This window comes from Canis aureus, chromosome 21 (genome assembly GCF_053574225.1).
Source record: "Canis aureus isolate CA01 chromosome 21, VMU_Caureus_v.1.0, whole genome shotgun sequence".
Classification (NCBI taxonomy): domain Eukaryota; kingdom Metazoa; phylum Chordata; class Mammalia; order Carnivora; family Canidae; genus Canis; species Canis aureus.
The window spans coordinates 10415471-10472481 of record NC_135631.1 but is presented as its reverse complement, the minus strand read 5'-3'; the positions used below and the strand labels follow the sequence as shown (position 1 = coordinate 10472481).

General features: G+C 59.5%; 1 protein-coding gene across 1 annotated transcript; it reads left to right on the top strand.

The window, feature by feature from the left end:
- Positions 1-12109: 12109 nt before the first annotated feature.
- On the top strand, positions 12110-44520 carry MUC5B (mucin 5B, oligomeric mucus/gel-forming). The gene is made up of 49 exons (XM_077864279.1): positions 12110-12179; positions 14175-14246; positions 14696-14746; positions 15057-15318; positions 15445-15559; positions 15670-15760; positions 15942-16048; positions 16835-17036; positions 17443-17571; positions 17678-17795; positions 17877-18015; positions 18334-18444; positions 18700-18769; positions 19175-19312; positions 19612-19776; positions 20112-20206; positions 21027-21153; positions 21396-21651; positions 21926-21981; positions 22098-22198; positions 22282-22433; positions 22655-22793; positions 22880-22993; positions 23536-23715; positions 24583-24822; positions 25457-25613; positions 25835-25963; positions 26062-26206; positions 26286-26329; positions 26418-26615; positions 26819-36967; positions 37120-37517; positions 37778-37949; positions 38625-38881; positions 39148-39334; positions 39421-39646; positions 39727-39905; positions 39974-40043; positions 40231-40331; positions 40638-40669; positions 40929-41109; positions 41363-41467; positions 41560-41597; positions 42092-42208; positions 42391-42477; positions 42583-42705; positions 42972-43017; positions 43203-43311; positions 43728-44520. Exons 1-49 carry the CDS (start codon positions 12110-12112, stop codon positions 43930-43932), a joined length of 16755 nt encoding a protein of 5584 aa, XP_077720405.1. The 3' UTR covers positions 43933-44520.
- Positions 44521-57011: the final 12491 nt, after the last annotated feature.

Here is a 57011-nt window from a genome sequence, read left to right as displayed (position 1 = left end):
TGGGGATCCCAAGAAGAGCCCAGGGGTGGGAGGCTCCTCCCTGTGGTCCACCCCCACAGCCTGGCCCCAGGACACTGCCTAACCTAGTCTCAGCAGGAAGCCAGGGCCTGGAGCTCACGGGGCGGGGGGGTTCCCCATTCCCCAACAGCCCCAGCCTGGACAAGTGTCCTCCTATCCAGCAGACTTGCTCTGTCCTCAACAGATGACTCCTAAGCTTCCCCAGGTCCAGGAGAGACCAGTCAGCACTTCATGGGAGCTGACAAGAACCCAAGCTTCGCAGAGAGCAGCCCCGGGGAGGGGGGGCCCACACCCCAGTGGGTGCAGGACCTGCGCTGGCCCCTAGGGCCCAGTCACACTGCCGGCACTTCATCCACTGTAGCAGGAATACGCTCTGCTCAGGAAGCCGACTGTGCTCTCCCTCCCCACCAGGGTCATCACAGACAGCTGTCCCCGGGCAGTGTCCACACCTCCAACTCCGGACATCAGGGAAACTGAGTCTCTCCAGCAACAGCTGGGCTGGTTTTCAGCTCTCAGGAGAAACGGAGCTGCTCATTTGTCTGCATGAGGGTGTGCATATCACACACACAGTACATGGGTGTGATGTGCACATGTGGGCACAGGTGGGGGCACCAGGACCCTGGGGCAGCAGAAGGGCCCCCTCTGGAGAGGCCTTGGCTGGGCAGGGGACGAGGCTCTGACTCCCACCCCCACCCACACACAAGTCCAGCTCACTGTCTGCCCCCAGGGGCCCTTCCTGATCGCCCAGACCTTGCTCTGCTAGGTTAACAGGTCAGAGTCAAGTTCAGCCACCGCTGACCTGGGGGCAGCTCCAGCCCCAGCCTGGGGCTTCGTGACCCAAGCCTGGGATGTAACCTCGCGTCCCCACAGGAGCAGCAAGGACACATTGACCCCTACCATGGTAGCTCCACATGCCCCACACCTACTCACCGAGCGCGGCGGCCACATCCCCAGCGTCGGGACGCAGCAGGGACCCTGACAGAACACAAGGAGGAAGATATCCAGGCACGAGGGGACCCCTGACAGCCTCCCCAAGAAAACGTGACAGGGTGCAGGGGGCCCTGCATCCGCCAAGAGGAATGGGCCTTACGAATGCTCCGCTGCTCAGCCTCCTCAACCCTGGGGCCTGAGCCAGGATGAGGCTGGCATGCAGCAGGGGGGTGTGTCCCCCGTCCCTTCTCCAGGTCTCTGGTCACTGCTGGGCCCCCAGGGCCAGTGGGCGGGCCTGGGTGTGGATGCCCCGCTGCCCCAGCCGCCCGGACGGACGCCTCTCTCGGCACGTAGTGGGGAAGTGACCCCAGGTTGCGTGGCTGCATCTGGGCCCCTCTGCCAATCTTGTGGGTGCTGAGTCAACACTGGGGTTCCTGGAGGGAAGGGAGGGTCTGTTTGCCGGTTGACACTTGGTCATCTCTGCCTTCCACCAGGACGTTGCTGCCCGGCCTGCTGTTTGCTCTGCCTCTGCTGCGTTAATCCTGAGCAAACCGGGCTCAGAGGCTTGCCTCTGACCTTTCCTTCCGTGCACACCTGCCCGGCCCACAGTGGGCCATGCCCACCCACAACAGCCATGCTCTGGAGACTTCCCAAGACCCTGCATGGGGGAGCTGCATCTCCTGGAGATCCTCCAGGGCTGGGGGAAGGAGGAGGGAGAGCAGAGATGGGGAGGAGGAGGCACCGGTTGCATCGGCCTTAGGACCTGCCACAGGGTGGGGCCCCTGGACTGTGGGGCCCCTCGTGCGCCCATCTGCTGAGTCTTCATGTGGCTCTGCCCCACTTCCTCCTCCACTCCCCCCATCGTCTTCTCCCCCACGCTGCTCACTCACGCCAGCCTCCCTCAGGTCCATTCCCCAGACGGCAAACAGAATGAAGCTTTCTGGAGAATCTTTTATTTTGTTGTGGTTTCAAGTTTATGGGTAAATCACAGAGTTGGTATAAAAAGCTCCTGCCTGCCCTTTATCCAGATACATGGATATTTGCATCTTGCTCCCTTCACTTTCCTGTTTGCTCTTGCGTGTGTGCGTGCACCTGTCCACCCTCGGTAGCCACGTGTTTTTTTCTGAGCCACGTGGGTTTAAGAGGCATGCCCCTTCATCCCTACATAGGTGGGTGGGTGTCTCCTGGATACAGGGCAGGGGTCACCCTCAGCAGAGTCAGCAGTGATATGTGGCACCCTCTGAACCATGGTCCTTGGTCGTCCTGGTCCCAGTCCTGGATTTGACCCAGGACCACGTGTCTCGTGAGCGCCATCCCTCTTTCACCTGGAATCTGTCCTCAGTCTTATTCTATGTTCCTTAACTGTGACCTTTTAAGGGGTGCAGGCTGATTGGGCCGTGCACCACCTCCAAATCTGGGTCTGTATGCATCTTCCTCACCTTCGGCTGGAAAATAACACGTAGCAAGCTGCATCCTCTGCATGTCACCTCTGGAGGCACCCAACATCGATTGGACCCATTGGCGGGATGGATATCCACCTGTGTCACTGGGTTCAAGGTGTGTCTGCCTGGTCTCTGCCCTGAAACCAGCCACTTCCCCCCACCCTGGAGCCAAGAAGGGTCTGATGGAGATGTCGGGGGTGGTGGGGGCCTGCAGGTATCACACCTCAGGCAGTCACTATGACCTTTCTAGTCACTTCCACTCTTCCTGGTTGGCATTCCACCACAGGAACAGCTTTCTCTTCCTTCCCATTTATTTATTTTTCATTTATTCATTTACATCTGTACAGTCTTGTGAACTTCCATTTTCAGTATGAACCTTTTTAAAAACATAAATCAATCAGGAGAACGGTGGAGTGGGAAGCTCTAAGATTTTGTTCCCCACAGAAACACTGGGGGAAGAAAACGAAGACAAATGGTCTGAGCCAACTCTGTTGGAGCTCTATGCACAGTAAAGGTTCACAGAACCCAAGCTAGTGTGCATCCTTGCCCCACCCCAGCCCTAACCCCAGTGCACTGGCAGCTTTGTCCTTGGATTAGCAGCCCACTTCCCATTCTTCCCCCCGAAACCAGAAGTAGACAATGCCACGTCTGCAGATTGTTGTGCACGTCTCTTCTAAACTGCCTGGTAGGTGCCCAGAAGACTGACATGAGGTGTTCAGTTCTGTTTGCTTAACTTGGAACTCACGCGACCAAAGCAGCAGGCTCTGCTCATACAAGGTGCTAGGTGGCTGCAGACCCATGGATTTCTGGAGCAAGCCATCACGGTTGGGCGATGGGGGAGACATACAGTTGTCTACCTTCAGTCCACACAGGTTGAGGTCGGGCTTTTTGGGAAATTAGGAAATCTGAAAGCATGTACGTGCAAATGGAGATTTGGAAAGCCAGGACCACGCTCAGGTAAGACCCCCCAGGCTCAAAGCAAGCCTTCCTGAGTGCTGAAGGACCGTCCCAGCACAGAGCCAGCCTATAAGATTGGGGGCCCCTGAGAGTCATGGAACCCTTGCCAGAACGTTAGCTAAACACGAGCTCAGGGAGCAGAGACAGCAGTGATCATACCAGGCAAGGAAGAGTCTTTTTTAAACATCATCTGGAGAAGTCTCAAAACAAAGGGATGCATCAGCCTTTGACAATAACGGAAGGAAGGAGAGGAGAAAAAAGAAAAAGCCCCAGCAAACACCAGAGAGGGGGAGAGAATCTAACTTCCAGAGCTACTATATTATAAAAGTCAAATCCCCAGTTTTCAACAAAAATCACAAGGCTCACAAAGAAACAAGAAAGCATGGCTATGAAAAGGAATAAAGTAAACTGACCAACATGGTCCATGAGGAAGTCCAGGTGTTGGAATTGCTGGATGAGGACTTGGCAACATCTGGGTCAGGTGTGGTCTGAGGGCCAGAGCAAAGCCCAGACGGATGCATGTCCAAGACCAGAAACAGACAAAACAGATAAAAACCAGGTATATATATTTAAAAAACAGGTATTAACAAACCTAGAATAAATAAATCTAGATTTATTTATCTAGATTCTAGATAAACCTAGAATAAAAAACAAACAAACAGGAATTCTGGAGCTGAAACGCATGGCAACTGGAGCAGGAAATTTGCTTCAAGGCAGGAATAAAGAAAAGCAAGCAGGCAGGACACCACCAGGCGAGCTGACACATGTGTGACAAGTATCCCAGAAAAGATGATAAAGGGGACATTGTTTGAAGAAATTAAAGCAAAAATTTCCAAGAAGCCAAAAAAACTCCAAGTAGGATAAACTCAGAGAGATCAACACCGACATGTTATAATGAGACTGCTGCAAGACGGAGCGGGGGTCCTGAAAGCGCCATGAGAGAAGTGGCCCAGCACCTGCAAGTTCTCTCCAGCGACACTGTTAGAGGACGTAGCATCCGAGATCTTAGAAGGCAGAAGGCTGAGGGCAATGGGCTTTGACACCCTGAAAGAAGCAGCAGTCAGTCACGAATTCGCTTTTTGGTAGAGCCGTCCTTCAAAAATGGGGGAGAAATTAGGAACTTTCCAGATAAACAACCACCAGGGGGGGTGCTTTATCATAAGGCCTCCTTTACAGGGAACACTGAAGGGAGCCCCTCAGGCTGAGATGAAGGACACAGGATGGTAAATCGCAGTTGTGCAAGGAGCTAAAGTTCTGCCGTAAAGCTGAGCCTGTGGCAAATACAGACATTGATATTACTGTAATTTCGAATAGTATCTAAAACATAGATGCACCGAAACAATCATAAACATGTGTTGCTGGGTGCCCCTCCACCCTGTGGCAGGTGTGATTTGTTGTGACAGGACAAGGAGGATGGGGCTACACAGGAGCATCTGCTGCAGGAGCTCAAGTGGCACCACATCCCATGCAAGTGTGTGGTGTTAGGTGACCCCACAGCCAGTGCACAGAGAGGGGCTGCACACTAGGCAGAAGATGAAAGGAGAAGGAGATAAAAAATCATCATAAAAAAACAACTCCACCCAAGAGATGGCAGTAATGGAGGGAACGAGGAGCAAAGAAGCCAGAAGACATGTGGGAGGCATGCAGTCCATGCAGACACAGGTCTGCCCCGGTCAGTCATCCCTGTAAACATATAGATGTTGGCAGAAATGATCCAGAAAACAATCCAACGACATACCATCAGCTTAGGTCAAAGGCGAAAGGTTAGAAACATATATCCCACACATGCCATGACCAAAAGAGAGGTGGGGTGGCCCCATCAGTACCACATAAGGTATACTTTAAATTCCAAGTGATTAGGAGAGACAAAGAAGGGTATTGTTTCTTTTTTTTTAATATTTTTTTTCAATTTTTATTTATTTATGATAGTCACAGAGAGAGAGAGAGAGAGGCAGAGACACAGGCCGAGGGAGAAGCAGGCTCCACGCACCGGGAGCCCGATGTGGGACTCAATCCCGGGTCTCCAGGATCGTGCCCTGGGCCAAAGGCAGGCGCCAAACCGCTGCGCCACCCAGGGATCCCGGTATTGTTTCTTTTAAAGATTTTATTTTTTTATTATAATAAATTTATTTTTTTATTGGTGTTCAATTTGCCAACATACAGAATAACAAAGAAGGGTATTGTTTCTCTTAAATATTTTATTTATTTATTCATGAGAGATGCAGAGAGAAGCAGAGACATAGACAGAGGGAGAAGCAGGCTCCCTGCAGGGACCCTGACGTGGGACTTGATGCTGGGACCCCGGAATCATGCCCTGAGCCAAAGGCAGGTGTTCAACCGCTGAGCCATCCAGGTGTCCCAAAGGATATTATTTACTGAGAAAGCAAATACTGCAATTATAAACACGCATGCACCGCACCACACAGACACAGCTGCAGAACGGGCACAGGACAGCACAGGGGGCAGAGGCTCCAGCCCCACGCTCTCTGTGACGGGCAGAACCAGCAGGCAGGAGGCTGACCAGGAAACAGAGGACTCGCATGCACCATAAACCTGTCCTACCTGCAGACATACGTAGCATTCATGCAGCAGGAGATCCAAGTTCTCAGGTGTGCACGGAGCAATCTCCAAGATAAACTATGTGTTATGCTCTAAAACAGGTTTCAATACATCTTTATTAAAATGTTAAAAGTCATGCAAAAAATTTTTCCTGACTACAAAGGAGCGAAGCTACAGGTCAGCAGTAGAAGTAGCCTCGTGGGGGGCGCCTGCGTGGCACGGTCAGTTCCGCGTCTGGCTCTTGGTTCTGTCTCAGGTCAGGATCCCCGGGTCCTGGGATCGAGTCCCTCATCAGGCTCCATGCTCAGTGGGGAGCCTGTTTAAGATTCTCTCTCCCCCTGCCCCTCGCCCTCTGTGTTCTCACTCTCTAAAACAAATAAATCTTTAAAAAAAAAAAAAGGAGAAGAAAAAGTGAAATTCACAGATATGTGAAAATTAAACAACAGTCTCAACCAACAATGGGTGAAGAAGAGATTAGGGAATACATAACAGTCAGTGGAAATGGTGAAACAGGAGATGCCAAAACCTGAGAGGCTTGGCCCTGGGAGCGCTGGGGGGGTGGGGGTGGGCAGCATGTTGCTGTGGGCACCAATGCACACCCCAGGGCAGAAGCAAGGGCAGCGAGAGCTGAACCCGGAGCTCCTGGAAGGAAGGCACCAGTAATGCTCAGAGTGGGGATAAATAAAACAGAGGACAGGAAGCTATAGGGAAAACCAGCAAATCCAACAAATGTTGGTTCTCTGCAAAGACCAGCAGAGCTGACGAGCTGCGGGCTGTGCGGGCATGAGGGAAGACTCAAAGCACTGACATCAAAAAACAGAAAGGATGTTGCCACTGATCCGACACAAATAAGTGATCTTAATACTGTGAATGATTTTACCAGATTTGCTGAAGACACGGACAAGTTCCTGGAAACTTACAATCAACAAAGCTGCCTCACAAGATGGACGAAGCACACGCACCTGTCCCTAGTATGGAGGTGAGTGGGCAATCACAGCCGCCCCCACAAAGATCTTGGGATGAGAAGCCTTCCCTAGGAGAGCCTGGGTGGCTCAGTGGTTGAGCGTCTGCCTTTGGCTTGAGTCGTGATCCCGAGGTTCTGGGATCGAGTCCCACATGGGGCCCCCTGCATGGAGCCTGCTTCTCCGTCTGCCTGTGTCTCTGCCTCTCTTTCTCTGTCTCTCATGAATAAATAAATGAAATCTTAAAAAGAGAGAGGGAGAAGCCTTCCCTGGTATTTAGAGAAGAAGCAGCACCAATACTTCCCAAACTCCCCCAAAGCACCACAGAGGAGGGAACCGCCCCACTTGCTCTGTGGGGCCAGCGCCCCCCCAACACCCGCCAGATATGGACACGACAAACGCGCATCCGTACCCCTTGTGAACATGGGGGCGGAAGTGCTCACAAAGTACCTGCAAACCAAGTCAGAAGCACATCAGAAAATTATACACCGCAACCAAGGTGGGTGGGTGTATCCCCAGGGCGCAAGGGCCGCCCGCATGCAGGACAGCCCACACGCAGGAATCAACATTGATAGAATGACGGGGCTCATGACCATCTCAACAGATGCAGGAAAGGAATTTGCCAGAACTGGCTTTGATGATAACAACACTCAACAAGGCGGGATTAGAAGGAAACCATGTTGGTAGTAAAGGTAACATGTGACAAGCCCACCCCCCACGGGCTTCCCAGTGGTGAAAAATGAGAGCTTTCCCTCCGAGATCGTGAACGAGACAACGATGCCCATGCTCACCACTCCTGTTAGTTCGGGCCGGAGCAATCAGACAAGGAAAAGGAACTATGAGGTACCTGGTTTGGAAAGGAGGTCATGGATGACGCGATCTTACACGTAGAAAACTCTAAAAACTCCACCAGAAGAGAGTTGGAGTTTACATTGATCGGAACACAACCTCCCCAAATCCACATGTCGAAGTCCTCACCTTGAGAGATGATGGTGTCAGCAGGTGAGGGCTTTGGGAGGCAATGGGGTCATGAGGGTGGAGCCCACGTGAATGGTCATCCCCCAAGACACTGCAAGCAGGGACTTGGGGAGACACTTGCATACCCATAATGACAGAGCCAACAGGTGGAAACCAGCCCGTGTCGGTCAGCAGATGACCCGGGAAACAGACTATGGTAACTTCCCCACAGCAAGACACCCCTGAGCCTAAGAAAGGGAGGGCCTTCTGACAACTGCCACTATGTGATGCCGAGCAAATAAGCCAGGCCCAGGGGTGGGCACTGCCTGGCCTCACTCGTGTGGTCGGGGGCCGTCAAATCCAGAGACAGAGAGGAGATGGTGGGCGTCAGGGGCCAAGGAGTTGTTAATGGGTAGAGTCTCCTTTTGCAAAGAGGAGGGGTGATCCGGCTGGGCAGTGCAGAAGGCTGCGCCCCACCCCACACAGTGCCATCACTCTCTTGGTCTCCCCGAGTCCCTCCCCACATGGCCCCATGCATGGTAAGCTCCGCAGGGGCAAGACTTTTGTTCTCCTCATCCAAGGTGAATCTCTGAGTCGAGGGCAGGACCACCCTGGGGCTCAGAATTTGATAGAAGGAAGGAAGACAGGAGGCAGAAAGAGAGGACGCAGGTGAGGAAAGGGATCTGTGTGAAGAGCAGGAAAAAGTAGAAGAGGTTGGGTGGCCTGCGGTCTCCTCCTGGGTTTGGGGGTGTCCCTCGGGAGGCTCTGTTCTTGCAGCCCAAGGACAAGGTGGCAGGCTCTCTGCTTGCAGCGGGGTGGCTCCGGGGCCCAGCTCACCCCTTACCACCATGACTCGCCACTTCCAGTGGGACTGTCAAGGCTACTGGTCTGCATCCCAGGTGCCTGGCATGGGCACAACCTGGCAGCCTGGAGGGGTCATGATGGCCCAACGCATCCTCCACTTGTTTCTTCTGGACCAGGCTGGTCCCTGGAGCCTCGCAGGAGGCACCCTGAGTGTGTTGGGGGCCCAGGAGAGAGCGGCGTGTTGCCCACATGTGGGGCCTGGGGTGCGTCTCTGCCTGAGTCACCCTCCTCACCTGGCCACCCAGCCTAGGTTGTCAGTCCATCACTGGGCGCCTTAACTAAAGGAGCATAAGCCCCGGGGGCTGTAGACCGGGGCAGCCAGGGTGCCCATGGCTGCGGCCACACAGCTGTCTGAGGAGCAAGAGGCAGCAGGTGTGGACAGCCCACCCCCAGGATGGTCCAGGGCCAGGCTGTGAGCAGACCTAGAGTTGCTTGCAACTCCCAGGACCAGGCCCCAGTCCTCCTGGACCCTCCACGGTGTCCAAGGTGGAGCCGCGCAAACTGGCAGCACTCCATAAATGCCGAGTCTTGACGCATCCTGGGAGCCTCCCCCGAGCCTGCGCTGCGGTGCTAGGGTGCAGGGAGGGGTGAGCTCAGAAGGGGCCCTGAACACCTACCAAGCCCCTGAGGGGCGGGGGCCATCCGCTCTGGCTCTGCACCGCCCCGTGTGGTCCCCCCCCACGGCCCCCAGTCTGTGTGGGTGAGGGCGGGGTGGACCCAAGGCGGGACAGGCTCCTGGCACCGTCCCTGGCGAGCCCGCTCCTTCCCAGCAGCCGCTTCCCTTCTCTCCTTTATCTCCGTCCTCAGCTCCATCAAGTGTGAAGAGGTAAACTGGCTGAGCAAACAGGCTCCTGAGCCGCATCCGGGATGTCTCAATAGCTGCACCCCGGCGGGCCCGCCACTTGCCTCCACCCAGGGGACAGCACTCGCGGGCACTACCTGGGCCACGCCAAGTCTCCACCTCGCGTTTGACGCATGTGTTGAGTGCCTGCTGTGTGCCAGCCGTGAACAAGAGGCAAGGCCCCCGCGCATGAGGCCCTCCTTCCGAGGTGGTGGGGTGGGGGTGGGGGGAAGATGGCAAATTCCAAGCGCTGAATAACTTCTATTGGAGTCCGGCGTCCAAGGAGCCCAGGGCTGCTCGTGTGTGCGTGGGGCTGGCAGGTGGGGGCACGGCCTGAGAATCAGGACCCTCAGGGATGCAGAGGGGCCAGCCACGGGGGTCGGGGCCAAGGGCAGCCCGGAGGTTTGCAGGGCGGTGGACGTAAGCAGGCACCAGGCCAGGCCCATCCGCGGGAGCTCTGATGCCAGGAAATATGGGCCGGCTCCGGGGCGGGTGCACCCTGCTCCAAAGACGCTGGGAACCAAATGAAAAGCAGATCCCAGGTGTCCACCGTGAGCCTCCAGACACCTGCCCCCGGGGGCCGCCAGCCAAGCAGAGGGGGCACAGTTTGGAAGGTGGTTTTCCGGTTGTCCCAGCAAATCCACTTCTACGAACTCATCCTCAAAAAGAAGTGCAGGGACGTTACCAGGCAGGGGGGTACCAGGCAGTGGGGGTACCAGGCAGGAGGTAACCAGGTACCTCTTGCTATTTATCACCCAAATCGATGGAGGAGCTGCCCAGCACCTGATGAGCTGGTTACTGCCTGGGGGCCCCTGCTTCCCACCCAGGGTGTGCCCCCTGGGATGCTCTCAGACACACTCAGGCATGGGGTAAGGGCCAGAGAACAGATGCCTGGAGTGTGAGTCACAAGGGGATGGCCGGTGAGGCTTCACTGACAGAAAAATGTTCCCCTGTGGCCAGCAGCCAGGCAGCTGGGCCCTCTGTGGCTCCCACTCAGGGCAGTACTGGGGTTGAGAGATCCTCAGCCCCCGAGGTGACCCCATCAGCCCTGCCAGGGGCCATCAGCCCCGGTGAGGATCAGGGGCCCCTGAGGAACAGCAGCTTCCTTTGTGCTACCCAGCCTGGGGTCACTGAGCCATCCCAGGATGAGGGGAGGGTCAAACCCACTGTGCTGGGAGCCCCCGGACAAGGGCCAGCCTGGGTGTCCACTCTCAGGGCTTCTGTGCCCCCTTAAAATGAACTTGGTGACAGAGAGGAGTGCAGTCTGAGTCCTCCTGGGTGCAGGCTGAGCACCCCTGGCCAGCACCTGGGGCAGACCGATGGCGGGGGCCTCAGCCAGGTTCCCAGGAGCTTTGGCACCAAGCTTGGGGGCTGAGTGTGGAACTGAGTGTGGGGACTGAGCATGGGACTGAGTGTGGGGACTGGGCGTGGGGGCCGAGCATCGAGCCAAGCATGGGGCATTAAGCATGGGACTGAGTATGGGGGCCGAGTATGGGGGGGACTGAGTGTAGGGATGGAGCATGGGGGACTGAGCATGGGGGCCGAGTGTGGGGAGAACTGAGCATGAGACTGAGTGTGGGACTGTGCATGGGGATGGAGAGTGGGGGACTGAGCGTGGGGACTGAGCATGGAGACACTGTGTGGGGGACTGAGCGTGGGGGCCGAGTATGGGGGACTGAGTGTGGGGACGGAGCATGGGGGCCAAGTGTGGGGGGGGATTGAGTATGGGACTGAGCGTGGGGACTGAGCATGGGGACTGAGTATGGGGACGGAGAGTGGGGGACTGAGCGTGGGGACTGAGCATGGGGACTGAGTATGGAGGTCAGAGTGGGGGGACGGAGCATGGGGAACTGAGCGTGGGGGCCGAGTGGCGGGGGGACTGAGTGTGGGACTGTGCATGGGGATGGAGAGTGGGGGACTGAGTGTGGGGACTGAGCATGGGGACAGAACACGGGGACCGAGTGTGGGGGCCCAGCGTGGGGGACTGAGTGTGGGGACTAAGTATGGGGGCCGAGCATGGGGCTGAGCATGGGGGATGGAGTGCAAGGACCGAGGGTGGGGACTGAGCATGGGGGCCAAGCGTGGGGACTGAGCATGGGGGCCTGAGCATGGGGTCCGACCATGGGGTTTGAGCGTTGGGACTGCGGGTGGGGACTGAGCGTGGGCTCATGCTGACCGCCCTCCCACTGGTTGCACAAGACACGAGCAGGCGGCCGGAGCCAGGAGCTTTGCTGTCCAGGCTGGGCCACTGGCAACACCTTCCTGGCACCAGGCGGCAGGGCTGCATCCCTCGGATTCTCAGAAGCTGCAATGGGGCGGGTGTGGGCAGGTGGGGGCGGGGGTCCCGTGAAGCTGGGCCCACAGCCGCAAATCCTTCCTTGTCCGGCGTCTTTCCTGCCTCAGCCCCTCCCCAAGAGCAAACACACGTGGCTGCTCGGGGGAGAGGACGGAGCCGTGCGTGGCCCAGGAGCCGGGCGCAGAGCCAAGGGTTCTCACTATATAAGCCCCAGGCCCCCAGGGAGCGAGCACCAGGGCCACTGCTTCCCGGCCACCCGCCCACCGCCCTGCCAGCCCCCAGGATGGGTGCCCCGAGTGGGTGCCTGGCGCTGGCCTGGGCCCTTGCCGCCCTGCTCTTGGTGCAGAAGTCAGGTGAGGATGGAGAGCCTGGTGCCTCCCTTGCAGGCCCTTTCGGAGGGGCAGGCAGGCCCTCGCCCCGTATGTGGGGCCACCGGTTCTCAGCCTGCACCCAGGAGGAGCTGGGTCCTCCCAGGAGAACTGCTGACAGGGTCTTGGGGTGGGGGCTTGGGGGGGCCGGGGCTAGGTGCCACTCTGGTCCGTGGGACGGTGACAGGCTTCAGCGCAGCCCCCATAGGAGCCCCTCAGATTAGGGCTGGAGCAGCTGGCGGGTGACACGCAGCCGCGGAGGAGCTGCCTCTGAGCCCCAACCTGGCCCTCCTGCCTCCCCTTGTCAGTCCCAGGCCTGTGGCACTTAGTGTCCAGGGGAAGTACCAGGAGCCCTAATGCGTACTGTCAACAGGAAAGACAGGGCCTCAGGGGCTGCCTGGGTGACACCCAGCAGGGCTGGCCTGGAGCCCTGGCCACTGCAGGCTGCCTCGCCCAGCCCTGGCCCCAAGCTCTGCTCCCGCCAGGCCGCCCTGCGGTGCCTCGTCCGGGTTCAGGGGTCCGGGCAGGTGGTCGCTGGCCCACAGCTCTCTCCATGGAGGGGGTGATGGTGGTGAGGACGGTCATGTCCCAGAGCCCCTGGCCGGGGCTGAGTGGTGCTGAGTACCCCAGCCTGCCGCACTGGTCGGGGGGCTGTGTGCTGGTTGGCACAGCAGGGCACCCACCCACTCAGCCAGGCTCTCCCAGGCTTTCCTGGGCCGCGCGGGCCTCAGGCCATGTGCCTGAGCCATGGGTCTCACCAGCGAGCCCTCATCCTCCACCTGCTTCCCTTGGGGGGCAAGTCCCTTGAGGGGTGGGCAAAGGCGGTCTGAGATGGGTCCTACATCAGGGGCGTTGCCGTCAGACCACTGTGTGATGGGATGGTCGGTGGCGAGCATTTCTCTGGCCGGGTGCTGCGGACCAGGCCTCGCTGCGCTAGCGACCCTGCCGGGACAGGGCTCCGGGTTGAGCCAATCCTTGTGGGAACCAACCCCAGATCCGGGGGTGTGCGTGTGCGGTGCAGCCCGCCTCCTGGTGACACCCTCTAGTTTCTGCCTGTGGGGTGCGGCCAGGCTGGGGTCAGGGGTGCACAGAGGGAGTGGCTGTGCCTGTGGGAAACGCATTCATCCAGGGCCCTCGAAAGGAAAGATTAATGCCGCGCCAGTCCCTGCGGTTTCCAGGTGTCCGAAGTCCCTGCTGGGAAAGTCTAGCAGGAAGCAGAGGCTGGTGCTGTGGCCTCGCTGCGCCCCTCGCCGAGCTGGCCACACCAGGGACCTGGGGGCCCCCCCTCCCACTCCCCGGGAAGCTCAGTCTTGGGCTGAGTGTGGAGACTCCGGGCAGACGGGTGCTGGGGTGCCGCAGTGAGAGCTCAGCCGAGGGGCCTGGGAGGGCTTCCCCTGACGCCCACCACGGCAGCGAGGGGTCGTGGGGGCCTGGCCATTGGGGAAGCACCTGGCCTTGGCCCCCGTCAGGCTGGAGGTGGTGGGCACTCAGGCCACAGGGCAGCCACCCCAGGACTCGGGGCAATGGGGCCCCCATGCCTCCCGCTGCCATGACTGTCAGTTCCAACGCGACTGGCTCTGGTCTTGGGTTTCTGCTAAGTCATGCCCAGAAGCCTCCCCGACTGCGTATGTCCTTGTCCCCAACAAAGCCAGTCTTTGTCCTTCGCCAAGGGACGCCCAGGATGGGGCCGATCCCTCTTCAGGGGTGGCCAGGGTCAACGGGGCCAACGCCTTTTCCTGATTCCATTTTTGTGGCCCGAGCCAGCAGCAGCAGCTGCCCCCTCCCAGCGAGACGAGGCACCCCCCCTCTGCTGAACTTGTGGACGGGGAGAGCAGGGGTCAGCACAAGGTCCCTGTGGAGGCCTCACACCCCGTGGAGCCCTGAGGAGGCCAGATCCTGCTCGTGTGGACGCTACCCTGAAGCCTGCCAGGAAGGGATGGCGGATGTGCAGCTTCTGACTCCTGTCCCCCTTCCCCACAGAGACCCAGGGCGGTGTGCAGCCCAGCTGGGCAAGCACGGAGGCTGCTGCGAACAGTCCGCGGGTGGATGCTGGTAGGGAGCCCAGGCCCTGGGTGGTGGGGCGCCCCTCGGGGGCTGGACCACTTCCTACATCAGCTGTCACACGGAGATCCTTCCCAATCCCACAGCTGCCCGCAAGACGAGATGGCGGGGTGGGGGGGGTAAGGGGGGGGACACGGCCCAAAGAAAGCAAAGGAACGGAGTAGAGAAGCTGAAACACTCATAGACACTCACACGCACATGCACAAGTGGTCACACACTCATACGTGCATGCACACGTGAGCTCACTCACACACAGTGCATGTGCACACATGTACATGCATGCTTAGGGCAGAGGAGCCCTGGGCAGAAGGGTCTTGGGCAGACGGGGACGGGGACGGCCCTGGTCCTGGGGCTCCCTGGGCTGGGTCAGGGCGGCCAGTGAGGAGGACAGGGGTCCCGGCCTGGCAGCATTTCTCATGTGACCCACCCTCACTCTGCAGCTTGGAGTGTGACCGTTATCCCACCCGTCACCATCTTGCCCACCATGAGCTGTGAGTGGACACTGCCCACTGCTGATGGGGTGGGGTTTCGCAGACCCCGGGGGGTGAAGCTGGCATAGTGTGGGCAGCTGGATGGCCTCGGTCATGCCTGGGAGTCTTCCCTGTGGACGGGTCTCCTGGGGAGTGGCCCTGGATGCTGGGGCAGGGGCAGGGCTCTCAGGGAGCATCAGAGCGGCTAGGGCAGCAAGGCAGGGAGTGGCTGTCCTCCTGGCTCCCCGCCCCAAATCCAGGGTCGGCTGCCCATGGGTGGCTGGGCGAGGCTGGTGGCATGCACCCGGGCCCCAGCGTGCTCTCCCCGTAGTCCTGAACCCTGCGCACAACGGGCGGGTGTGCAGCACATGGGGCGACTTCCACTACAAGACCTTCGACGGGGATGTCTTCCGCTTCCCGGGCCTGTGCAACTATGTCTTCTCCACGCACTGCGGGGCCGCCTACGAGGACTTCAACATCCAGCTCCGCCGCGGCTTGGCCGGCTCCAGGCCCACCATCACCCACGTCGTCCTCAAGACCCAGGGGCTGGTGCTGGAAGCCTCCAACGGCTCCGTCCTCATCAACGGGCAGAGGTGAGCCTGGCCTGGGCTGGGAGGAGCCGGGACCCTGGGGTGGGGTCAGGGCTCAGAGCCGGTGGGGAGGGCCCTGGGCCCTGCTGGACACCTTGGCCGTGGGACAACCAGAATATTCCACTCCAGGGAGGAGCTGCCCTACAGCCGCGCTGGCCTCCTGGTGGAGCAGAGCAGCGTCTACCTCAAGGTCACTGTCCGGCTGGGGCTGACCTTCCTGTGGAACAGAGAGGACAGCGCCCTGGTGAGGATGCTCTGCCCCCATGCTCCCCCGGCCGGGTCGGGGGCAGAGTCTGCAGGGGCCCAGGCTCTGCAGGCTGGGAGAGGCTGAAGCTGCCCCCTCTCTGCCCCCAGCTGGAGCTGGACCCCAAGTACGCCAACCAGACGTGTGGACTGTGTGGGGACTTCAATGGGCTCCCGGCTGTCAATGAGTTCTACTCCCATAGTGAGTGCCACCTGGGGTCAGGGTGGGGTCAGGGTGCCATCCCGGGGGGATGCTGGGAGTGGCTTTGCCCAGGTCAGGGTGGGGACGCCCCAGGGCACGGGCAGGGGTCCCCCGGCAACTATCCCTGCCCTACTCCCAGGGGCCCTCAGCACACCCCGCACCAAACATCTCATCTCCACAGATGCCAGGCTGACCCCTCTACAGTTTGGGAATCTGCAGAAGCTGGATGGGCCCACAGAGCAATGCCAGGACCCCCCGCCTTCCCCAGCCAACAACTGCACAGATAGGGTGAGCGCCTCTCAGGGCCCAGGCTGCCCACGGTCCCTGCTCTCCCCAGGGCATGGGGACAGCCAGGAGGGCGGACTCAGGCTTCCTGTGGTGGGTCCTGGGGTGTCCAGGTGACAGAGGGGCTCCCTGCCCTCAGCTGGCAAAGGACACAGCCTCCGCTCTGGAGACACACCCTCTGTATGGACTCACTTTCGCCTGCTGGACACACGTGCCCTAAGTATGTGGGCAGTGCATGTATAAGCATGTGCACCCCTCTGCATGTGCAAATTCACATCCACACACATACAGTTCTGCCTGCGGCGGGACCTACAGGGGAGCTGGGAGGACCCCACTTTGAGAAGTGGCCTGGAGGCACCAGCAGAACCTGACCCTGAGCCTGAAATGAGGATGTGGTGCTGCAGCCCACCCCCAGCTGGCTGGGGCCAGGGAGGGAAGAGGGTGTGGGAGGCCGGCTCTGGCTCTGCTGGGGCTGCCTGAGGGGTGGGTGCCGCTGTCCTGGGTGCTGGCGCTGTGGACAGGTGCCTCCTGGAGCCCGGAGCAGGTGGGTGGTGTCCACACTCAGGGCTCCCTCCCCAGAGCCCCGCAGAGCTCTGCACCCAAGGGTGGTGAGTCCACGGTGATGGGAGGACGGGAGGGTGGACGGCTGGCTGGGCAGGTGGATGGACAACAGACAACGGAGGGATATGTGAGTGGAGGGACAGACGGAAGGATCAACGGGACCTCTCAGGGAGGCAGGGGCCTGGCCTGGAGACGCCCCCACAGGCACCGAGCCCCTGTGCTCCCCAGGAGGGCGTCTGCCGCCGCACCCTGCTTGGCCAGGCCTTTGCCGAGTGCAACGCGCTGGTGGATCCCGCCGAGTACGTGGCCGCCTGCACCCAGGACCTCTGCCGCTGCCCTACCTGCCCGTGTGCCACCTTCGCGGAGTATTCCCGCCAGTGCGCCCACGCGGGGGGACGGCCCCAGAACTGGAGGGGCCCCGACCTCTGCCGTGAGTGCCCCATGCCAGCACTGGCTCCTGGGGTGGGGGGGGACAGCTGGCATCTGGCTGGGGACCAGGGACAAGTAGAGTCATTCCAGAGGGTGGGCAGGAGACCTCGGGGACCTGGGAAGCCCTGAGGAGGACCTGGCCTGGGTGCAGTGGACTGAGCTCCTCCAGCAGCCGGGCGGGCACAGGGGGGCTGTCCAAGAGGGAGGAGGGCTGCTCCCCAGGCTTCCTTGCGCGCCGCCTCCTGCAGATGGCAGCTGGGGGCTGGCATGGCGGGGGGCCCAGCCTCCCAACATGAGGGGCTCCCTTGGGGACCATGGATGGCACATGGAAGGTCAAGGGGGGGGCTGCCTGTATGCCCCATGCTTGGGCAGCTTCCTGGGGCCCACGTGCTGCCTCCTCTCTGCAGCCCAGACCTGCCCCCTCAACATGCAGCACCAGGAGTGCGGCTCGCCCTGCGCCGACACCTGCTCCAACCCCGAGCGCTCCCAGCTCTGCGAGGACCACTGTGTGGACGGCTGCTTCTGCCCCCCAGGCAGGTCCTCCTGGCCCTTGGGGACTGGCCCCCACCCCCCTGGCTGCCGGTAGTCACTGAATTCCCAACATCTGACCCAGCCCACTCATGACCCCTCCACTGTCCCCAGGCACGGTGCTGGATGATGTCACCCATGGGGGCTGCCTGCCTCTGGAGCGGTGCCCCTGTACCCACGGCGGACATACCTACGCCCCAGGGGCCTCCTTCACCACCAGCTGCAGCTCCTGGTAGGCATCCTGGCTGCCCTGCCCCTGGCGGGGGTGCATGGGGTGGGGTCCGCCTCTTGCACATCATGCCTCTCTCCCCAGCACTTGCTCCGGGGGGCTGTGGCAGTGCCAGGACCTCCCGTGCCCTGGAACCTGCTCTGTCCAGGGCGGGTCCCACATCTCCACCTACGACGAGAGGCTCTATGACGTGCACGGGGACTGCAGCTACGTCCTGTCCAAGGTAAGTTGGGGAGGGGGAGCATGTCAGGCCTCACCTGTCCTGGGACTCTCAGGGCCCCTGTGCCTCTGGGAAGGGCCCTCTGTGATGGCCATCAGAAGGGGTGAAGCCCCCCTTGACCTCCTCCTGGGATCTCATCCCCAGAGGGAAGCCTGGGCTCACACTCACAAGAAGGGGCTCCCAGGGCTGGAGACCAGCTGCCAGGACGTGGCCACAGGTGCCACCGTCCGTGTCTACCCACAAGGGCAGTCCTGAGAACAGGGGCCCCACATGTGTGCGTGTGGCTGTCCCCCAACGCGTGGGGGGGCTTTACCCTGACAGAAATGCACAGGCGACCTCTTCACTGTGCTGGCTGAGCTGCGGACGTGTGGCCTCACAGACAATGAGAACTGCCTCAAATCGGTGGCGCTCAGCATGAACGGTGGGGACACGGTAAGGGGCCCACTGGGAAACGGGGTGGAGCAGGAACCTGGCTCAGAGGGTACAGACCCTCGCTCCCTCCTTCAACCCCATGGGCCCAGGCCTGGCCCCCAGCCCTGGGCTTCAGAGTCCCCCAGAGCTTGGAGGTCGAGGCCAGGGCTCCCCTCCTTGCTCTGCCTCTGCTGGGCTGGCCCCTGGGGAGCGCTGCCTGGACCCCCAAGCAGGCAGGCTCTTCACTCTACGGCCCTGGCGTCCTCCTCTCCCTAGATCATCCAGATCCAGGCCAATGGCGGGGTCTTCATAAACTCCATCTACACCCAGCTGCCCGTGTCAGCAGGTACGTGGGCTCGGCACCACTGGGCCGTGCAGCAGCCAGGCCTCTGCCCCCAGCGCCTGCGCACGGCCAGCCAGGTACCCTGCTAGTGCTCTGTGGCCTGGGCCACTTCTGGTATCTCCCGTGGCTGGTTTCCTGTCTGCACGTGGGGTGTCAGTGGTCCACTGGCAGCCACTATGAGGACCTGGTGTGGAGCACACTTGGTGCCTGGCCTCTTGGGGACCAGCAGCGGTCACTCCCAGCACTGCCCACTCCCAGGGCCCAGCAGACCCCTGTCTCCTTCTAGCCCATCCCCAGAGGACCCTCCCCGCCTGCCCGCCACCTCCTGGGCTGTCCCAGGAACAAGGAGGCTCTGTCTGGCGAGGCCTGGCCTCTGTGCAGACTCTGATTTCGCCCCCATCCCTGCAGCCAACATCACCGTGTTCAGGCCCACCTCCTTCTTCATCCTGGTGCACACGGGCCTTGGGCTGCAGCTGCAAGTACAGCTGGTTCCCCTCATGCAGGTGTTCCTCAGGCTGGACCCCTCCTACCAGGGACAGATGTGCGGTGAGGCTGGCAGGATGGGCTGGGAGGGGGCTGCTCCCAGGGCACGGTGGAGACCCCTGCACCACCCAGGGCACCCCATATACAACCTATGGCCCCAGGGAGCTGACCTTACAAGGGCAGGCTCTGCACAGGGCCTGAGCCCCACCAGGGCTTATGTGCAGATGGCTCTGCACCTCGATCCTGGGATGGGGCTCTCTGGCCAGTGCACCTTGTGCTGGTCTCTAGAGGGACCACCAGGCAGGCGGGATGGCCAGGTTGGCTGCCCCACTGACGCCTCATCCCTGGGCCCTGACCCGCAGGCCTGTGTGGGAACTTCAACCAGAACCAGGCCGACGACTTCCGCGCCCTCAGCGGCGTGGTGGAGGGCACAGCTGCCGCCTTCGCCAACACCTGGAAGACCCAGGCCGCCTGCCCCAACGTCAAGAACAGCTTCGAGGACCCCTGCTCCCTCAGCGTGGAGAACGGTATGTGGGTGCCGGTGACCCCCCGGACCCTCCCTTCACCGGGCCGGGCCTGGGAGCCCAAGCCTCCTGTCTCCCAGGGCCCTGGGGCACGCGGGCCTGGGGGAGCCCTGACGTCCAGGCGTGTGTGAGGGCAGCAGGGTCTGGGGCTCATCTCTGGGGAGAGCACCCTGTTGCCCTGTCGGCATGTGGGTGAGCCCCAAGTTCCAACACAGCTCTGCTGGGGCCGTGGGGCCCCCAGAGCCTGGGCACAGGAGCGGAGGCTGCCAGAGGGGTGGGAGCAAGGGAGGAGCTGTGCCAGTGGTGGGCAGCCAGCCAGCTTGCCTCCCCTGTCCCAGAGAACTATGCTCGGCACTGGTGCTCCCTGCTGACCGACCCGGCCGGAGCCTTCTCACGCTGCCACTCTATCCTCAACCCTGCGCCCTTCCACTCGGTGAGACCCCCTGCCCCACCTGGACTGTCCCCCAGCCTCTCTGTGGGTTCCCCGTCTTGAGCACGCCCCACGGCATGGTGCGCTGCTTGGTCAGTCCTCCCCTGGGCTGCTCTGGACCATCAGCACGGCCACTGTGGGTGTGGTCGTTGTTGTAACAAAGGAACACACGCTAGGTTGCTAAAAACTAGAGAAATCGCTTCTGTCCCAGTTCTGGAGGACGAAGTCCTAAGGCAAGGTGTGTGCAGGGCCGTGCCCTCCTCCTGGGTCTCCCAGCGTCTCGGGGCTCCCGGTACCACTGCCTCCACGGCCACATGGTCTCGGCCCCTCCCCTGTATCTGTGTCATAATTCGGGGCCCATCCCTACAACACAATCTTCATCACATCTGCAAAGATCCTATTTTCAATAAGGTCATTTCCTTAGGCCCTGGACATTAGAGCTTCTGTATGTCTTTTGGGGGGACATGACCCAACCCACAACAGTTGGCTCACAGGCCACTTTCCCAGAAGCTCAAGTCCCTAGGGAGGTGTGTCGGCAGGTGGAAGGCCCAGGCCCACCCCTGCCCTGGTCCTGTGGAGACCCCTTGTGACCTCGACCTTGGCCCAGCTCCGTGCCTTCTTGCTGTCCCCTCCCTGACCCCAACTGCAGTCACTTAGTGTCCAAGCTGGCTCTCCTGGGGGTGTCTGCGAGCCCCCCACCACTTGCTGTCCATCCTCAGGGTGGAGCTCCGAGCCCAGGTGGGGGTCCCAGGAAGGACTCATGGGGAGAGCAGGGGCCTGGGCGGGTGGGGGTCCCTGATGGCCCCTGCATCCCCATCCCCAGAACTGCATGTTCGACACGTGTAACTGTGAGAAGAGCGAGGACTGCCTGTGTGCGGCCCTGTCCTCCTATGTGCACGCCTGCGCCACCAAGGGGGTGCTGCTCAGCAGCTGGAGGGACGGCGTGTGCAGTGAGTGTCCCCAGGCCACTCTGTGCCCAGGAGGGGGTGGGCAGGGCGCTGGGGGCCCCGGGGGCACATGCACCCACCCACACCTTCTCCGCCAGAGCTTCACGCTTCCTTGACCAGACTAACCAAGGACCTGGTGCTCCGATGACCCCTGAGTGTCAGAGGGGAAACTGAGTCTTGGGCTGTTTAAACCCCAGCATGGAGGGGGCCTCCAGCCACTGACTGAGCACCTCCCTTGCCCCTAGCCAAGTATATGAGCAGCTGCCCCAAGTCCCAGAACTACACGTATGTGGTGGACAGCTGCCAGCCCACCTGCCGCGCTCTGAGCCAGGTGGACGTCACCTGCGGTGTCTCCTTCGTTCCCGTGGATGGCTGTGTCTGCCCCTCGGGCACCTTCCTGGATGATGCAGGTGCCTGCGTGTCCGCCGAGGCCTGCCCCTGCTACTTCCATAGCTCTGTGGTGGCTCCGGGGGAGGTGGTGCACGACAACGGCGTGGTGTGGTAAGGGACCAGCTGGGCCCAAGCCCCTCCACACGGCACTGCCCCTTATCCTGCTCTCGCCCCCCTGCATCACTCCCAAAGATCCCTGGGCACCCCCCCTTCCCCGGGAAGATGGTGAAACACAAGGGGGTGCCCAGGGGACGGAAGTTTGCTTTCCTCCTCCCTGGCCTGGGAGAGGGTTCTGAGGGTCCAGTGCCCAGGAAGGTCGTGTGTGGGGTCTGCGGGGCGCTGGGTGGGCAGTGGACCCCAACAAGGTGTTCTGTCTCTCTCACAGTTCGTGTGCGGGTGGGAAGCTAAGTTGCCTGGGAGCAGCAGAGCAGAAGAGCTCAGGTACGGCCTCCCCGCCGCGCCCAGGGCTGGGGGGAGGGTGGGGAGGGCTCCCCAGGTGAGGCAGGGAGGGCTCCTGGGGGCCCATCACATGCCCGCTCAGCTGCCTCCATCCACAGGGTGCACGGCCCCCATGGTGTACCTGGACTGCAGCAACGCCTCGGCAGGCACGCCGGGGGCCGAGTGTCTCAGGAGCTGCCACACGCTGGACGTGGACTGTGTGAGTGGCCAGCGAGGGCGTGCGGTCCCTCTGGGACCCCGGGCACAGGGCAGGGCGGGTGCTGACGCTGTGCCCATCCACAGTTCAGCACCCACTGCGTATCTGGCTGCGTGTGCCCCCCGGGGCTGGTGTCGGACGGGAGCGGGGGTTGCGTGGCCGAGGAGGACTGCCCGTGTCTGCACAACGAAGCTGCCTACAAGCCCGGGGAGACCATCAGGGTCGCCTGCAACACCTGGTGGGTCGGGGCTCCTCTGCAGGAGGTAGGGAGGGGCCGGGGACTGCCATGACCCCCACCCTGGGAAAGCCCCGCACAGGCTTGGAAACCAGAGGCCGGCAGGTGACAGATGGGTGACAGGCAGGCACACACCCTCACCCCTTTGCTGAGCCCCCCTGGAGAGCAGGGAGGGCCAGGTCCCGGGCCTGCAGCTGCGAGCACACTGTCCACTATCCTCACAGCACGTGCAAGAACCGCAGGTGGGAGTGCAGCCACAAGCCATGCCTGGGCACCTGCGTGGCCTATGGGGACGGCCACTTCATCACCTTTGATGGGGAGCGCTACAGCTTCGAAGGGAGCTGTGAGTACACACTGGCCCAGGTACGTGGGGGTGCCCCTCTGTGCCCCTGTCCTTGGCCCTCCAGCCCCTGGGGCCATGAGCTCAGCCTGACCCCTCCCTGTCCCAGGACCACTGTGGTGGGAATGGCACCGCCAACGGGACCTTCCGCGTGGTCACCGAGAACGTCCCCTGCGGGACCACGGGTGTCACCTGCTCCAAGGCCATCAAACTGTTCCTGGAGGTGAGGGGCCACCAGGGGCCCTCCCCACCTCCACCCTCCAGCTGTATGTCCTAGGGCTGCACCGGGGGCTGCATCGGCCCCTCCCCCACGGGCCCGCCCCTCCTCTCCCAGGGACACCTGTATTTGGACTGAGGCCCACTCTGATCCGGGATGAGCTCATCCCTCACTGACCCCTGCGGAGACCCTTTTTCCAAACAAGGTGGCATTCACAGGTTCCAGGGGCTGGATGTGCATCTACCTTGTGGGGGTCTGCGTTCCACCCACCACATGTGGGGCCCAATTCCAACAGAGGGAGGTCAGAGTTCACCAGGCAGGGAGCCACACTGCTGCCCCGGGGGATCAGCTCCACTTACCCGTAGCCCCGACTTTCCACGCGGCCTCCCCAGGCTCCCAGCACACCCTGCTCGGCCTCTTGCCTCATGTTCACGGGCAGTGTCAGGAGCCAGCCCATGGTTGACACCAGCCCCTGAACACCGGTGGGGCCCTCGCCCCCAAGCTGGCCCCTCAGCCCTGCAGCCACCCGTCCACGTGTCCCTCTGCAGAACTACGAGCTGATCCTGCACGAGGGCACCTACAAGGTGGTGCAGCGGGGCCCGGGCAGAGGCCTGCCCTACAAGGTCCGGTACACAGGCATCTACCTGACTGTGGAGACTCAGAGCGGCGTGCTGCTGTCCTGGGACCGAAAGACAAGCGTGTTCATCCGGCTGCGGCAGGACTACAAGGTGAGAATGGATGGGCCGTGGGCCCCTTCAGGCAGGGTCAGAGCCCCTGCTCCTAGGTCTGGCCCTGAGGGGACCATCTGGCAGCTGACAGTCTGCTCAGGGCTGGGGTGAGTCCACTCACGACTCCACCTGAAAGGGGTGTGTTGAGACCAAACCATCCAACTGGCAGAGTCCTGGTTACAGTACTGTTCTTGCTCTCTGGTACCCCTGTGCCCCCTGGACCCGTCTGCCCACCTGCCTGCCTGCCCACCTGCTCATCTGCCCAGCTGCTCGCCTGCCCAACAATGCAGCCCCCTGTCTGCCCACCTGCCCACCTACCCATTCGTGCAGCCCCCTGTCTGCCCACCTGTCTGCCTGCCCAGCTGCTCACCTGCCCACCTTTCCACCTGTGTGCCTACCCAATTGTGCAGCCCCCTTCTGTCCACCTGTCTGTCCAGCTGTTCACCTGCCCACCTGTCCACCTGCGTGCCTACCCAACAGTGCAGCCCCTGTCTGCCCACTTGTCTGCCTTCCCATCTGTCCAGCCCCCTGTCTGCCCACCTACCCATCCATGCAGCCCCTGGTCTGCCCACCTGTCCCACCTGTCTGCCTACCCACCTGCCTATTTTTCCAGCCCCCCATCTACCTACCTGTCTGCCTGCCCAGCTGCTCACCTACCCACCTGCTCACCTGCCCAGCCCCATCTGCCCACCTGTCCACCTGTCCGCCTACTCCCCTGCTTGCCATGGGACCTACTGTGCACCCCGTCCTCCTGCAAGTTCACAGGGCACTGCCTGTCGTCGCCCCTCCCAGGATGGGCTAGGCGCTGCCCCCTCAGCCTGCCCCCTGCAGCCCCGCACACAGTGTCTCCCGTGCTCCCGTCTGCAGGGCCGGGTCTGCGGGCTGTGCGGGAACTTTGACGACAAAGGTGTCAATGACTTTACCACGCGGAGCCAGTCCGTGGTGGGCAGCGCCCTGGAGTTTGGCAACAGCTGGAAGTTCTCCCCGTCCTGCCCCGACGCCCCGGCCCCCAGGGACCCCTGCACCGCCAACCCCTACCGCAAGTCCTGGTCCCAGAAGCAGTGCAGCATCATCAACAGCGCCACGTTCACCGCCTGCCATTCTCAGGTGGGCTGAGGAGTGGGGGCCGGACCTGGGGGGCTGGCGGGCTGGGGAGCCTCCTTCCCTCCTGGGCAGAACTGGGTCTGGCCTGGCCTGGGCCCCCCAGCTCAGACTTGACATGGGTGCCTGCCAGGTGGGAGGTCTGAACGGTGTGCCACGAGCACTGCCCGGGGGTCCACGGCTCTCCTTAATGACGCAGAAGTGGGGCTCTGGGCCACACAGACCCCGCATCACCCCCCTGTCCTGCCCTCATTCCCCGGCCTCCTGTGACTTCAACATGGACCCCAGTGCCCACTCACAAGCGCAGTCTCACGATTCCGGACTTGCCGGGCATGTGCGGGCGGTGTAGGAGGAACGGTCTGATGGCAGACCCGCTCTGGCTCTGGTGCTCCCAGGCAGTGTGGTTGGGGTGCTGCCCCCTCACCCCGAGGAGACAGGCAGGGTCACGACACGGCTGGGGGGAGGGCCATCTGTAACCACAGATGTGATGAGAGCAGAGGTGAGGGACACGGGTGACGGTGCCCAGGTGGGTGGGAGTCATGGGTCTCAGACAGCAGAGGTGGGGTGCCGCATGCGGCCAGCTCCTGCGCTCTCCTGACCGCTTGCTGAGTGGACCCTCCCTACTCCTCCCTCCCCCCAGGTCGACCCCACCAAGTACTACGAGGCCTGTGTGGGCGATGCGTGTGCCTGCGACCTGGGGGGCGACTGTGAGTGTCTCTGCACGGCCGTGGCCGCCTACGCCCAGGCCTGCCATGACGTGGGCGTGTGCGTGTCCTGGAGGACCCCGGACATCTGCCGTGAGTGGGGCCCTGCCACGGGGAAGAAGGGCGGGGGCAGGGGTAGGGCCTGACCCACACATGGTGAGCACGCAACCCCGGGCGCCCAGAGGCCCATGGGCGTGCCCTGCATCTGTGCGCCTACGGACCAGCCGGGATGGGAGGGCTCATGAGGGACCCGCATTCTGAGGGCAGGGCGGGAAGGAAGGGGTGCACGCTCAGCCTCTCCCCTCTGTGCTCAGCCTTGTTCTGCGACTATTACAACCGCGAGGGCCAGTGCGAGTGGCACTACCAGCCGTGCGGGGCGCCCTGCATGAGGACCTGCCGGAACCCCAGTGGGCACTGCCAGATGGACCTGCCGGGCCTGGAAGGTGAGAGGCAGGGAGGGGCACGGGCGGCGGGGCGGCCACCCGGCAGCACCAGCAGTGGCCACTAGGGTGAGTCTCCCCCGTGCGCTGCGCCCGCCCAGGCTGCTACCCCAGGTGCCCACCCAGTGAGCCGTTCTTCAGCGAGGACCAGATGAAGTGCGTGGCCCAGTGCGGCTGCTACGACGAGGACGGGAACTACCACGACGTGGGCACGAGGGTCCCCGCGGCAGAGAACTGCCAGAGCTGGTGAGTGGGTGGGGGAGCCTGGGAGTGGGTGCCGGCCTGGCCGGGCGGGCCCTCAGCTCTCCCCTGTCCTCCTCCCCAGTGAATGCACGGCCGGCGGCCTCCGCTGCACGCACAGCCTCGAAGGTAAGGCTGAGGGGCCCCACACGGGTGGAGGGGCTGGGCGCTGGGGGCCGGGGGCTCCGAGTGAGGGCCGTGCCTCCCCGTCTCCCAGCCTGCACGTGCGTCTATGAGGGCCAGACCTACCACTACGAGGACGTCATCTACAACACCACGGACGGGCTGGGTGCCTGCCTGATTGCCATCTGCGGACACGAAGGAAGGATAATTCGGACGACCATGGAATGTCCCGGGACACCCTCCACAACTCCCTTCACCTTCACCACCACCGCGGCCCCGCTCTCCACGACAGGTGAGCCTTGCGGACACGCTGCCGGTTCTGTCTCCGTCTCCCGACCCCCGACCCCCGATCCCGGGCAATGGTCTGGGCAGGGCGGGAGGTCAGGGTGGGTGTCCCGGGGTAACCGACGGCCCCGCTCAGCCCCCGCTCCTGGGCATGGCCGGCAGGGGCGCAGAGGAGACTGAGGCGGTCCCTGCCCCCCACCCCAGGCTCAGGCCCCACCTCCCCCACCGTGTGTGTGCGCGAGCTCTGCCTCTGGTCTGACTGGTACGACAGCGGCCGCCCGGAGCCTGGCATGGCAGGTGGAGACTTTGAGACGTTCGTGAACCTGAGGCAGAGCGGTCACCAGGTCTGCCCAGCCCCGGCGAGCATCGAGTGCCGGGCACAGGGGCTCCCTGACACCCCACTTCAGCAGCTGGGCCAGAAGGTGGAGTGTGACATGGCCCAGGGGCTGACGTGCCTCAATGCTGAGCAGAGCCCCCCACTCTGCCACAACTACGAGGTGCGGGTCCTCTGCTGTGACTACGTGCCCTGCAGCACCTCCCCCGGCACCACCAGCCTGCAGACTCCGACCGAGTCCCTGCCCACCCCCCGCACGCAGACCCCACCTGCCGAGCCCACCACAACAGGGACCTGGGCGCCGAGCAGCTCCGCAACCTTGGCGACCACCTCCTGTCAGCCCCGGTGCCAGTGGACGGAGTGGTTCGATGAGGACTACCCCAAGTCCGAGGAGGCCGGCGGGGACGTCGAGTCCTACGACAGGATCCGGAGCGCAGGAGGGGCCGTGTGCGAGCAGCCTCAGGACATCGAGTGCCAGGCCGAGAACTTCCCCGGCAGGAGCCCCGAGTCGCTGGGCCAGCGCGTGCACTGTGACGTCAGCTTCGGCCTGGTGTGCAGGAACCAGGAGCAGGTGGGCCTCTTCAAGATGTGCTACAACTACAGGATCCGCGTGTTCTGCTGTAGCCATGACCACTGCGAGCAGCCCACGTCCCAGCCACTGACACAGACACCACCGCTGAGAACCACGGGAGGCCCCTCCAGTGGACCCACCCCAGTGTCACGGACCACACAGATCCTTGTGACTCCCACGACAGGCACTGTCTCCACTGGCCCCCCATCCACCTCACACACTGAGATGCACACGACAAGAGCAAAGACATCCCTGGAAACCCTGGTGACGGCCACCACCGAGGCCACCAGCAGCCAGGGCACGACCAGCTGTCAGCCCCAGTGCGAGTGGACAGACTGGTTTGATGTGGACTTTCCAACCTCAGGGGTCGAGGGTGGGGACATGGAGACCTTTGAGAACATCAGGATTGCTGGGGGCACGCTGTGCCAGGAGCCCCAGCGCATCCAGTGCCGGGCAGAGAACTACCCCGAGGTCAGCATCGACCAGATTGGACAGGTGCTCACCTGCAGCCTGCACACGGGGCTGATCTGCAGGAACCAGGACCAGAAGGGGCCCTTCAACATGTGCTTCAACTACAATGTCCGAGTGCTCTGCTGCCACCCGTCCCCGCACTGCCCCAGCACGGCTGTCCCCAGCACCGCCTCGACCACACTGTCCATTCAGACCCATGCCTCCTCCCCTGAGGCCACCTCCACAGCCTCCTCGCCAGCCCCGCAGACCACCCGCACCCTGGTGACCCCCACCACGATGGCCACCACTATCTTCCCCTCCGTGCCCATCACCCGGGTCTCCACAGGCAGCCCCCGCAGCAGTGAGTCCCCAACCTGGCACCCCAAGACCTCGCCTGGACAGCCCACCACGCTGCCCGGCACAGCACAGGCCACCTCCAGCACCAGAGCCTCCCCATCGCCCCCCACAATTCAGGCCACCAGCTCTCCATGGAGCACCACCATACGTCTCTCCGCGGGCACCTCCAGGACCACAGCACCCACAGGCAAGACCCAGACCTCCCTACTTGTCACTTCCAGCCACACCCAGAGCCCCACGTCCCCAGTGGCCAGGTCCACAGCCTGTGAACCCCGCTGTGCCTGGACGGACTGGATAGATGAGAGCTACCCAACGCCAGGGGTGTCTGGTGGGGAATTTGAGACCTACACCCACATCCGGGCAGACGGCAAAGCCATCTGCAAGCACCCACTTGACCTGCAGTGTCGTGCAGTGACCCTGCCTGACAACACCTTGGAGATGGTGGGCCAGGTGGTGCACTGTGGGCTGCCGGAGGGCCTGGTTTGCCGCAATCAGGACCAGGACGACTGGCTCAAGATGTGCCTCAACTACAAAATCCGAGTGCTCTGTTGTGAGGACTACAGCCACTGTGCCAGCACCCTGGCCACCACTGTGGTGAGCCCGCGGGGCACCAGCCCAGGTCTGACCCCCACGCTGGCCACCAGCACCACTGTCCAACCTCCAATGACCCCCAGTCCTATGGCCCCCAGCACTGGCCGCACTGTGGCCACCTCCACCTGCCAGCCCACCTGCCACTGGACCAAATGGATGGACAGTGACCAGCCCCTGCCCGGTCGCTACGGGGGTGACATTGAAACCTACTACCACATCCAGGATGCCGGGGGCCAGCTCTGTGAGGAGCCCGAGGCCATCGAGTGTCAGGCAGTGCTCTACCCAGACACACCCCTAGAGGAGCTGGACCAGGTGGTGTACTGTGACGTGAGCTATGGGCTCATCTGCAGAAACAACCGGCAGAGGGGGGGCCGGCCCTGCCTCAACTACCACATCCGCGTGCTCTGCTGTGAGGAGGACAGCAACTGCGTCAGCTCACCCAGACCCCAGCCTACCACCACCAGCACCAGCATCAGCACCAGCATCAGCACCAGCACAAGCCAAAGATCACCAGAGGTTACTGGGCTGAAATCCACGGCCACCCTCCCTTCCTCCCCCAGGACCACCCAGAGGGTCCCTACCTCCACCACACAGACCTTTCTTTCTTCCTTTGGGACCACTGAGGGGGTCACTGTGTCTACCACCCAGACAGGCCCCTCTTCCCCCCAGACATCCCAAAGGGTCACTGCATCCACCACCCAGACAGGTCCCTCTTCCCCAGGGACCTCCCAGGGGGTCACTGCGTCCACCATCCAGACAGGCCCCTCTTCTGCAGTGACCTCCCAGGGGGTCACCACATCCACCACCCAGACAGGCCTCTCTTCCCCTGCGACCTCCCAGAGACTCACTGCGTCCACCACCCAGATAGGCCCGTCTTCCGCAGTGACCTCCCAGGGGGTCACCACATCCACCACCCAGACAGGTCCCTCTTCCCCAGGGACCTCCCAGGGGGTCACTGCATCCACCACCCAGACAGGCCCCTCTTCCCCTGCGACCTCCCACAGACTCACTGTGTCCACCACCCAGACAGGCCCCTCTTCCCCTGGGACCTCCCAGAGAGTCTCGGAATCCACCACACAGACCCTTCCTACCCCTGCCAGGACCACAGAGAGGGTCTCCAGCCTCAGTCCGTCTGCCTCCCCGAGGTTGCCCACCACAATCACCAAGCCCACCTCACCCAGTGCCCCCACCTCGGGCCCTGTGGTGACCTCCAGCAGGTGGATCTCCTCCAAGTCCCCGCCCAGCACATCCACCTTCGGGACCACGTCGGTCTCCAGGTCCCCACAGCCCAGCCGCAGCACGCACACCTTGGCCACGTCGTCCTCCACGGGCTGCAGCCCACGGTGCACGTGGACAGACTGGTTCGATGAGGACTACCCCATGCCAGGCCTGGACGGCGGGGACTTCGAGACCTTCTCGGTCTTCCGCTCAGCGGGCCTCAGCTTCTGCCAGCACCCCCAGGACATCCAGTGCCGATCAGAGAAGGCGCCGGACACGCGTCTGGAGGACCTGGGGCAGGTGGTCCGGTGCAACGTGAGCTTCGGGCTGGTGTGCCGCAACCGGGAGCAGCCGGGGCCGCTGCGCTACTGCCACAACTACCACGTGCGCCTGCTGTGCTGTGAGGACAATGGCCACTGCCCCACTGCCACCACCACCTCCACAGCACCCTTGACGTCCCCTAAAGTCTTCAGTACAACCAGCAGCACAGGTCAAAGCTCACCGGGGGTTACCAGGCCACAGACCACGGCCACCCTCCCTTCCTCCCCCAGGACCACCCAGAGGGTCCCTACGTCCACTACCCAGACCTTTCCTTCTTCCTTTGGGACCACTGAGGGGATCACTGTGTCCACAACCCAGACAGGCCCCTCTTCTCCAGGGACAACCAAGAAGGTCACTGTGTCCACCATCCAGACAGTCCCCTCTTCCCCAGAGACCACCCAGGGGGTCACTGCATCCACCACCCAGACAGCCGCCTCTTCCACTGGGATAACCAAGAGGGTCCTTGTGTCCACAACTCAGACAAGCCCCTCTTCCCTAAGGACCTCCCAGGGGGTCACTACGTCCACGACCCAGACAGGCCCCTCTTCTTCAGGGACAACCGAGAAGGTCACTGTGTCCACCACACAGACAGTCCCCTCTTCCCCAGGGACCACCCAGGAGGTCACTGTGTCCACCACCCAGACAGGCCCCTCTTCCCCACAGATAACCAAAGGGGTGCTTATATCTACCACCGAAACAGGCCCCTCTTCCCCAGGGACCTCCCAGAGGATCGCTGCATCAACCACCCAGACAGTCCCCTCTCCCCCAGTGACAACCGAGAAGGCCACTGTGTCCACCATCCAGACAGTCCCCTCTTCCCCAGAGACCACCCAGGGGGTCACTTTGTCCACCACCCAGACAGGCACCTCTTCCACCAGGATAACCAAGAGGGTCCTTGTGTCCACCACCCAGACAAGCCCCTCTTCTTCAGGGACAACCGAGAAGGTCACTGTGTCCACGACACAGACAGTCCCCTCTTCCCCAGGGACCACCCAGAAGGTCACTGCGTCCACCACCCAGACAGGCCCCTCTTCTCCAGGGACCTCTCAGGGGGTCACCACGTCCACCACCCAGACAGGCCCCTCTTCCCCTGGGACCTCCCAGAGAGTCTCGGAATCCACCACACAGACCCTTCCTACCCCTGCCAGGACCACAGAGAGGGTCTCCAGCCTCAGTCCGTCTGCCTCCCCGAGGTTGCCCACCACAATCACCAAGCCCACCTCACCCAGTGCCCCCACCTCGGGCCCTGTGGTGACCTCCAGCAGGTGGATCTCCTCCAAGTCCCCGCCCAGCACACCCACCTTCGGGACCACGTCGGTCTCCAGGTCCCCACAGCCCAGCCGCAGCACGCACACCTTGGCCACGTCGTCCTCCACGGGCTGCAGCCCACGGTGCACGTGGACAGACTGGTTCGATGAGGACTACCCCGTGCCAGGCCTGGACGGCGGGGACTTCGAGACCTTCTCGGTCTTCCGCTCAGCGGGCCTCAGCTTCTGCCAGCACCCCCAGGACATCCAGTGCCGATCAGAGAAGGCGCCGGACACGCGTCTGGAGGACCTGGGGCAGGTGGTCCGGTGCAACGTGAGCTTCGGGCTGGTGTGCCGCAACCGGGAGCAGCCGGGGCCGCTGCGCTACTGCCACAACTACCACGTGCGCCTGCTGTGCTGTGAGGACAATGGCCACTGCCCCACTGCCACCACCACCTCCACAGCACCCTTGACGTCCCCTAAAGTCTTCAGTACAACCAGCAGCACAGGTCAAAGCTCACCGGGGGTTACCAGGCCACAGACCACGGCCACCCTCCCTTCCTCCCCCAGGACCACCCAGAGGGTCCCTACGTCCACTACCCAGACCTTTCCTTCTTCCTTTGGGACCACTGAGGGGATCACTGTGTCCACAACCCAGACAGGCCCCTCTTCTCCAGGGACAACCAAGAAGGTCACTGTGTCCACCATCCAGACAGTCCCCTCTTCCCCAGAGACCACCCAGGGGGTCACTGCATCCACCACCCAGACAGCCGCCTCTTCCACTGGGATAACCAAGAGGGTCCTTGTGTCCACAACTCAGACAAGCCCCTCTTCCCTAAGGACCTCCCAGGGGGTCACTACGTCCACGACCCAGACAGGCCCCTCTTCTTCAGGGACAACCGAGAAGGTCACTGTGTCCACCACACAGACAGTCCCCTCTTCCCCAGGGACCACCCAGGAGGTCACTGTGTCCACCACCCAGACAGGCCCCTCTTCTCCAGGGATAACCAAGAAGGTCCTTGTTTCTACCACTCAGACAGGTCCCTCTTCCCCAGGGACCTCCCAGAAGGTCTCTGCGTCCACCACGCAGACAGGCTCTGCTTCCCCAAGGAGTACCCAGGGGGTCACTGTGTCCACCACCCAGACAGGCCCCTCTTCCCCACAGATAACCAAAGGGGTGCTTATATCTACCACCGAAACAGGCCCCTCTTCCCCAGGGACCTCCCAGAGGATCGCTGCATCAACCACCCAGACAGTCCCCTCTCCCCCAGTGACAACCGAGAAGGCCACTGTGTCCACCATCCAGACAGTCCCCTCTTCCCCAGAGACCACCCAGGGGGTCACTGTGTCCACCACCCAGACAGGCACCTCTTCCACCAGGATAACCAAGAGGGTCCTTGTGTCCACCACCCAGACAAGCCCCTCTTCTTCAGGGACAACCGAGAAGGTCACTGTGTCCACGACACAGACAGTCCCCTCTTCCCCAGGGACCACCCAGAAGGTCACTGCGTCCACCACCCAGACAGGCCCCTCTTCTCCAGGGACCTCTCAGGGGGTCACCACGTCCACCACCCAGACAGGCCCCTCTTCCCCTGGGACCTCCCAGAGAGTCTCGGAATCCACCACACAGACCCTTCCTACCCCTGCCAGGACCACAGAGAGGGTCTCCAGCCTCAGTCCGTCTGCCTCCCCGAGGTTGCCCACCACAATCACCAAGCCCACCTCACCCAGTGCCCCCACCTCGGGCCCTGTGGTGACCTCCAGCAGGTGGATCTCCTCCAAGTCCCCGCCCAGCACATCCACCTTCGGGACCACGTCGGTCTCCAGGTCCCCACAGCCCAGCCGCAGCACGCACACCTTGGCCACGTCGTCCTCCACGGGCTGCAGCCCACGGTGCACGTGGACAGACTGGTTCGATGAGGACTACCCCGTGCCAGGCCTGGACGGCGGGGACTTCGAGACCTTCTCGGTCTTCCGCTCAGCGGGCCTCAGCTTCTGCCAGCACCCCCAGGACATCCAGTGCCGATCAGAGAAGGCGCCGGACACGCGTCTGGAGGACCTGGGGCAGGTGGTCCGGTGCAACGTGAGCTTCGGGCTGGTGTGCCGCAACCGGGAGCAGCCGGGGCCGCTGCGCTACTGCCACAACTACCACGTGCGCCTGCTGTGCTGTGAGGACAATGGCCACTGCCCCACTGCCACCACCACCTCCACAGCACCCTTGACGTCCCCTAAAGTCTTCAGTACAACCAGCAGCACAGGTCAAAGCTCACCGAGGGTTACCACGCCACAGACCACGGCCACCCTCCCTTCCTCCCCCAGGACCACCCAGAGGGTCCCTACGTCCACTACCCAGACCTTTCCTTCTTCCTTTGGGACCACTGAGGGGATCACTGTATCCACAACCCAGACAGGCCCCTCTTCTCCAGGGACAACCAAGAAGGTCACTGTGTCCACCATCCAGACAGTCCCCTCTTCACCAGGGATAACCGAGAAGGTCACTGCATCCACCACCCAGACAGGCCCTTCTTCCCCAGGAACCACCCATGAGGTCACTGTGTCTACCATCCAGACAGGGCCCTCTTCCTCAGGGATAACCAAAAGGGTCCTTGTGTCTACCATCGAGACAAGCCCCTCTTCCCCAGGGACCTCTCAGAGGATCACTGCATCCACCACCCAGACAGGCCCCTCTTCCCCAGGAACCACCCATGGGGTCACTGAGTCTACCATTCAGACAGGCCCCTCTTCCCCAGGAACCTCCCAGAGGGTACCTGCATCCACCACCCAGACAGGCCCCTCTTCCCCACAGATAACCAAAAGGGTCCTTATATCTACCACCCAGACAGGCCCCTCTTCCCCAGGAACCACCCATGGGGTCACTGAGCCTACCATTCAGACAGGCCCCTCTTCCCCAGGGACGTCCAAGAGGTTCACTACGTCCACCACCCAGACAGGCCCCTCTTCCCCTGGGACAACTGAGAAGGCCACTGTGTCCACCATCCAGACAGGCCCCTCTTCCACAGGGACTTCCCAGGGGGTCACTGTGTCCACCACCCAGACAGGCCCCTCTTCCCCAGGAACCACCCATGGGGTCACTGAGCCTACCATTCAGACAGGCCCCTCTTCCCCAGGGACGTCCAAGAGGTTCACTACATCCACCACCCAGACAGGCCCCTCTTCCCCTGGGACAACCGAGAAGGCCACTGTGTCCACCATCCAGACAGGCCCCTCTTCCCCAGGGACCTCCCAGGGGGTCACTGTGTCCACCATCCAGACAGGCCCCTCTTCCCCTGGGACCTCCCAGAGGGTCACTGCATCCACCACCCAGACAGGCCCCTCTTCCCCAGGGACCTCCCAGGGGGTCACTGTGTCTACCATCCAGACAGGCCCCTCTTCCCCTGGGACCTCCCAGAGGCTCACTGCATCCACCACCCAGACAGGCCCCTCTTCCCCAGGGACCTCCCAGGGGGTCACTACATCCACCATCCAGACAGGCCCCTCTTCCCCACAGATAACCAAAAGGGTCCTTATATCTACCACCCAGAGAGGCCCCTCTTCCCCAGGAACCACCCATGGGGTCACTGAGTCTACCATTCAGACAGGCCCCTCTTCCCCAGGGACCTCCAAGAGGTTCACTACGTCCACCACCCAGACAGGCCCCTCTTCCCCTGGGACAACCGAGAAGGCCACTGTGTCCACCATCCAGACAGGCCCCTCTTCCACAGGGACCTCCCAGGGGATCACTGTGTCGACCACACAGACAGGCCCCTCTTCCCCACAGATAACCAAACGGGTCCTTATATCTACCACCCAGACAGTCCCCTCTTCCCCTGGGACCTCCCAGAGGCTCACTGCATCCACCACCCAGACAGGCCCCTCTTCCCCTGGGACAACTGAGAAGGCCACTGTGTCCACCATCCAGACAGGCCCCTCTTCCCCTGGGACCTCCCAGAGGCTCACTGCATCCACCATCCAGACAGGCCCCTCTTCCCCAGTGACCTCCCAGGGGATCACTGTGTCCACCACCCAGACAGGCCCCTCTTCCCCACAGATAACCAAACGGGTCCTTATATCTACCACCCAGACAGTCCCTTCTTCCCCAGGGACCTCCCAGGGGGTCACTGTGTCCACCATCCAGACAGGCCCCTCTTCCCCTGGGACCTCCCAGAGGCTCACTGCATCCACCACCCAGATAGGCCCCTCTTCCCCAAGGACCTCCCAGAGAGTCTCGGAATCCACCACACAGACCCTTCCTACCCCTGCCAGGACCACAGAGAGGGTCTCCAGCCTCAGTCCGTCTGCCTCCCCGAGGTTGCCCACCACAATCACCAAGCCCACCTCACCCAGTGCCCCCACCTCGGGCCCTGTGGTGACCTCCAGCAGGTGGATCTCCTCCAAGTCCCCGCCCAGCACACCCACCTTCGGGACCACGTCGGTCTCCAGGTCCCCACAGCCCAGCCGCAGCACGCACACCTTGGCCACGTCGTCCTCCACGGGCTGCAGCCCACGGTGCACGTGGACAGACTGGTTCGATGAGGACTACCCCGTGCCAGGCCTGGACGGCGGGGACTTCGAGACCTTCTCGGTCTTCCGCTCAGCGGGCCTCAGCTTCTGCCAGCACCCCCAGGACATCCAGTGCCGATCAGAGAAGGCGCCGGACACGCGTCTGGAGGACCTGGGGCAGGTGGTCCGGTGCAACGTGAGCTTCGGGCTGGTGTGCCGCAACCGGGAGCAGCCGGGGCCGCTGCGCTACTGCCACAACTACCACGTGCGCCTGCTGTGCTGTGAGGACAATGGCCACTGCCCCACTGCCACCACCTCCACGGCCTCCTCTTCGGCACCACAGACCCCCCGCACGCCAGTGACGCCCACCCCGAGGGCCACCACTGTCTTCTCCTCCGTGCCCATATTCCACACCTCCACGGCCTCCACAGGCCACCCCCGCAGCAGTGAGTCCCCAACCTGGCACCCCGGGACCTCACTGGGACGGCCCAGCACGCTGCCCAGCACAGCACAGGCCACCTCCAGCTCAGGAGCCAGCACCAGAGCCTCCCTGTCGCCCCCCACGCCTGAGGCCACCAGCTCTCCGTGGAGCACCGTGCGCCTCTCCGCGGCCTCCTCCCTGTCCCCGGAGACCACCCACATCTTGCCGCCAGTTACTGTGTCCACAGTATCCTCCGCCGTGCTCACTACCCCGAGGCCCGCCTCATCCCCCAGCTCCCACTTCACCACTGGCTGCCTCTGCCAGGCGTTTGGGCAGCTCTTCTCCCCTGGTGAGTGCAGAGCCTGGCATATCCTGGCCACTGTGCTCCATTCCTGGGTCTGGTGGCTGTGTCCTGGGCTTCCTGCTGGTCAGCAGGTGTGCCCCACCTCACGCCCTCCCCTGAGCTGACCCTGCCGTGTCCACCTTGGTGATTCCTCACAGGGGACGTCGTCTACAACAAGACGGACAGAGCAGGCTGCCACTTCTACGCCATCTGCAACCAGCACTGTGACATTGACCGCTTCCAGGGCACCTGCCCCACCACCTCGCCCCCGGAGTCTTCAGTCTCTACGCCCCCGGAGTCCTCGGTCTCTACACCCCCGGAGTCCTCGGTCTCTACGCCCCCGGAGTCTTCAGTCTCTACACCTCCGGAGTCCTCAGTCTCTACACCCCCTGAGTCCTCGGTCTCTACGCCCCCGGAGTCCTCGGTCTCTACGCCCCCGGAGTCCTCGGTCTCTACGCCCCCAGAGTCCTCGGCCTCTAGGTCCCCGGAGTCCTCGGCCTCTACGTCCCCAATCTCCCCAGCCCCGGTTTGCGACCTCATTGTCCCTCCCCGACAGGTACATCCTCTGCCCCCTGCCCACTTCTGCAGTGTGGTTGGTTGGGGATCCCACTGGGCCCAGCCCTGCCCCCATGACCCCTGCACAGGTAGCTCCTGCTGGAGGAAGGCACATGGGGTTGGGGCTGGGACGGCATCTGGGGTGGCCAGGTCGCCGGGCCGCTCTGCCCCATGCATGCGTGAGGAACCTCAGGATGTGGCAGGGCCATGGGACACGTCTCATGATCCCAGCCGGTGAGCACCAGGCCCGCTCTCTCCCAGGTAAACGAGTCCTGGACCCTGTCAGACTGCACCAGGGCGCGGTGTGAAGGCTACAACCATGTGATCCTCCTGGGGCGCAAACCAGTGCCCAGCATCCACTGTGTGAACGGGCACCAACCGGTCAAAGTGTGGTCAGAGAATGATCCCTGTGACTTCTACTTCGAGTGCGAGTGTAAGCCGGGGTGAGGGTGGCTGCTGTGGGCAGAGGGGCATTGGGAGTGCACTGGGAGCCAGAGCTGTGGCACACAGAGCCAGCCAGAGCTGGCGACAGGCCACCACAGAAGGGGGAAGGCCTGGGTCTGCCGAGCCCACCCACGCATCTGCCTCTGCCACTGGGAGGGGGACCTGGGTCAAGGGGTCGGAGTGGAGATGGGAGCCCAGGGATTCCTGAGTGTTCCTCCTGGAGCTACTGCTGGGAGCGTTTCTGGCCTGGCCCCCGGATGGCTGGGCATCGGTTCCGGGAGGAAGCAAGGACCACAGGCTGGGTCAGAACATCAGGAGGGAGGGCCCTTCCTGCCTTTTCAGCTTTGGGGGCTCCAGGTGTCCCTGGGATAGTGGCCACAAGCTTCCAGCCATGGCCTTGTGTTCTGTGGCAGCTCCTCTCTCTCTTGCAAGGATACTTGTCATTGGGTAGCCCAGGACGGCATCATCCTGAGGTCCTTTACTCAGTTACAGACAAGAAGACCGTTTCCCAGATGAGGCCATGTTCTCAGGGTGGACATGCCTCTGGGCCCCCAGGCAACCCACTACATCCCTGATGTGAAAAGGCACCCGGGGCCCAGGGCAGCTGAGTGGCTCCCCTGAGGTTGGGGTGACACTGGGTGAGGGGACTGTTCATGTCCCGCAGGCTCCTGCAGAGGCTGGGGGGACTCTCACTACACCACCTTCGACGGCACCTCCTACTCCTTTCTGGACAACTGCACCCATGTGCTCATGAAGGAGATCCACCCACGGCATGGAAACCTCAGCATCTACATGAACAACTACTACTGCAGGGCCTCCGCAGCCACCGCCCACTGTCCCCGTGCCCTCAGCATCCACTACAAGTCCACAGAGGTCATCCTCACCATCAGCATCGACGCCAGCGGGCAGGAGCAGAGCCTGGTGAGTGGCCCTGTCCCGCATCACCAGGGAAGGCCTGCAGGCCTGGAAGTCGGCTCCCGAAGGGGTCTTGGGCAGAGTAAAGGGCACACAGGGATGACTCAGGGATCCAAACATGCCCAACCAGGGCCCCAGGCCTCAAGGGGAGCATCTGCGCTTTGGGGAAGGGGTGCCGAGGATCTGGGGCCCCAGCACCTGGGAGGCAGAGCCCCAAAGGTGGGCCCTGCTGCCCCACCACACTGTCATGAACACCCACGGCACATCCTCAGATCCTGTTCGACCAAATACAAGTGAGCTCCGGCTTCAGCAAGAACGGCATGAGTGTGTCTGTGACAGGGACCACCACCATGGGCATCGACATTCCTGCCATTGGCGTGAACATCACCTTCGACGGGCACCTCTTCCAGATCCGACTGTCCTACAGCCACTTCAGCCACAACACCGAGGGCCAGTGCGGTGAGTGGGTGCCAGGGACGCCCAGGCCCCAGCTGCTCTCCACAGGGAACCCTGCACAGCCTGACCCTGCCACCCTGCCTCCCCAGGCACCTGCACCAACAACCAGAATGATGACTGCCGCCAGCCAGACGGCACCATGGCCCCCAGTTGCCAGCACATGGCCCTCAGCTGGATGGTCCCCGAGAGCGGCAGGGAGGACTGCTGGGCACCCACCAGCCCACCCCCGACGGCAGGCACCCTGCCCTCAGCACCCACCACGCCCACCTCCACCCCGTGCCCCCCAGCGCCCCTCTGCGAACTGATACTGAGCCCGTGAGTCCCTCCCGTGGGTTTGGCAGTTCTGGGGCAGCAACCCACCCTCGGCCCCAGCCTCTGACCGCCCCCACCCGCAGGGTCTTCGCAGAGTGCCATGACCTCATCCCACCCGGCCCATTCGTCAGCTCCTGTGTCAGCGACAGCTGCCAACCCGACCGGCCCCAGGTGCTGTGCCAGAGCCTAGAGGCCTACGCAGCCCTCTGCCGTGCCCGGGGCGTGTGCAGCAGCTGGAGGAACGCCACCGACGGGCTGTGCAGTGAGTCAGGGTGGCCCCGGGGGCTCCAGCCTCCTTGGCCCACCTGACTCCTGTCTCTGTGTCTCCAGATTTCACCTGCCCGCCTGACAAGGTGTACCAGCCGTGCGGCCCCGCACAGCCTGCGTCCTGTGACCTCAGGTAAAGCCTGCCTGGAGGGTCTGGGATCCCCAGCCTCAGATCTCAGGGGCTCCACTCCCCCCACCCTGGCCTCTGACCCCTGACTCTGGGCCTGGGGCAGCTGGTCAACCCCAGCACTCTGCCCTTCCCCTTTGGACGGCCACGTCTATGGATCGAGGGTCCCAAGAACACCCTCCTCGCCTTGCAGGAGCCAGAGCGGAGCAGGCAGGGGGCTAGCAGAGGGCTGCTTCTGCCCTGACGGACACACCCTCTTCAACAAGCACACAAACGTCTGTGTGCGCGAGTGCGGTAAGCCAGCCACCGCGGCCCTGTCCGGAGCTGCAGAGCATGAGGCGGAGGGCCTGGGGTGGGAAGGCTGCAGCCTAGGACCACCCCTCTTGGGGGCTCACACTCCCAGCCCAGTGTCCACCCCAGGGGTGCCGTGTGGCCATGACCCTGGGTTCTCCAGGGCCTTGACCCCAACAGGAAGAAGAGGCCCTGGCCAGGGGTGGGGGCGGCCAGGCCTGCAAGGACACATCCCAGGGCCTGTGGTCTCTGCTCTCTGGGCCTGGGACCCCAGCATGCCCAGTGACCTCCATTTTTCTTCCCTTCCAGCCTGCGTGGGACCAGATGGATTTCCCAAATCCGTGAGTGTTCTGCCCCCAGCTACCTGCCCCCTGGCTTGAGCAGAGTGCCCCTTGTGCCCGGGCAGCCCCTGTGGGTGGCTGGTGTGGGGTACCCCAGTGTGAGGCACCTCCCTGTCATGTGGGCTGCTCCAGAGACAGCAGCTCAAGCAGGAGGTGAGGGGCCGACCTGGCCATCCTGAGGGGTCAGTATGTTGGACACAGCCCGAGGGGCCAGGGCAAGGTCCAGGAGTCTCCAGGGACCCAAACTGCTCTGTTTCAGCCTGGGGAGCGGTGGGTCAGCGACTGCCAGGACTGCATGTGCCACCCGGGCTCCATGTCGGTGCAGTGCACGCCGCTGCCGTGCAAAGCCCAGGACCCGCCCCCGCAGTGCAGTGGGGCTGGCTTCGTGGCCATCACCAGGCCTCTGGGCAACAACTCATGCTGTCTGGAGACGCTGTGCGGTGAGCCCGGTGCATCCCCGGCCGGAAGGGGAGGAGGCCTGTAGGGCTGGGGAGGGCCTCAGGGGCTGGGCTGGGCTAAGGCTGGCCCCTCTGGTGTGCCCTGGTATGGTAAGGGGTCCCAGTAGGAACCCGGAGGCTCAACCACCAGGGGAAAAATATGACTGTTGCAGGAAACTCCCTCCCAGTGGGAGCTGGCACAGCCAGATGGGGGAGCTGCAGGGGCACCCCTGATAGCACCCCGACTCTCCCACAGTCTGCAACACGACCACCTGCACCCAGAGCCCACCCACATGTGGGCCAGCAGAGGAGCTGGTCCGCACCCAGAAGGAGGATGCCTGCTGCCCTACCTTCAGCTGCCGTGAGTGGGGCTGGGGGCTCGGGGTGTGGGGGTGGTCAGAGCACTTCCTCCCCACCAGCTGGGCAGGTGCTCAGCCATCTCTTTGCTTCTAGGACCTCAGCTGTGCTTCTACAATCACACTTTCTTTGGGGTAAGGGCTGGGCAGCCACAGGGCTGAGTGGGATGGTGGCAGAGGGTTGGGCCCCAGGCTCTGTACATCCACATGGGACCTCCACCCCTTATCTGAACATGCCCAGCCCCCCCTGCACCCTCCAGCAGGATACTGGATAAGCATGGGGGCTCCGGGCCCTTTAGAGCCACATGGGCACACAGGGGAGGGCACACAAGGGTGGCCCTGTCTGTTGAGTGCCTGGGGGAGCTGTTGGCTGCCTCTGAGAGGTGTCCCAGGAGCTTCCTCACAGCACGAGTGTTGGGGTGAGACTGGGCCCCCCCAGCCCCTCCAGCTGGCCTGGGGTCCTGCGTCTGCTCTGGTCTGTGCTCAGCCAGGGGGCACCTGCATGATCTATCTGGAGAAGAAAGAACCCATGTCTCTGGGCTCCCTTTGTCCTAGCCACAGGGAGGTGTCCTGGGCCTGCAGCCCCCTAGTGTCCTCAATGTCACCTCTTCTCATCCCATCCACTGCAGGTTGGTGCCACCTTCCCATCGGTCACTCCCTGCCACACGTGCACCTGCCTGTCCATGGACACCCGGGGTCCAATTGTGCAGTGTGAAGAGAACACCTGTAATACCACCTGCCGCCAGGTAAACCCTCCAGGGCATTCCCAGCCCACCCCCCCCCCCGGTGGTGCCCACCTGGCAGCGGCCCTGGGCAGGGAAATGGCCTCCCAGAGTCAGGGGCTTCCAAGGAGGTCGCTGGGCCCTGAGGGTATGGATGGGAGGGCAGGAGGACTGGGGGTGACCACGTAACCACCCCTGATCCTCAGGGCTACGAGCACCGGAAGGTGGCCGGACAGTGCTGTGGGGAGTGCGTGCAGACAGCCTGTCCCACTTCTGATGGCTGGCTGATCCAGGTAAGAGCGGGATTGGTCTCTGCCCCCCAGCTGGGTGACCCTTCCCTTGACCCACTCAGCTCACATAATTCCCCACGGGCCTCCACCCTCCCCATTGCATTGCAGCCCAATGAAACCTGGGTCAACTCCCTCCTGGACAACTGCACGGAGTACCGCTGCGAGGTCCAGAATGGGCTCCACGTGCTCACTCAGAGGCCCACGCCCTGCCCGGTGGTGTCCAGCTGTGAGGTGTGTGCTGTGCTCTGCTGCCCTCCCGCACAGGCCCCGCCCCGAGAGGCCCCACCCCACCCACGCCCCCAGCCCTGAGGCCCCGCCCCAGGAGACCCCACCCTCCCCCCATTCAGGTCCCCGCCCTCAGAGGCCCCGCCCCGGGAGGCCCCGCCCACCTAGGCCCTCCCCATTGCCTCAGAGGCCACGCCCACCGCCCCAGAGGCTCGCCCCCAAGAGGCCTCGCCCCGCCCCAGCTCGCCCCCTGTCTCTGCCTCCCCCTTCAGGGCATCCTCAGGAAAATAGGCTGCTGCTACTCCTGTGAGGAAGTGGGTAAGTCGAGGCCAGCCTGCCGCTCTACCCCTCTCGCGTCTGTCTCCGCTGATTTCTGCCCCAAGCTACCCCCGGCCCCAGCACCCACCCTAAGCAGGGCTTCGGGAGGGTGGTGTGCAGCCACGGCCCAGGTCGGGGTCCCCAGCGGCTGCCCCCGCACCTCCACGGCCTCTCTGTCCGCACAGACAAGTGCCAAGTCCGCGTCAACACGACGGTCCTGACACACCAGGGCTGCGCCACCCATGCCCCAGTCAACGTCACGTTCTGCGGGGGCTCATGCCCCGGAGTGTCCAAGTGAGCGAGCCCCGAGCCCCTCCCCAGAGCCCCTCCCCAGAGGCCCCTGCCTGCCCAGACCACCCTGATTTGGCCAGCTGTGAGCAGGTGGGCCCAGAGAGCAGAAGGAAGGGTGCCCGCCGGCTCAGGACCCAGGGAAGGTTCTGGGGGGGAGGATGGTCCTGCCCAGGTCAGCATGTCCCATGCATGAGCTGGTTCCAAGACAAGAGGGGGCCTGGAGAGAGTGGGTCAGAGTTTAGGGGCCCTGAGGACTGTCCCATGCCAGGTCAGAGATACCCTCGTGCTCCGAGGATGAGGTCTGGGCTGCCCACCAGAGGGTGGGGCACTCGGCTCCCGACCCCAGACCCTAGGGACAGCAGGAGCCCAGTGGCTGGGGCTGGACCAGGCAGGTCCTGAGGGCGGCCGTGTGTCTGCAGGTACTCCATGGAGGCCCAGGCTATGGAGCATCAGTGCACCTGCTGCCAGGAGACAGTGGTTCACGAGGAGGTGGTGACCATGCAGTGTCCCGATGGGACAGCTATCCAGCACACCTACACCCACGTGGACAAGTGCAGCTGTGCCCCGTCCTGCGGCCCCTCACCCAAGGCTCCCGAGGACAGCACTCCCGTCTTCCCAGTCTAGGGGCCCACCACTGTGCGTTGCCATTCTGACCCCGTCCCACCAGGCCCCCACCCCACCCAACCACGGAAAGCTCAGCCAGCCCGCTGCAGGAGCCCAGGCACACTGGCCACCTGTGCCCTCGTGGAACCTGTGCCTTGGAGGGTCAACCTGGAAGTTCATGACACATTGAGGACCTACCTGAGGAGGGCTCTGGGAGGGGCCCTAGCCCTCGGAACACACCTTGGCCACTTGCCTGGCCATCAAGCCCTACCCCTCATCTGAGACAAGTGCTCGCTCTGCATGGACTCACCCCCCCTTCTTAGTGTCAGAGGGATGCCCCGTAGCACACTGCCCAGGAGCTGCCATGTTGTCCCCCACTGTCCTCAGAGCCCCGTGGAGCAGATTCCTGCCAGCCGCCTCCTGCAGCAGGATGCGGGCCAAGGCCCATCCAGCGAGTGGCGTCAGGCAGGGTGGCTGCCTGCCCACGTCTGAAACTGGGCCTGGGGCGACGGTGGCCGAGAGGCAGGGCAGGGAGGGGTCGGTGCTCCACAGCAAGCCGTCTGCCCACCCTGTCCCAACCTTGCAAATAAACGCTGAGCATTGTGTACACTTCTTGGTCCTGGTGTCTGTTCTGCCCACTGCGTCCCCTGGGCTTCCCCTCTCTCACTCCTCCATGGGCCAGGCTGCCCAGGGCCCTTCAGGCTATAGAGCACCCGCAGGGCTCATGCTGGATCCACTGGGAGGGGCAGGTGGGCCAAGAGGCACAGAGGCCCTCAGGGTCGGTCTCAGGCTGTGGGGCACTGGCTGGGGCCAGAGGTGAGCCAAGAGCTCAGAAATGACCCTCTCCATTGTTTCAAGACTTGTAAGGAAGCCAGTTCCCTGATGTGGAAAGACTGGAAACCCACTGGAGGCATAGATACAGCCCAGGCGTGTGTGAGCCAGCGCAGGATGTGGCTTCCTTGTGGGCAGGGTGTGCACAGGAAGAGGGGTGCACGGTGCTGCCCAACCCCAGGGGAGCTGCCGGCCCCTCAAACAGTGTCTTTGCTTCAGGGCGCTGGTCCCACCTCCACCTGCTCTGTGACTGGCCCTGTCATCTCCCCAGGACAGGGATTTCTGCCTTCCTGTCCTGCTGCCCTCCCCAGAGAGCTCCCTGCGCCTGCAGCAAGAACTGGGGAGCAGGTGTGGGGCGTGGCAGACAGGAGACATGCCAACCAGAACCATATACACAGCCTCAGTGGCAGAAGGTACCCTGGCTTAACTGGGCCAGAAAGATGACCACAGTGGGCAGGGGTGGCTTCGGGTGGGGCTGCGTGAAGGCAGCAGCTGGTGGGGGGGTGCATAGGAGGGTCTTCTCCCCTTCTCTGAGCTGCATGACCTGCCTCTGCACTCCGTGTGGTTCCCGAGGTGGGGCCGGCTGCAGGGCTCAGCAAGGAGGGCCTGGGCTCTCTGCGGGCCACACTAGCCTTTCCCACCCACCTCAGAGGTCTGGGCAGGGCAGGCCACCCGGGGACCCGACCAGACGGGGCCAGCTCAGGGGGACTGGCTGCCCCTCTAGGATCACCTTCTGGAAGCTGACCCGAGCCTCACAGTGTGATTTCCTGAGGGCTGTGGCCACACCCCTACCTGAGTCTTTGTGCGAAACAACATGTGAAAAACGACAGCCTTCCCTAAACCCCTCCGTCATTCCCTGGCACCATCCCTTCCTTAAACACATATACCCCTCACCAAATTTAAGCATGTTCATAAGGCACCGAGACTATGAGGGTCACAAGCCACGGACTAGGGCTCACATACATGACGTGCTGCCCATGTGCCTGGGGACGCTCTCACTGAGTCCACACAACACCCTGTGCAGTGTGTGCCATTGTTTCTCCCACTTTACAGATGAGGAAACCGAGGCACGCAGCCATGAAAAGACTGCTTCGGCCAGGGGTCAAGCTAGGCTCAGTCCAGGCCAGCTGGCTCCAGAGTCCACGCTGACAGCCAGACGTGCCACTGTTGCCCTGGAGAAGGTAGCTATAAAAACCAACACGGAGCATGAAAACAGAAACACTGTTACCTAAACTTTAAATATTTTTAAAGGGGGATTTCTGGTTTCCAGATGGAAAAGTGGGCATGTCTTCCCCCACAGACACAAAATTTACCACGACAAAGATAGAAAGAAATGTTTAAAATAGAAGAGCGGAAAACAAGAAAGGGAATGGTCGGTCAGCCCAACAGACACACTGAACGAATGGAGGTTTTGGGGGGCTGCTCCGTGGTGAGAGGGGGCCGTGGCTTGGGGCAGTGTAAGAGCAGTGACCTCTCAGAACTGAAGGCATGAGCTCGTGACGGAAAGTACTTGGTGAGTGCCAAGGAAGGTAAAGAGGTACACCCATGCAGAGATGCTTGGTGCTGTGATCTGAGGGCATCCAGGCGCAGAGAAGCTGGGGGCTGCGGGACAGACACGACCGTGTGCCCACGCCCCGGGGCAAGCCTGGGACACAGCACCTGCACGGTGCCTGGGGAACAGAACTTGAACACTGAATCCCACACCCAAACTATGATTTAAGAGCAATAATGAAAAAAAAAAAGCATCTTCAACATACGAGGACTCAGAACGTTGATGTCTCACAAGACCCCATGCAAGAGCCACCAGAGGAGCAGAGGAACCGGCAACACGGCGTCACCTCCCAGAAGCCAACACGTGGCATGTGGAGGTTTGTAATTTTAGTGAGCCAGATTCATCAGTATTTTTCTTCACGGCTACTGCTTCTTGGTCCTATTTCACAAAACACTCCCTGCCTTGGGATCAGAAATATGGTCAGAAGGATTGTTTTCTAAAAGCTTGACGATTTTGCCTTCCACCTAACTTTTTTTTTTTATTGGGTTAAAATATACAACACAAAATTTACCATCTTAACCATTTTTAAGTGTACAGCCTAGTGGTATTAAATATACTCACACCATTGTGCATCCATCCATCCATCCATCTATCCATCCATCATCCATCCATCCATCCCTACCACCCTTTTAACTTTGTAAAATTGAGACTCTATGTCCACAAGGCAGTAACCCCCATTGTCCTTCCCACTGGCTGTCAACCACCATCTGCTCTCTGTCTCTATGATTTTGATGACTCTAGGGAACTGATGTGAGATTCTACAGTATTTGTCCTATTGTGACTGGCTTATTCACTGAACACCACGTCCTGTAGGTTCATGCCTGTTGCAGCCGGTGTCTCCTTCCTTCCATGGCTGACTACCATTCATTCCATTGTACGTATACATCACATTTTCTGTATCCGTGGCCACCTGGGTTGCTTCCGTATCTACTGTGAGTTATGATGCTACCAACACGGGTGTCTCGTCAAGACCCTGCTTTCGATTTTTGGGGGGATATACTCGGAGGTCAAATGGCTGGAGTGTATGGCAGTTCTAGTTTTAACTTTTTGAGGAATTGTCATACTGTTTTCCACAGTGATTGAGTGAATTTACATCCCTAATAGTGAATGGAGATTCCAATTTTTCTATACCACCTTGCTTACTATTATCATACTTTAAAAAAATTATAGTCATCCTAGTGGGTGCAAAGTGGTATCTCACTATAGTTTTGATTTGTATTTTCCTGAAAATGACTGATGTTGAGCATCTTTTGGTGTGCTTGTTGGCCATCTTACTATCTTCTCTGGGTAAATGTTCAAGTCCTTTGCCCATTTTTGAATTAGATTGTTTTGAGATATTTGTTGTTGAATTTAATGAGTTCTCTGTATTTTCTGGACATTCCTTTATTAGATTTATGATTTGCATGTATCTTCACCCATTACATGGGTTGACTTTAACTCTGTGACAGCATCTTTTGATATACAAAATTCTAAAATTTTTATGGAATTCAATTTGTTTATTTTTCTTGTGTTACCTGTGGCTTTGTTGTCTTATCTGAGAATAAACTGCAAATATAACAGGAAGACAGACACCTTGCAGGTGAATACTATTTTACTACCCTATCAGGAGAAAGGAAATTTTCCTCCTACATGGACAACAGCCCAGCCAATGAGAAGCCCATCCCAATTCCCACCTTCCTCTATAAAAGAACCTCCTTTCCTTTGTTCTGGGGACTTGCTTATGGTTGGTTTTGCTGTGCCTTGCTTGTTCCAGATTACAGGTCTCTGCTATTCCCAAATAAATCCATTTTTGCTGGTAAAATAACTGGAAGTTTTATATTTTAACAATGACTTTTATTAGGTTGGGGTAGTGTCCATCTGATTTGTTGGGTGTCTTTATTACAAAAGGGTTTTGAATTTTGCCAAATGTTTTTTTCTGCATCAGTTGAGATGATCATGTGTTTTTCCCCCTTTATTCTGTTGCTGTGGCTTATTACTCTGATGATTTGTGTTCGCTGAACTATCCTTGAATTCCATGAATAAACTCCATTTGGTCATGGTGTATGATTTTTTGATATGTTGCTAAATTGGCTTGCTAGTTTTTTACTGAGGACTTCTGCACCGATACTCATAATAGATACTGGTCCATGGTCCTCTGCTCTTATGGTGTCTGTGTCTAGCTTTGGTGTCAAGGGAATGCCGGCCTCACAGAACAAATTAGGAAGTGTTCCCTTCTCTTCAGTTTTTGGGAAAAGCTTAAGAATTGGGATTCTTCTCTAAATGTCTGGGAAAATTCACCAGTGAAGACTTCAGGTCCATGGCTTCTCTTTGTTGGGAGAATTTTGATCACTGGCTCAATCTCCTCACTAGTTATAGATCTATTAAGATTTCCCATTTCCTTGTGACTTAGTCGTGCTAAGTTTTTGTTTTGTTTTGGGGTTTTTTGTTTGTTTGGGGGTTTTGTTTAGTTTTTATTTAAATTCTAGTTACTTAGCTAGTAACTAGAATTTAACTAGTTTAACTAGATTGCTAACAATATAGCAATCTAGTCTTGGTAGGTTCTGTGTTTTAGGGAATTTGCCCATTTCATTTTAGTTACCCAATTTGTTCACAGTGCTCTCTTAAAAATAATCATTTTTATTTCTGTAGCATCAGCAGTAATGTGCCTCTTTTATTATGATTTTAATAGTTCGTCTTCCCTCTTTCTCTCAGTCCATCTAGCTAAAGGTTTGTCAAACTCGTTAATCTTTCCAAAGAACCAACTTTTGGTTTTGATTTTTTTTTCTATTCTCTATTCTCTTTTGTTGATTCCTGTTCTAATCTTTATTATTTCCTTCCCTCTGCTACCCTTGGGTTTAATGTTCTTCTTTTTCTAGTTCCTTAAGTTGTAAAGTTATATTGTTGGTTTGAGATCATTCTTTTAAAAAAAAATGTAAACGTGTATAGCTATAAATTTTCCCTTTAGCACTGTATCCACTGTGTCCCATAAGTTTTGGTAGTTGTGTTTTCGTTTTTGTTCATCTCTAAGTATTTTCTAATTTCTTTTGGATTCCTTCTTTGAACTATTTGTTGTTTAAAAGCACGTTGCTTAATCCCCATAATGTTGTGGATTTTCCAGTTTTCCCCTTCTTATTTTCAACTTCATTCCATTGTGGTCAGAGAAGATACTTGTATGATAGCTATTTTTTAAATATACCAAGACTTAGTTTGTTGCCTAACATATGGTCCATCCTGGAAAATGTCCCATGTGCACTTGAGAAGAATGTGCGTGTGGCTGTTGGGTGGGTGTTCTGTGCGTCACTGCATCTAGTTGGTTTACTGTGTCGTGTTAGCCCTCTGTCTCTTTATCTTCTGTTTGGTTGTTGTGTCTTCTATTGAGAGTGGGGCATTCCGTTTCCAACTATTATTATAAGACTATTTCTCTCTTCAATTTTGTTAGCTTTTGCTTCATACAGTCTGTCATTAGGGACAAAAATGTTTACAATTCTTATATATTTTTGCTGTATTGAACCTTATATTAATACACAATTCCTTCTTTGCTTTGTAAATTTTTAAAATGTAAAGTCTACTTTTGTCTCATATTAGTAAAGCCAACTCCCATTCTCTTTTGGTTGCTATTTGCATGCAAGGCATTTCGCATCCTCTCACTTTCCACTCAATTGTGTCTTTGGATCTAAAGTGAGTTTCAGGGCAAAAAGGCAAAAAGGCAAAAAGGCAAAGGCAAAGGCAGACATAATAAAATAAGATAAAATAAAAACAAATAAGGTAAAATAAAAGAGTTTCTCATAGACAGCACACAGTTGAAGCAGGTGTTTCTATCCAGTCTGCCAATCACTGTCTTTTGAAGAGCTTAATCCATTTACATGTGAAGTATTTACTGATTAGGTGTAACTTCTGTCACTGTGCTATTTTCTGTATGCCCTATGGTTTTTTTCTGTTCTGTTTTTGTCCCTCTTTTCCTGCACTGTCTCTTTTCTGTGTCTAGTTGGTTCTTTGTAGTGAAATATGTAAACTCCTTTCTCAGTTCCTTTTGTGTACATTCTATAGGTGTTTCCTTTATGGTGACCATGGGGATGACATTTAACATCCTAAAGTTTTAACACTCCAATTTGCATTTAGACCAGCTTCAACTTCAGTAACATACACTCTCTTCCTTTGCAGCTTCATCCCCACCTTCTTTTGGTTGTTGATATCACAAAACTACATCTTTATACGTCATGTGCCCCCAAACATAAGTAACTCTTAAAATGCATGTTTCTTCAATTATATTGAAAACAAGATTTGAAGTCACAAACTAAAGTTACAGTAGGGATCCCTGGGTGGCGCAGCGGTTTGGCGCCTGCCTTTGGCCCAGGGCGCGATCCTGGAGACCCGGGATCGAATCCCACATCGGGCTCCCGGTGCATGGAGCCTGCTTCTCCCTCTGCCTGTGTCTCTGCCTCTCTCTCTCTCTCTGTGACTGTCATAAATAAATAAAAATTAAAAAAAAATAAAGTTACAGTAATACTAGATTTTACACTAATTTTTTTTCTTTAGAAGTATTAGCCTCTTAAACCATGTAGGAACAAAAAGTGCAGTTACAAACCACTGTCACAATATTATTTTTTATAATTAGCCATATATTTATCTTTATTGAGATCTTTATTTCTCCATATACTTTAAAGTTACTAATATCTTTTTATTTCGGTTTACAGAACTCACTTGAGTATTTCTTGCAGTGTAGGTCTAGTGGTCACAAATTCCCTCTTTTGTTTATCTGGCAATGTCTTAGTTTATCTCCTACTCTTGAAGGAGAGTATCCTTGGATAGAGGATTCTTGGTTGACAGGTTTTTTCTTTTAGTATTTGAATGTATCGATCCACTGCCTTCTGGCCTCCAAAGTCTTTTCATGAAAAATCTGTTGACAATTTATTAAGGATTCCTTGTATGTGAGGATTCCCTTCCCTCTTGCTGCTTTATAATTCTTTGTCTTTGGGTCTGGAAGTTTCATTACAATGTTTCTTGGTGTGGATCTTTTTAAGTTCATATTCCTTGGTGTTTGTTGAACTTCCTGGATGTTTATAGTCATGTCTTTCCTCAATTTGGGGAAGTTTCCAGGCATCATTTCTTCAAGTATTCTCTTTACTCCCCCTCCCTTTGCCTTCTGGGACTCCCACAATGTGTATATTGGTCGACTTGCTGGTGTCCGACAGGGCCTTTTTTTTTTAAGATTTTATTTATTTATTCATGACAGACACACAGACAGAGAGAGAGAGAGAGGCAGAGACACATGCAGAGGGAGAAGCAGGCTCCACGCTGGGAACCCAATGCGGGACTTGACCCCGGGTCTCCAGGATCACACCCCGGGCTGAAGGCGGTGCTAAACCGCTGGGCCACCAGGGCTGCCCCAACAGGGCCTTTCAGCTCAGTTTTCTTCCATCTTTTTTGTCTTCTTTGGACTTGATAATTCCCCCTGTCCTATCTTCAAGTTCAATTTCTTTTGTCTGCACAGTTCTGTCTTGGAATCCCTCTAGTGAATTTTTCATTTCAGTTATGATACCTTTTAGCTCTAGAATGTCTTTTTAGGTCTGTTTATTGGTATTTTTCTTTTGTCATACATGGTTTTCTTGATTTCCTCCACAACTTCCTTTAGTTGTTTTAAAGTCTTTGTCTAGTGTATCTGTCATCAGATTTTTTTGAGAGAGAGTTCCATTGATTTTTTTTTCCTTTTTATAAACCATACTTTCTGGTTTCTTTGAATGCCTTGTGATTTTCTTATTGAACACTGGACATTTGAATTGAATAATGCGGTAACTCTGGAAATCAGATTCTCCCCCTACCCCAGGATTAGCTGGGGTTTTTTGGCTTTTATTTTATTTTACTCTTTTATTATTGCTGTATGTTGTTTCTGTCAAGGATCAACCTGACCTGTAAATGTAATGTCTGCTCAGGTATTTTCTGAGCCTTTTCCTGGGCATCCAAGATCATGTTCTAATTTTCCCCGTATTTGCAGTTGTTTTTGAACAGCCTACTTTTTAATGTCTGGCTCCCAAAAAGGGAAAAAGAGAAAAATGAAGGCAAAGAAGGGTGTTAGACCTTTAAATCCTCTGGAACTCACTTCAGCTTAAGGGGAAGAGGCGTGTAACAACAGGGGTGGGGTGCAACATGGTTACCTAGCTGTTTGCACCCCTGTGATCAGAGCACAGATCCCCAGAATTTAGAGGGCAGGGCCCTTTTTGCCCAGCCTGGCTCCCACAAGTTGTGTGCAGGCTGCTCCAGGAACATTTGCATGACTGCCTACCTGGGGCTGGGGGTCAGGTGGGTAGTTGCCGCTGTGCCAGGAGGTAACACTGACCAAAAGAGACTGCCACTTACTCTCCAAGCATTCCCCTGAAGGTTGCATGCCTTCAACAGACTCCAGAGTTCAAAACAGTTATATCAGACTGATTCTGTCTGTGTAGTTGTTGTCCAGGTGGGGAGACAGGTTCTCCCCTGCAGGGGCTTCCTACTCTGCCATCTTCTCATAATCTTCCTGCCTGTACATTTTGAGTCCACCCAGAATTGATGTTTGGAAGTGGCACTGAGCAGGGGCCTCATCCCACTCATCTCATGTCTGGCTGCCTACCCCAGCACTATGCACTGAGGGGCTGTGTGTGCCTCACTGCACCACTGCCACCCTGCACTCTGGTCTCTGTTCTGTTCCACCCGGCCCTCCATCTGCCATCTTAACACAGACAATAGTCCTTACAGTCATGGTTTCTACCTGAGCGAGTCTTCCCGCTTTCTGTTTCTTTTACAAGAATGCCTCAGCTCTTCTTAGCCTTCTGGACTTCCATATACTTAGAATCAACTTCCCAAGTCTCATAAACAACAAAAAGCAAGACTTGTGGGGAAGGAAATCATGCTGAGGTAAATGACTGTGAGACACCAACATCTGCACATAGTATTTCGATCCATGAACACTGTACACTCCTCCATTTATGGTGGCCCCCCTCCACCCTCCACCCTCCACCCTCCAACCCATGGTGCTGCCTGAAATGCCCAGACTTGCTGGAAGCATCTCCCTGAGTTCCCCCTTTTGTTGTATTTTCAGAAATTTCAGAAAGAATTTTTAAACATGTTATTAGCATTTGGGGGCTGTTTTCAATGGGGGACATTCCCAATAAACCCAACTTGCTGTATTCCCAGAAGGTGGTCCCTCTCAAGGACTACAGTCTGTCCTCTTCTCAAAGAGGCCACCATGTTGACCTCATCTAAGGGCCTGCCCATGAGCCACCAGGGACGCCCCCCTAAAGGCCTGGGTCTGCTCAGTGAGGATGACCGGACCAGATAGGATATCCCCGGCTCCCAGATGACTCCCTGATGGGCTCTCCTGGGAGATGCATCACGACTCTGCCAGCACCAACACTGTGTCCCTACTGAAAGGAAGGTCTGCTCTGCCAGGCAGGAGGAGGACACTTCCTCCTCACAGTCATTCCCAAGCCAAGTGTCCCCCTGGGCAAGTTGCACTGCACCTTGTCCCACTTCCCCCTGAGGGGCCAAAAAGAAGAATGTCTCCATAACCTGAGTCACTAAGGCCTGAGAGATGGACCATCTGCTGAACCCACAGGTCGGATGTGTCCATTGAGGTCCTGTGACTAATGGGTGCTGCTCTCATCTCTCTCCAAGCCCCACTGCCAGTCCCCTGGTCCAGCCCTGAATGCGGGGACTATTGTGTCTCCCTGCTAGGCCTGGGGCATCCCTGATCCATCAGACATCCCCTGGTGCCATCACCACTTTGCCTAGCACTGTGGTCCCACCTGGATCCCAAGTGGGCTTCTGTGGTCCTGCTGCAGCCTGCACATGACTGCAGGGTGAACTCAACTCTCCTGCCAGGCTCATCAGAGGCAGGGGCTGAAAGCCAAGATAAACACTGAGGGCTTCCCATGTGACTCACAAAGGGCACAGAGGCAGGTTGCAGTGTCCCTAGAACTATGCTGGTATGTGCTTCACTTGACAACTCATCCCAAGCCTCATCCTACCCAGGGTGCTGGTACCGAGAGCTGAATGACCCCTTTGTCAGTGACCTTCCTCGGAGTCTGAGTGACCTGGGGATCACGTCTCATTCTCCCCTGCAAGCTGCTCCCTCCATGGATGGAAGCCACACATGTTCCATAATGGCCTGGCCTGTCTGGGGCCTGGGGCCTGAGGTGGGGGATTATGGAAGCATGGAGCACGGATTTTTTGTGGTGAGCAGCTCTAGAGGCAGAGCTCCCATCCCATCAGCTCAGGGGGGCCGCCCAACGGCCAAGAGGTGGTCCATCTTTGGTGGGCAGAGCCCCACTCAGCCCAGGGCCCAGGCCCAACACTGCCCTCAATGCCCTCATATCCTGTTGGCCAGGGCATGAGTGCCACATGCTCTGTGGTTCATTCTATGTCGTGGTGTTTACTCTGCCCACATGAGCACCAACGTCTACAGGAAAGCCTGCAAACCAGCACCACACATCAAGGGGAAGACAGAGGCATTCCACGCTAAGCTAGTGGTCCTCGCATGTTTCCCTACCTGCAAGCTTCAGCCTCAGGTAAACCCTGGCCATGGCTTTTGCTCCTCAGAAACCCACAGTTCAAAAGGTGTTTGGGGATTATTTTCAGAAGCAAAGACCAAAGAGGTCACGATAACAGCCCTATCAGCACCAGGGAAGGGGCCCAGGATGGGGTCTGTGCACACTCACACACTGGGCACCCCATGCACTCACGTACCAGGGCAGCTGGTGGGGATCCCAGTTACTGCAGGGCACAGCAGGCATGAGGCTAGGACCCAAGCTCTTCCTCCCTTTGTCTGCGTGCTGACCAGGCACGTGCTGTGTGGGAACAGGAAAGAGGAGCAGCAGACCCCGCTCTCCAGAGTTCCCAGGAAGGCAGCTTCTGCACAAGGATGTGAGATGATAGATGACACCATGTCATCTAGGGTCTAGGAGGCATGGAAAGGAGCAGTGAGTTGCCAGCGTGGCCAGGGAAGCTCCCGAGGGGACATTTAGGAGAGGCTAGAGGAAGACCAGCATCTATGCAAAGGCCCTGGGGTGGGACTTGCCAGCAGCAGCTAGAGCTGGGTAGGGGAGAGGAGTCTGGAGGTTCTCGCAGGGACTGCTGGACATTCTGAGCACAGGACAGATGTGACCCAGCCTGAGCAGGTGTGAGGACAGATGCAGGAGAGCATGCAGAGGTGAGAGCAGGACTCCCCAAGCTCCTGCCTCAGCACACGCATGCCCACTCCTGTCCCAAACACCCTCTCCTGGTCGTTCCTCCAGCTGTGCCTTCTCCCACTGGAACCCTGAGCCCTGACATCCAAATAGCTGTGAGGACAAGTTCTGGGGCTGCCAGGCCCTGGCTGGGCTCTTGGGAGTTCGGAGCCCGCCTGACATACCCTTGTGGTTGCTGAGGGCCCCGAAGGCTCAGCCTGTGCTCCCAGGGCAGCACAGCTGAGGAGGACATCTGTCCTGAGACCTCAGAGTTGCAGACACCATGACAGAACCACCCCCGCCCCTACCCTCCTCCCACCCCACCCAGTGCACAGAGGCAACGGTGGCAGGAACCTGCAGGGACAGGCTTGAGGCACCGGGGTTCTCGGGGCAAGCTGCAGGGGCCGCTGGGAGGACGCACACTGGCATGGAACAGCAACAGGGAGCACGGGGCTGGGGGCAGGCCAGCACCTGCCCCCTGCGCCCAGACCTGAGCTGCCGGCTAGAGAAGAGGCTGGGCTCCCTATGGATGGCCCTGAAACGGCGCACCAGCTAGAGTGGTGACTCCAGCCCTTCCCGGAGGTGTCCTAGGAGCAGATGCACCACCAGGGCCCATTACAATTGAGGCTTTTGGGGGCACCTGGATGGCTCAGTGCGTTGAGTGTCCGACTCCTAATTTCGGCTCAGGTCACAATCTTAAGGTCCTGGGATGGAGAATGGAGCCCCATGTTGGGCTTCTCCCTCTGCCCCTCCCTTGCTCACACATGTGCATGCACGCTCACTCTCCCAAATAAATCCTTTTAAAGAAGTAAATAATAAAGTCGGGGGCTCTAGGGCCATGGACTTAACCGCTGTCATGTCCCCTGGAAGCCTGGAAGGCACGACGGAGGTGGACAGGCTTACTGCCAGCAGAACCCACCAGTGATCCCTTCACTGTTCACTGACCACTAGTGTGGTGAGGTGGGGAGCCCCGAACCCTTGGCCAAATCGCCTATCCAAACTGGGTGCAGGGCCGCCTGTAAGGACACCGCATCTAGCCCACCTGCCCTGACCCCAGGCCACATCGCACACACTCCGTGCCAGGACCAAGGGCTGCTGGGCTCATGGTAATTAATAGGCAGCATGACTCACAAGGAGCGAGCTGGCGTCTCATGCCCTCCACCTTGTCCACCAGCCGTCCACATCCCCACTGTCCCCAGTGAATTCGTAAACCCTGCATCACACACTCGTGTTTCCCAGTTGGTACAGATGTGTGCCCCACCTGTGGGGCTGTGACTCCTGGAACCCTGTCCAGTGTCCCCCCAACCCCGTCCTTCACTCCGTGGAACCTCGGCCTCCTGGGCACTGTCATCTGCCACCAATCTGTTTAGGCACCAACTCCAGCGGCCATCTCCACTTCCAGTGGACGTCGGGTTCTGTGCCATCTCCAGGTGGGTATTTTCAACAGCCTCTCATTCTCTGCTCGCACTGTGTGTTTTGTCCTGTTTTCAAATTTTAAGTGTCCTTGTGGTGCGCAATGGAGTCTGAGCCTGTGGCCCAAG

Bases quoted from the DNA above. Each gene is read 5' to 3' on its own strand.
- MUC5B (XM_077864279.1), top strand. From the start codon at position 12,110: ATGGGTGCCCCGAGTGGGTGCCTGGCGCTGGCCTGGGCCCTTGCCGCC. The intron at 25,964-26,061 runs GTGAGAGGCAGG...GCGCCCGCCCAG, and splicing joins GGACCTGCCGGGCCTGGAAG to GCTGCTACCCCAGGTGCCCA. The intron at 42,706-42,971 runs GTGTGTGCTGTG...CTCCCCCTTCAG, and splicing joins CGGTGGTGTCCAGCTGTGAG to GGCATCCTCAGGAAAATAGG.